Consider the following 72,089-nt stretch of genomic DNA (forward strand, 5'->3'; position numbering starts at 1 on the left):
GAAACATCAGTTGTTGATAGACACTGGAGCACAGAAGTGCTCCATTGATCATTCTCGGGTTCCAAACATTCCACTGTCAGGGCAAACTAATGTTTCTGTAGGGTTTTCTGACATACCAGTTGCTTGTCCGGTTTCTTCGCCGGTGCCTGTTTCTTTGGGTCCCTTTACGGACCACTGTCCATTCCTCTTGACTTCAAACTGTGGAGAGAATCTGCTGGGGTTAAATCTGTTGAAGAAACTAAATGCAGTAATTCATTGTTCCTCTAACGGAGTGCGACTGACGGTTTCACCACAGCAACTTCCCAGTTCTCAGTTTTTGACTCGACCATTGCCTCCTGAGTTTAGCGTTGTCCCGGAATGTTTGTGGGCGGTTGACGACAATGATGTCGGGGTACTACAGGTTGAACCCGTTAAAATAGTTTTGAAACATGGAGTTAAACTACCACGCATTCCGCAATATAAAATATCAGTTGAGGGCGAGCGTGCTTTGAAGTGCATTGTCTCCGATTTTGTGCATCGAGGAGTGATCGAAGAGATTGCAGGTAGTTTATGTAACAGCCCGATTTTACCCGTGTACAAGAAAGGCGACAATGCAATCCCATTCCGTTTCATAATTGATCTACGCGCTATTAATAAAGTTGTCGCCCCACAATTTCCAATTGTGCCTGATGTGACAACGATACTAACGATGATCCCTGCTACAGCTACTCACTTTAGTGTTGTGGATCTGAAGAATGCTTTCTTCAGTATTCCTATATACAAGGATAGTAGATATTTGTTCGCGTTCACCTTGGGGGGACGTTCGTTCACATTTACTCGTGCACCTCAAGGTTATACTGAAAGTCCAAGCATTTATAGTAGGGCTTTGAAAGAGCAGCTTGACACCCTTGAATTGCCATCTACTTGTACACTGCTTCAGTATGTCGATGACTTGCTTTTAGCTGCAGATTCTGAAAGTGCTTGTAAAGAAGGCACTGTATTGTTGCTTATTCATTTGGCTGAACATGGTCATAAAGCTTCGCTTAAGAAATTTCAATATTGTTGTCAGGAGGTCGCCTATTTAGGCTATCTCCTGTCAAAGGAGGGGAGAAGATTGACACCTGAAAGAATAAAACACATTTCTGGCATGTCTGTTCCAAATACACAGAAGGAAGTCAGAGCCTTAATAGGTATGGCTTCGTACTGTAGGCTGTGGATCCCGAACTTCTCACTAGTGATAAAACCGATGTTGACCTTGACGAAGAAGGGCATTTCTTCGCCGCTTCCATGGAAGTCGGAACATCAACGATCATTTGAGCTTCTCAAAGCCGCGTTATGCTCTGCACCGGTTCTGGGTACTCCAAATTACAATAAGGCCTTTGTGTTGTTTGTGCATGAATGTGATGGATGTGCTTTGGCTGTGTTAACACAGGAACACGGAGGGAAGAATAGACAGTGCGGCTACTACTCTTCCGCCCTTGATCCTGTCGCATGCGCTTTGCCAAGATGTTTGCGAGCTGTCGCTGCTGCTGCCGCGTCTGTAAAACAGAGTGAGGAAATGGTCCTAGGCCATGATTTAACCCTGATGGTACCTCACTCTGTAGATGTCCTATTGAATAAAACCCAAACACAGCACCTTACCTCTGCACGGCTGACGAGGTATGAATTAACTTTTTGTTGCCCATAACATTAAAATTAAGAGGTGTTGTGTTCTTAATCCGGCTGAACTCCTACCTTTCCCGCAAAATACTGTTTGCGGTGATGAAGAATCACATGACTGCCTGTATACTACTGAACAGGAAACGAAGGGCAGGATAGACCTTATAGATACTCCTTTGGGCAATGCGGAAGGGGAGCTGTTTTGTGATGGCTCCTGCTTCAAACTCCCGGATGGTACATCTACAGCTGCCTATGCAGTTACTACATTGAGTACGGTTGTTGAAACTAAGAGAATTCCGCATAACTCCGCGCAGGCCACAGAGATTATCGCGTTGACCCGAGCTTGTGAACTCTCCGAAGGGCATACAGTAAACATATATACTGATAGCCAGTACGCCTTTGGGGTGGCTCACACTTTGGGAGGCTCTGGTCGGAAAGAGGGTTCCTAACCTCACATGGGACCAAGATTCTGCATGGCCCCCTGATAGTGCAATTGCTCTCGGCACTCGCACGCCCTAGTCAGTTAGCGATCATGAAATGTACAGTGCATCGTAAGGTCATAGATGATGTGGGAAAAGGGAACGCTTTTGCTGACCAGATAGCCAGGCAAACGGCCACAGACCTTAGCGCAGACATGTATGCTCTAAGAGAAACAAAAGATGCCTATGTAATGGATGAGGGTGTTGGGTCTGTACGAGATATCCAAGCTGATGCCACGATAGAAGAGTCTAAAAAGTGGGCCGAAGGGATGGGGAAACTAAATGAAGATGGGTGTTGGGTGGATATATCTGAAGGGAAATGGTTGCTCCCTGATTCATATGTGCTGGCGATGGTTACGATGGCACACGGTCCTACGCATGTGTGTGCTCAGCAGATCACGAAAAATGTTAGAACAAGTCTGGGTAAATGATAAAATTTTGAAGATCGCGCAGCGCTATGTCCACAATTGACAGTAACTCCAAGGGGTAGTTTTGGGCCTCCTTCTGTTCCCTTTGAGGTCATCCACTTTGATTTTATTGAGATGGAACGGTGTAAGAATCTAAAATATGTCCTTGTGATCATTTGTGCTTTTAGTAAATGGGTTGAGGCTTTCCCCGTTAAGGATGCTACTGCCATGACCACTGCGAAGACTATGGTAAAGGAATTCTTTCCACGATTTGGGCTGCCAAGAGTAATTTGGTCGGACAACGGTCCCCATTTTGTTGCAGCAGTAATTTTGCAGATATGCACAGCGTTACACATTGAAAAGCGATTTCACTCTGCTAGACATCCTCAAAGTGCTGGGTTGGTAGAGAGACATAACGGTATCCTAAAGAATAAGCTTGCTAAAACATGCGCCGGCACCAAACTGAAATGGCCGGACGCCTTACCTATTGTATTGTTAGCCATGCATGCCACACCTCAAACTAAGACTGGGCTCTCTCCATTTGAGGTAGTGATGGGGAGACCTGCTAATATTTGGGGTCTTCCGAAGCCTAAAGCATTGAGGGAGGTTGAAAATGTATTGCTTGTAGACTACTGTAAACGGTTGACTAAAAATCTGTATCTCATTTATCATCAGGTTCAATCAGCTTTACCTGTACGGTTTACGGGCCCAGGACACAATATTCAGCCTGGAAGTTGGGTCCTGGGGAAGGCCTACGAAAGGTCTTCCTGCCTCGCGCCTCGCTGGCGGGGACCCTACCAGGTGCTGTTGGTCACCCAGACAGCAGTGCGAGTGGCTGGAAAGAAGCATTGGATCCACGCGACGCATGTCAAGAAACTTCCTCACCCGACGCCACACGTTACAGAAGAAGCAGAACCCCTCGCTGATGCTACAATCTCAGATGCTGGAGTAGCAAATAGCTCTGTGAGTATGTCTGAGAATCTCTCTGATCCCGTGGAGCTTGGGGAACAGTCCATTTTGTCTCCACACTCTTTGGAAAGGTCACTTCCGGAAAACGTTTCAAGTTCTGCAACTTCCGTCGCCTATGATACGTTGCTTCCCTCAGGAAGTGACGTTACCTTATTTCCGGATCAAACAGTACCAGGAATCCCCAGGTACGACCTTCGACAAAGAAAATAGAACTACGGCATGGGTTTTGCCTGTGCATCTGGAAAAGAAAAGAGTCATTGAGAGCTTTGCTCTTGCAAAAGAACGTTTTTGAAAAAAAAGGGATTCTGCTGGCTAGGGTTGGGGAAGGACTAAGAAGTCGCGCGACTGTAGTGTCGCCAGCAACGAACATTGGGGTCGTCGATTGAGAAACTACGATGCCTGCCACCTCCGCCGCTGCTGCTCGCATTGGACTTGTAAATAAGGGGGTGACCAACTCGGACAATGAACAATGTGCCTGTGCCCCGAAAACGTATTGCTGTGTTGTGATAATAGTAATTGGAATTTGTATAGTTACTGCTGTGGGACTCTGGTACTTTGAAGAAATGTATCCTCTAGAGCCTCTTTTGCCAATCGAAATTGTACCTACTGCTTTGAATCCCTCTGTACACCTTCATACTTTGTCACCTGGGGACTCCCAGCATAGACGAAAGTATCATAATAACACTTTAATGATAATAATCAATTCAACGCATGCCATTTTTAATAAGAGTAATTGGTGGATCTGCACCCATTTACCGCAACATGGGAACAAGGGGCTAGGATGGTATATTTACCCTTTACCTTTAACGACTGCTTGCTATGCCTCTCTTAGAGCACTATTCTTTGGCCGTTGGAATGATAGCATCTCAGGGAACTTTGATGGAACTAATTTAAATGATTTTGAGAAACGTGAATTGACTACCCTGGGATGCTCGCTTTTTGCAAATAGAAGTAAGCCTAATGTTGCTTCTATTAGGCCATCTGATAAACTGTCTCTTCCTTTCCAAACTCTAATTTCCTTTAAAATGGCTCCGATAGGCAATAAGGACGCTGTGCCTCCTTCCTACTCCATTAACCATAGCCCCGATTCAGTTCCCTTCTGTGTACAAAGAAATGGCACTCCGTCAATGGGAGATTTTGAAGGTTGTGTGAACATTGTAAATTTGACCGGAGAGAACAGGCCTCTGTATGTAGGGGGGCCTGTCTATTTCGTTTGCGGTAGTACAGCATTTCCCTGGTTGCCCAAGGATTGACAGGGAACCTGTTATTTAGGAATCCTGTTACCTGGGATATTCATAGCTAGTACATTGGAAGTTTCTAAGGCTCGCCCACGACGGGACGAGAATGGAGATACCCCTGGGCAAATATTGGGAGATATAACAAAATCAGTTGTGCCATTTTGGGGACAGATAGCAAATTCTGAAAATATTAGGGGGCTAGCAAGAGTACTGGAGAGAACCATCAACCGGACCACGGATATACTCTATAATATGACACTGGAACAGAAAGCAATAAGATTGGTAGCGCTCCAAAACAGGATGGCATTAGATGTCATTTTGGCAGAACGTGGTGGAGTATGTAAATTAGTGGGGTCCGCTTGTTGTGTTTTCGTACCAGATTCCTCACCGACAATTTTCAAAGCAATACAGAACTTGCACGTCCTTAGTTCAGAAGTGCATGTTCCTGTGGGAGATTGGAGTATTAGTGCTTGGTTCTGGGATTCACTAGGATCCTGGGGTTGGAAGGTGCTTTCTGTCATACTGGTTATTTTGGGAATTCTGCTATTCCTTTGTTGCTGTATCCAATGTCTCCGTAGTATATGTGCAATGCTAAGGGTATGTTGTGCTCAGGCGGTGAGCACGATAGGACATAAAGTGTATGCCCTAGATAAAGCATCTAAAGAGTTTGTGTTGCAAGAGGTTTTGGTGAATGACCTAATGGCTATAGATATTACAGATAACGATTCAGGATGTATGGACGACAATGCATGGAGTTATTTACAAAGACATTAGAAATGGTATTAGCACTTGGCATAGGCCAAAAGGAGGGTTTGTCGGAATAGAAACAATATTATGCCTCCTATTGTAACAATTGTATGTGTATTGGCCTACGCCAAGTTGTCTAAAACATCATGTGCGAACAAACTCCACGGCAAGGTCTTGACCTTAGAGAAATTAATGTAAGCCGCCATCTTGGATTAAACCGCCATTTAGGTTCTCTTGTTATGTAGAGGTCACCCTGAACATCATAATGGAGGCCAAATGACATTCTGAATACGATTCTGGCCGTTGTGACCTCCGTACAATTGAATAATTAATATGCCTGCAGGCCACTTGTCAGGGTTGTGAACAGAGACCTTGTCCTACCGTTGCCCTATATGTAAATGTACTACTTATATCAGCAAAACTAATCGAAATGCATATATTAAAGGATTGATCTGGCAAGGAACCCTAAAACCAGAATTAAATATTTCGCAGAATGGTTAACCCGCAAGAGGGTCTGCCAAGGGCTGGACAAATTGTATGAAAGACCCGGGTATTCCAATATGCTGTCTCTCACTAACACATCGAACCCTCGTTGAAGTTCGTTATGTTATACTGAGAGCCGAATAGCTATCCGTTTGTCAATTGACTTGGTAACTGTTGTAGCTTGAAAAAAAGCACTTGTATGTTTCTTTGTAACCTGTGTTGGTGTGTTTCTTTTTGGGCTTCCCGGCCTCATATTATTTTTCTGTTTCCATATATCCACCCTAATTCTTCTGCTTTCTCCAGGAGTTCTTCGAAATTCTTCATTATTTCACTTGTTGGGTCACTATCCAGCTCTGAGTACACATCCGTGTTCCTAAGTTTATTCATACATTCGTTGTGGTAATCTTGACTATTCATTATTACAAGTGCTTCCCCTTTGTCAGCTGGACGTATGGTTATCTCATCATCTCCATATAGATCTTTTAGCAGCTTGAAGTCATTAGGTTTCATGTTCCCATATTTCTTACGTTTAAATGACACTTTCTTCAAATCTCTGAGGACTTGTCGATGAAAAATGTCGATTGATGGAACGTTAATTGGAGGCATAAAATTGCTTTTCTTTTTGAATTCTTGTAATTCCTCTGGGTTCTGTTCTCTGAATTGTGATATGTCAAGTTCATAAAAAAACACTTTAAGTTTTAATTTTCTCACCAGTTTGAATACGTCAATCTTAGTTTTGAATGAAGTTGTGCTGTGTGTAGGTACATAACTTAAACTCTTCTGGAGTAATATTTCTTCGTTTTTCGTTAGTGTTCTTGATGATATATTCACTACTAACTTTTCTTCTGTCTCGCTCCCCGGGTCTCTACTCTTTGACTTTCTTTTCTTTTCCCCCTTCTCGTTCTTTTCTTCCTGTCTCTCGTCCTAAAAAAATAGGTTCTGCCCTAGATTCTCTTTCAGATGTAGTAGGTTCTGCTTGTTGTTCTGTCGTCCTTCTCCCTCCAGATGTACCTTGTTTTTCTCTAGGTTCTTCAGAGTCCGTACTCGAAGTATTGTCTGTACTCCCCTGCTGCTGTTTCTTCTGGAATGGGGTTTGATATTTGTCCATCCAAGTGTAGACTTCTCCGTTCAAATAGTCATAAGTATCTCGACGGAATTTCCTCACTTTTTTGGTTTCGATTTCACTTTTGTATGATTCCAATTTCTGGTTGATATCTACCAGTACTGTTCCTAATTCTTCTTTACCAATTGTTGTACACAATTCTTTTTCTATTTCTCCAATTTCATTGTTCAAGGTCTTAACATTTTTAGTGAGCTCTTGGATGGTCAAGAGAATCAGATCTAACGAGCACTTGTTTAGGATCGCCTCCCATTTGCGCACAAATTCTTTATCTTCCTTACATAAAGTAGGTCTCAAATTAATTCTTAGTCCCCTTGGGATACTCTGGTTTTTATGATACCATCCTAAAGTTATAGCGTGTAGCTTTCTGTTAATTTCTTTACGAATTAAGTATTCTAGTTGTTTTAGTCTCCTTGCGGGATTAGAGTCAGCAGTTTTTGTTTTCCATCCTGGGTCACTGATTTGTGTCAGGATTGCCTCGGCCTCTTCCGATGTGAAACCTAAGGTTTCTGCTCTTAGATTCGTAAGTTGTTCGATATCCTCAAAGGACATGTTCTTGCGTGCCTCCACCCAATGTGTGTGCCACTGTGAGCAAATATACAAATCGGGAGTAGGGTGGGCATTTACAATGTAGGACAATCAAAGAGACCAGGCAAATTACGGTGGAACGAGCACAGGTCGTGCATCCGGAACAACAATCCGAACTCGGCAGTGGCTAGACACTGGAATACAATGAAGCATAATATCAGCCAGATGAGGATACAGATTTTGGAAGCTGTGAGACAGCAAAATACACATGAGGACATGGGAAGAAGATTGAATCAATGTGAATCATTCTGGATAGACCGGCTTGACTCCCTGAGACCAGGGGGTATCAATGAAGAGCTGAACTTCATGTGTTTTTTATGAGGAGGGATATGTAAATGATGGAGTACAAGGTCCTCTTAATATAGTGTGTCAAATGTTAGAGTCCACGGTATGTCCCGCGGGGATTCACCTCCCAGCGGGACGTAAGGCAGCTAAACACTGCCCAACAGTGGATCAATGAGGAGCTAAACTTGATGTGCTTTTTTTTATGAGGATGAACATATAAAAGAAGTAGTACAATGACCTGTTGATATAGTGTGTCAAATGTTAGAGTCCACGGTATGTCCCGCAGGGATTCACCTCCCTGTGGGACGTAAGGCAGCTCATCACTGCCTAACAGTGGATTCTTTTGATTTTATCATGCATAAGACTACCAATGAGGAGACACGATAACATCCTTCTGTAAGAGATAACCAATTGGCTACCTGTAATGGGACCTCTGGGGATATGTGATGAACATGTATTGGAATAAGTAATTTGGACAATTCATTATTTTATTATTTTAAAATATTTGTTAAATATCTGTTAAGCAATAATATCTTGTTAAGTGAAGAAGAGACACTATACACGGGACCACAGCGCATGCGTGGGTCCCCAATATCATAGTTTATGCTGCGCGCGCACGCGCAACAATGGAATGTCGATTTGCATCCAATGTTGTTCAATTAAATACAACTCTGATCCCTTTTAGGTTACTAGTGTAAGAAATCAAATGAAATTGTCCATGAGTAGGTAGATAACTATACCAAATCGCCCTTGTTGTTAACGTAACTGAGATGAGCGCGCATGCGTGAAAGAGATTAGTGTCACGGAATAGGGCATCGTGCGCATGCACGATAATGAATTGCGTTCATAAACGCTATCGCAAGAAGCGGCAGCTCTTTTAGACAACTGACGCATTCGAAGAGCGAAGCAGAATAGTGGTAAGTACAGTGGAGCAGGATTGAGCAGAGTGGAGAGTGGTGGCCTAAATATATGGGGATAATAAGTATGAACATTTAACTTAGAGAGCACGTGCTAGATAAGGATACTACAGACAGAGGTGAATGCATACTCTGGGGACAAAAAGCCAAACAGGTAGAAACTTATTGGAATACTATATATTCACATAAGAAGATTATGCTTAAAAATGATCTATAATGGATGTTTTTGTATTTTTTGTATTTGTTATATTGTTTGAACGCCATGACGGAACACAACCAAACCCGGTATGTGTGATATAATTTTCTTTAATAATTTTCTTTACGAAATTCACTCAATGGTGCAAAATTGGGAATGAATCATAATGACGGGAATGTCACTGATTTGCATATTTTTTTGTATATAATAGTGTTGATAGTCCTGATGATGGACGGAGGTCCGAAATGCATTGGCAATAATTTTGGAACACTGATTGGCCAGGAATAAACATACATATCTGATAAATCATATCAAGAATGGTGGATTGTTATTGAGGAACTAATGAATGAAATACAAATTATTGATGAGAGTTAATTGAAACCCAACGAGGGGAGAGAGAGAGCGAGCTCATCCAGGGATGGAAGTTGTCCAGCCCTACTATATGGATATTAAATATGTTAGAAGTAGCAATACCCTCAGAATATAGCACTGGACAATCCTAACTCATGAAAATGCTCTGAACTTTGACAAGTCTGCACCCTTTTGCCTTACCATTCTTTTAACATTAGCATTAAATCTAATCATGGAAATATAAATGTCACCTCCTGCTTTTTCATTGGATATGTTCCTCTTCACTGACTTCTCTAGTGTTAATATGAAATGCTGCAAGAACAATATAGTTATTGACATTTTCCCTAAGAGTTGATCTGGCTTTTCTGGGATCACCCTTGCAGTGGCATGCCAGATAATGTACACAGATCCCTTGCGGGATCAACATTGATATGTATGTATTCAGAGGTCACTGGGGCACATAGAAATTTAAAAGTAAGCGTTGCCTTTCTCAATTGATTGGCATATCTTGACTTATTCAAACCAATTGTATTATTTCCTTTTTCATTGTCTCCATAATTTCTGAGGTTGTTTCAATATCCGATTGTCTGCAGACCTGAGAGTATGCATATTGTTTGTAGTGGGAGCAGTAGCCTCTGAATCCTAGCTATCTCTCTTCAAATTCCCTAATAGGGTTTCATTTCAGTAATAACGGTATTTGCCTCAGTAATTGATTGACCTTTTTTGTCCTTGTTTTGGGGGAATTATTTGATGCTGCTTTCCTCTTTCCCATTTCCACCAATATCACTTGATGAGCGTGCCTACTGCTTATGACTTTATATTTAATTAACTCTACTTCTTTATTATAAAAATCACATTCACAATACATTATGGGTCGCCCCTTCTCAAACTTTGCTGCCTCACCATAAACTGGAACCTGGTTGAATGGCCTCGCCACTGCTGGTACAGTGGATCTCCTTCCTCGCTGCATTATTTCTCTATCGATCTCTATTCATCAGTCACCCCCTGCTTTGGAGATCCTACCAGGAGACAGCCAGAGACTGCCCTTGGCAATGACCCTTTATGTCCAAGAGCACTAAAGCTGCATGGACCCCACTTACTAACTCCAGTGTTCTCTTTGGAGAACGTCCCCAGTCTAGCCACTTGGCTCACAGATGTACTAAGTGGGCCAATAACTCAGACTCCTATGTTGACTCTATCTTCTCTGTTCAGGCTGGTTGGCACACTGACATTCTCTTTAGTACTATTGGGGGTTACCCAGTGTCTATCTGTAGATACAAGGGGGACTCCGAAGGGCTTAGGATACAGCAAGGCCCAAGAACAAAGCATACATGTTCAACACACGAAAGTCATGTGGGCAGACCGAAATATCCAAATGGGGACTGGCATAACTCTCTTGTGATTCCCCCCACATCTGTCCTTCTAGTAAGGATGCTCCTTGTTAGAGCATCAATTGTTGAGGGCCTACTGACCATGTGCACCATTTTGATCACCTTGATGTCTTGTCATCTGCACAGAAAATTTAGACTCGGGTCTATCTTGTGTATTCTTTGAGATCATGGTTGGCCCCAGTAAGGTACTTGTTTGTGTCTTATCAATCCACTATACAGTGCCTGCTATTGATTGCTCACTTCATTCTTTTTGATAAACCGTGGATAACACATGTGATAAATTGTTGCTTTACTCTGACATCACAGAGTAGTTGTAGCAGATATTCAGTAGATGTTGCAATGTCATGGAATTGGTCATTTATAGTTAGTTTCTGCAGTTTCACCAGTGTCTTAATATTATATTCTGTAAAATAGAGACCATGTATGCAATTAGTAGGGAGAGAGGGAGAGCCAAATGAACAATCTGTAGATAGGTGCAGATCAGAAAGAACTCGCCTCAGTGTGCTAATAAGATTTTGGGTGATCTGGATTTGGGCATGTGGGCTCTGTCTTGCCAGTATGGAATCCATGTTTTACGCTGCTTGGTTATTTGATAGCAATTTCGTTACTGCATGCATGGATGGTTTTGTGGATGGTTGCAATTCAGTGGGTTGTTTGTTAAGTTGTGGTAATTGCAGGTTGTCAGTGTGCATAGTGAACAGTGTACACACAGAGTGGAGGGTATTATGGGGGGGCAGTTGAAGCCTTTGTACATGGCCAGAGGTTCATTTGGATCAGTTTTAAATTAACAGTACTGGTTTGCGTTTTTCGGGTTTTCTAGGATCATTTTGATCAGTTTCCTGGTAAACTGTGCCTAAAGTAATTCTTTCACTTTCATTTGATGACGACAGTTCTCATCTATCAGTTTTTAAAGAAGCAATGCTTACAAGTTTTTTAATTGTTTCGGATGGTTTAAATTTCACTTATTTTAAAGCTAGTCTACCTTTATAGTGGAATCACCAAACTTGCATACTTTCTCTTATGGTCTTCATTGATGGTGTTATCATGAGTCTGTACTGATGTTTATTCACCCATGGCCAGCTGTTGATGTGTTTTGGCTATGCACAGTTCCTAAATCAGACCTGACCTCCCATGATAATCCGCATTGGAATGGTTTTTAATTGTAACCTGGCGACCTGGGAAGCCAGTGAAGAGTCTGGAGTGTTGGCATTCTCATCAACTTAGACTCAGCAAGAGTCTGCTGTATGTCATCTGTATTGTTGGCCCTCTGGAGGCACGCCATGGCAGGGATTTGTAGAGGATGTGGCTTCTGTCCAATCTTGAAAATACTAATGATCGAAAGCATTATGTGTGGGACCAACAAGTCAGGTATAATGCATTGGTTCATTATTATGCGGAAGAAGCAGTTTATACATAGTGCTATGACTGGGGTTTCCAATGGAGCCCTTTGGAGTTGCCCAAATGAATATGAAGGTTTTTGACTGTTTTGTTGGGGTGAGGACTGTCTCCCATTGCTTACAGACAAGGCATTGTGTCGGTGGGATAGTCTTATGTGGGAAGATCATCATTGGTTTGGGTTGAGGTTAAATCTGTTAGTCATCCAGGAGTCTTTCATTGATAAACTTCTGTCTAGGTTATGTGATGAATCATGGGATTCAGACACTTCTCCCAAGGGGGAGCTTATCCCGGTGAGACTAGAGAGGTGAGCCCAGTACACAATATTCTCCCTCCGGATGGCAGTATGTGAGACCTCACAGGAAGAGACTGCCCACTTGGGGATAAGGATTCATTTTCTGATGAGGAACTCCATTTTTGTTATCCTCAAAAACCCAGTCCAACCCTATCAGTTGACATACAACCAGACTCCTCTTACATATGTTATTGTAATGTAATTACAGAACAAATGTACCTGCATGGTACTGTGAACAGGAAGAACACAGGAGTGATAGAGAATTCCTTTCTGTTAATCACTGAGATGAAGAAATCTAAAGCAGTTATGAAGAGTATATCTCCAACACAAAGGAAGGACTATACTGGGAAACTGGGTAAGTCGCAACATTGCATAATAGAAGTGGGAAAAAGAAGAGAATGTAAGAAGAAGATCCAGGAGAAGAGAGACTGGTGAATCAGGGAGAATGCTGCTTTACCTGGCTACTGACCATGTGCAAGAGGAAGTGCACGAATAAGGAGAATGATTGGAGGAAGTCTGCCCCACGGCTGTTATTCCCAGGAGGGACATCCAAGAAGGAGTGCGGAGAAGCCACAACACATAGGTGCTTAACATAAAGCACACCAAAGATGGACACACGAAGGTCTGTCTGCCAATGGAAGAAGCCGAGGGAAAGGAGAAAGAACTACGTAGTGGTGTGGGAGGACCTAGAGACACAAACCCTCTTCTCACAGATACCATGAAATGACACGGAGGTGTGTCAAGCAAAGCTGATTGTGCAGACAGTAGAGCCATCCTGACCAAAGACAGAAGAGAGCCAAATGCTGACCAATTCACGCAGCCCCAGTGCAACAAAGGTAACGGGGAAAGTGGGGGACCATGCATGTATGACAAGTGTATAAAAATACAGACAAAGCACAAATATAACGATTGGAGTGCGCCTACACGTTCGAGTGGGGAACACATTGTCAAAAAGGACAATACTCATCCCAGTGAAAGGCAAAACCATAAGAAGAGTGAGAATCATTCAGGGACTCATCATACTCATTCCAGTGAATGATAAAAACATAAGAAGAGTGAGAATCATTCAGGGACTCATTATACTTGTCCCATGATTTGGCAAAACCATAAAATGAGTGATAGTCACTCAGGGACTAATCATACTCATCCCAGTGAATGGAAAAACCATAAGAAGAGAAAGAATCATTGAAGGACTCCTCATATTTGTCCCAGTGAACGGCAAAACCTTAAGAAGAACAACAGGCAAATAGGGGCTCCTTAACATATCCATAACATTTCCATTATACTGCGTAACCTGCACTGGCTCCCTGTGGCTAAACACATTCAATCGAAAAAGTTGTGCCTGCTCCATTGTGCCTTTTATGGCCCATGTGCAGAATATTTGCAAGCCAAATTTCACTTCTATGTTCCAGCCTGGGCACTTTGCTCTGCCGATGACTGTTTGCTACTGATCTCACGCATTAAATACTGCCTTAGTGGAGGTCTTGCATTCTCTGTTGTCACTGCTAACCTTTGGAACTACCTCCCTTTCACACTTTGATCTACGGAGAACCATCCTTTATTTAGGAGGTCCTTAAACACCTATTTGTTTTAATTCCTTTTTGGTTTCCTGCTGATTTCTCACCCTTCTTGTTAGCTGCTAGCGCCAAGGTGCCCTTGGGCATACGTTGTGCTCTATAAGTTCCCATAACATAACATACCAGAGTTGTTCTGAGACTATACTTGTTTATCTCAAAGAAGAAACAAGTGTTGAGAAGAGCAACACAAGATCAGATTCTCAGTATACCCATCATTTTGGAAGGCCAGAGACCATTCATAATTATACTGGTTATAGGGTACAACATATAGATCTCAAGGGAAGAACCAGTGACCCAGAGAAGAACGAACTTAGAGATACAGGGTGGACATTCCTTCAAGAATCAAGGAAACCCTAGAGAGGAATTTGAGGAACCAAGGGAACCAATACAAAAGGGACTGGAAAAGCCCTTTAAAATAAATGAATGGCTTGGTGCGAGAGATAGCAAAAGGCTATCTGAAGATCCTGTATTGAGGAGGACTTCACTGAAAAGAAACCTAGAAGAAGAGAGACATTCTCCTTGTCTTTAGTTGTGTAGTATTAGTGATAGGGTGAGCATAGATTAGGTTTGGACGGAGTACAGACTTTTGCTGTGAACTTCACCATTAACAACAAGGATCCTAGTTGAGTTGTGTTAGGTAGAGAAACCCAAAGAACAAGTAAAGCTATGCATTTCTTTATTATTTTTCCAATAAACCTGAGGAGAATGGCACATATTAGTATGTCTCCTACTACTGAATATTCAAAAGGGCACCTGGTTGATGCCTTGCTCTGCCCAGGTGGATAACATCATATAAAAAACAAAAATGAGCAAGGTCATGTGAGTCTCACTGCTGATAGAAGAACAACAAACTCCTGAATTCATCACACCTTGACGTGGTGGACACAGAACCATACACACAAATTTTCGAAAGGAAAATTCTGTATACTGCAGTTTAGATTTCATTTGTTTGCAGTGAGCATTTCAGATACACTTGAATTTCTAGAACATAGGATATTTCAACATTTATAAACTTACAAGGTGTAGTACCTTAGTTACATGGACCAAATGTTGAATATTTGTAAAACAAAGTTCTATTGCTTCTACATCCTCTATGGAATCCTTCGGAAGGAAACTAGAGAACTTAGTGAAGTAGTAGCATGGTAATCAGTGTAATTGCGTGGAACACAATGTAGGGTTGAACAACAACAACCCAAAAAAAAAGTCAACACAACAGTGTTTCGGTCAAGGGCTAAGCTGAATGAGTTTTGGTGGTGTAGGCCTTCATCAGGATGGGATATTCGTGTGGGAGAAGTATCCTATGTGGTCTGTTGGATTAAACAGACAGAGAATATATCAGGAGTCAGTCAATTCTAGGCAGTCTAGCAGCAGAGAAGTAAATACATACAAGGAGAAACCAAGGTTTACCAGATCTGGGGAGCACAGTGGCCCATTGCGTCTAAGTGTCTATGTACACTGAGAGGGTTTCATTATCCGTAGAGTGGCCATTCCTGTCAGTGGAGATCAAGGAAGGTAAAGGTTGTGAATAGCTATTTATGGTATAACTCATAGAGGTATTTTATGGGGATATAGGCGAGAAAAGGCTTACCTATTGCAAGCCTACTGCTAGGAGTGAGTTATAATAGCAGGCGACGTAATCAATACGGCTTAAGTTCCGGGAGAGACAATTGGAGTCATCACTGCGGATATAGAAATTAAAATGAGGCTCAATGTGGAGCCTAGGGGAGGACTCATGTAAAATGGTGCACCGTGCTATAACACGTGTGAGTGAGAGGACACTAGAGCAAGATGACGGTGCTAGTGTGCGGATCAAGTGAATCCAAGGTCAATGTGGCTAAGTGAAGGGCTGGAGTGAATGAATGGTGGTCAAATGTGCTGCTCAACAGGTAAGTATGTGCCGAGTACGTAGCCTCTTGCTACGTGAGGCAGACGGTATGAATACAATTCATTTGGAAGTGCTTAATGGTGCCTAACTAATGTCCGACCAATGCCATGTGTGCTCTGTGGCACATTAAGGTGTAGATAGGCACAACAGCATGGTGCGGTCATGATGGAATCAAGTTGCCCATGGGGAGCGGTAGGAAACCCGTGTGACTAAAGGCGACCGCGGAATGGAGTAAACGCAGAACGTGATGTCTGTGACATTATAGGTGTTTAAAGATAAAAGGGTAGGCCAAGCGTCTGGGCAATCTTACCTTGCATGTTGGTTAAAAGCGAACAGGACTGCTGTGGACAGGTTGTCGGCGGTCACATAGCCTTCTCCAGAATGGCTCACGGTCATTTACCGTAACTCTGGAGCTGGGACGCCCGAGGAGGAGACCGACACTACAGGGACAACAAACGCGCACCCGCCAGTGGTATTACAACCAAGGACAACAGAGAGGATTCCAATCTACTACTTAACCAACCACGTAATGACCCCTGCAGAAATAAACCTCCTAGAGAAAGGGTTGCCTTTTGTCCCTGCTGCCAAAGCTCAAGCATTCAACACAGAGGTCGAATTAAAACACTTTTTCCGCAACATTAGCCTTAAATACTTCTTCGAGGTGTACCTTCCCGAACACTCACAATCTGGAACTGAGAGTCCAGATAAGATCAATGACAATAGAACTGGACTCAAGGTGAAATCCACATTTATGCTACCTCCCCACATCCATCCCGTGTGAATTTGAGACCTATGAGAAAATGGTGACACTCGCTATCCAGAAAGGTCTATCACAGAGAAACTTCTATCCAGACAATTTATCTACAGAAGAAAGGAGTGCTCTGACCTCACTTAAAGACAACCACAGCATCACGATCAAACTTGCTGACAAAGGGGGCGGAATCGTCATCCTCAACACCACGGACTACGATAAGGAATGCCTACACCTCCTAGGTGACACAGACGCTATTTACCCCTACAGAGAGATCCAACAAAGGACCTACAAGAAGAAATTCTGAGTTTGACCAACCACGCTCGACAAGAAACATGGATATGCGGCGATGAACATCGGTTTCTGAATAAGATCCATCCACGGATTCCATCCTTTTACATACTACCTAAAACTCAAAACAATTCTGAGAATCCCCCAGGCAGACCCATTGTATCTGCATGTGACCCCATTTTTGAACCTCTGTCAGTGTACAAAGACTTTTTCCTTAAACCTTTCGTCAACCAAATGGCCTCCTACTTGAAAGACAGCACTGACACCATCTTGATGCTGGGTGAAATCACCATGAAACAAGAATACATTTTGGCCACCCTGGATGTTGAAACATTGTACACATCCATACCTCAACAAGAAGGACTGGAAGTACTTACCTCAACAACAAGGAGTGGAAGTACTTAGACTCTTCGTAGACAGGAGAAACAACATCAAAGTCATTCCCACCAACTTCATACTAGAATGTGCGAGACTGGTGATGACCAAAAACTTCTTTTTATTCAGAGACCAGTTGTACAAACAAGTCAAAGGGGTCAGTATGGGCACTACTTTCGCACCCGATATAGCCAACCTGTACAAGGCCCAATACGAGACAGAATACATCACGTCAGCAACTAATCCCTACAAAGACAATATCGTACTCTGGAAAAGATACATCAACGATGTACTACTGATATGGCAAGGTGACCAACAAGACCTAATCGCTTTCCAACTATGGCTTAACCAATGCAATCAACATATCAAGTTCACTATGCAGTATGACTTCCATGGCATTGACTTCCTCGATCTACATATCTACAGGTCTGGGGATCACTTACAAACGGAATTATTCCGCTAACCCACTGACCGGAACAAATTGCTACATTTTGGGAGCTACCACCCTGAAAGCCTTCATTACAATTTACCCTACGGCCAATTTCTCCGGATCAGAAGGAACTGCACCAATCAAAACACATTTGAGAAACATGCCACAGACCTTCAAACCCGTCTACTCAACAGAAGACACCCCAGAAAAGCAATCAAACACGCCAAGAAGCGGGCCTCCAACACTGATCGAACCGTATGCCTAACAAAAACAACCAAAAAAGAATTGGATAGAATGGTCTGCATTACAACATACAGTACCCTCAGCAACCTGATAAAAAAGACCATCAAACAGCATTGGCCTCGCATTAAAAACTCGGGATCCCTCCAGAAAGTTCCGCTTTTTGCATTAAAAGAAATCGGAACATCAAAGAATCACTGGTACATACCTTTATAGAACCAGCCAAACAACAAAGTACCTTGTGGAATCTACCTCCAATACAAGGCCTCTACCGGTGTGGCAAATGTACAGCATGCCAATTCACTGAAACTACCAAAGTATTCCAACACAATGACATCAATTGGACCCTACGGGATCATACAAACTGCAACACAAAACAGGTTGTCTACATCATAACATGGCCATGTGGACTCCTGTACGTGGGCAAAACCATGAGAGCAGTGAAAACGAGGATCTGTGAACATCGATCATGTATAAAAAACAAAGTGCCGGAAAAACCTCTCATGGAACATTACATCAAGAAAAACCATACCAACATGGACTTGAAGGTGTTTGTGCTACAGAAAATCACTACTACCAAGAGAGGTGGTGATATAGACAAAGCCCTCACCCAACTAGAACAGAAATGGGTCCACGAACTCAACACTATGAGAGAAGGCCTTAACATCACCCTAGAGTGGAAGCACTGCTTATAACTCTTATGGAATGTATGATCCACACTCCATTGCAGTCGCTTCAACACTACTTTGTGCACTATACACACCATTACTATGTGACTGTACCACTCACATCATTCAAAGATGACACGCATAGACTTTCTTTGATACAAGTGTCACATATTTGTGCATCACCATACTGTAAAACATCCTGGTATCATAATTAACAGATTGTTAATACAGTGAATAAGTATTCCTCCATGGTTTTTAATGTGTAAATGCATGACTGTTTGCCTTAGTCCGAAATAGAAACTGTCAGTGTGATCCCGATTCACGCCATTTGAAAATGACACTCAGTCTGCTTTGTGATATAACAAGTGTCACTTACTTATGCAGCATCATACTGTCAAAACATCCGGGTGTCGTAATTAACAGTTTGTTAAATACAGGGAATAAGTATGCTTTGATGTTTATTGATCTGTAAACGCATGCATTGCACTTAGCGCTTAGTGCCTTACGCATTCTATGGCCATTCGACATACAGCAGGAATAAGTATTCCTATATGGTTTTTATTATGTAAATGCATGACTGTTCTCTGGAGTCCGAAATAGAAACTGTCAGTGTGGTCCCTCTTCACGCCATTTAAAAATAACACTCAGGTTGCTTTGTGATATAACAAGTGTCACTGACTTGTGCATCATCATACTGTTATAACAACCTGTTGTCGTGATGAACAGATTGTAAAATACAGTGAATAGGTATGCTTTGATATGTATTGATGTGTACATACATGCATTACACTTAGCCCTTAGTGCCTCACGCATACTGTGGCCATTTGACATACAGCAGGCGCCCCTTTTTTTGCCTGTGACTGTCCAGACTGTGCCCGTATAGGCACTGCCCACAGACAAACTGCAACCGTGTACTTGCAGCCTAACACTAGTCACTATGCGTTTCATTGAGGCTCCTCAACCTGGCCGTCAGTCTCCTTGGATACAGGCGTATGTAGAGACAGCCCTTCATGTGAGCGCCCCAAAATGGCCGCTTCACATAAAAAAGCCTGGCTCCAGGGTTACGGCTCTGACAGTAAGCCATTCTGGAGAAGGCTACGCAACCGTCAACAACCTGTCCACAGCGGTCCTGTTCGCTTTTAACCAACACGCGAGGTAAGATTGCCCAGACGCTTGGCCTACCCTTTTATCTTTAAACACCTATAATGTCACGGACATCACGTTCTGCGTTTACTCCATTCCGCGGTCGCCTTTAGTCACACGGGTTTCCTACCGCTCCCCATGGGCAACTTGATTCCATCACGACCTCACCATGCTGTTGTGCCTATCTACACCTTAATGCGCCACAGGGCACACATGGCATTTGTCGGACAATAGTTAGGCACCATTAAGCACTTCTGAATGAATTGTATTCATACCGTCTGCCTCACGTAGCAAGAGGCTACGTACTCGGCGCATACTTACCTGTTGGGCAGCACTTTTGACCACCATTCCGTGACCCCAGCCCTTCACGTAGCCACATTGACCTTGGATTCACTTGATCTGCACACTAGCACCGTCATACTGCTCCATTGTCTTCTCACTCACACGCCTTTACCTTCCTTGATCTCCCCTGACAGGAATGGCTACTCTACGGATAATGAAACCCTCTCAGTGTACATAGACACTTAGACGCATTGAGCCACTGTGCTCCCCAGATCCGGTAAGCTCCGGTTTCTCCTTGTATGTATTTACTTCTCTACTGCTAAACTGCCTAGAATTGACTGACTCCTGATATATTCTCTGTCTGTTTAATCCAACAGACCACATAGGATACTTCTCCCACACAAATATCCCATCCTGATGAAGGCCTACACCACCGAAGCTCATTCAGCTTACCCCTTGGCCGAAACACTGTTGTGTTGACTTGTTTTTTGGGTTGTTGTTGTTCTACCCTACATTGTGTTCCACGCAATTACACTGATTACCATGCTACTACTTCACTAAGTTCTCTAGTTTCCTTCCCAAGGATTCCATAGAGGATGTAGAAGCAATAGAACTGTGTTTTACAAATATTCAACATTTGGTCCATGTAACTAAGGTACTACAACTTGTAAGTTTATAAATGTTGAAATATCCCATGTTTTAGAAATTCAAGTGTATCTGAAACACTCACTGCAAACAAATCTAAACTGCAGTATACAGAATGTTCCTTTCATAAATGTGTGTGTATGATCCACGTCAAGGTGTGACGAATTCAGGAGTTTGCTGTCTCCTACTACTGACATACGACATATGGTATCAGAAATGGAATGCTAGATTCTCATTACAGAGAAAGTCCACTAAGTCCCCTCACACCCAAATACATCTTTGATCCCTGGGGAAAAAATGCATGGTCATCCCTATTGACCAGTTATCTCCTATTAGGTTATTCAGAATCAAACCTAGGCTGAAAAGATCAACTATCCCTTCTCCAGTATCAGCCCCCTTAGCATCTGGTTTACCGGAAGACGAGGCCGATGATTGGGGAGAGGAAGAAACAGAAGGGAAACCCAATCTGATAATTATTGAAGAGTTTAAACTCAAGATGAGTACTCTTGAAAATCTTTTGGGTCCCCGGTGGAACATCAAATCCAGTCTGATCAAAGATCTGAAGAATCGAGAACCAGTCAACAACCTTGTTTCTAACCAAATGGCATCCTACAACCCTGTCAAGAGGGTAAGGAATCTTCTTGAATGTTGAGAGGCTGTCCACCCAGTAAATTGATTAGGAATGCCTCTTCAGAGAGAGTCGGACAAATGGAAGGGCCCTTTAAACAGAAGTTTCTGGTAATTACATTTACTTTGTAATGAAATGCTGTTAGAATTGGGAGCTTGTGTACAAAACACTCTCTCTCAATGATTAGGAAACAAGTATCTCCCTGAGGTTCTAGAGACGTTAGCTAGAGACGTTAGCCTTACAATTTGTGAATGCCTTTCCTCTCTCTTTACAATGTTCCATCCTAAAGTAGTGGAAAGCCAATTTTAACACTGCCATACAAATGGATCAAGCACATGGATCCCAGCTATGTGACATTTGATAGGTCACTTCACCTTCCTTTCACTGAGCACAGCAGAAGAGCTACCTCTGGAATTGTCATTCAGTATGGTATCAATGACTGAATTGGCAGTCACTCTCTGTGTATTGGCACGAGGACATATGGAATTGTGATCAGCAATCACCAATTGTATCCTATTGCTGGAGGTCTCCAGAGTCAAAGTGCTAACCCTTTTAGGTATTACTTTGGTAAAAATGAGTACACTCCTAAAAGTGAATTCTGGAGTGAATACTTGTCTCACCCATGTCAACCTGGTGGCACAGTTAAACTCCTACATTGGTTTTCTCTTGGGACCCCCATAATAGGCTAGCAAGCATGTGTGTTAGACCACTCTGGTGGTATCATGACATTCGGATGAACCACCAGGGGAATGTCACACACCAACTGTAGGGACAGGGCCACACTTCCTGAGAAACCTCCAATCTCTCAACATCTTCTCTGATTGGCTCTGTGGGCTTACTTTCCTATACCCCATCTTCCTGTTCTATTATTTTCTTTACTAGAGGGGAGACCTCCATTTGGAAGCAGGCCAATCTCCATAGGCCTATCCATGATGGTTTTCTTTTCTGTTGGCCCATACTTGTCTCTCCCATAGGAAGCTCCTCTACCAGCAAGCTATGTAGTTCAGGAGTCCGATTGGATCCATGGGTTTCTGGTGGCCCTTCTTCCAAGCCTGGATTAGCCACACTATCAACTACCTCAACAGATGTTGTAGGTAGGACAGTGGGAATATACTCTTTCCCTCTGTCACTTTTCTGACTCCTCTGGCCATTGGTTTCTCCTTAGTTCTCTTAGGCTTGGCTCAGACAGCCTGATTCTGAGACCTAGTGCTCTGAGAATCTGGTAACTGTCTTTCAGGACTTAAGACTTGAAGACTAAGCTCACCATGAACTCTCCTAGGAACAGCTCTCCTTATATTGGCACTTTGTAACCATATATTTTTTAATGTTTAAGTGCCTAACAAGCAAACAATAAATAAATACATAAAATATTGACAGATGCACTAACCATTTCACTTTTCACAGCTGTCATGACAGGTTGCAGTAGTCCAGCCTAGAGAGAACCAGAGCTCTGGAGACAATGAGCTTCTGGGGGAAGGTGAGGAAAGGAAGAATACCTGTGAGGAGGTGCAGTTGGTAGTTTGACTTCTTAGAGATGTCAGAGATGTGAGGAGAGAAGGAGAGTGTGGAGTTGAAGATGACCCTGAGGTTCTTAGCCTCACAGCTGGGAGCAGGAAGAGGGCCTATGGAGGCTGGCCAGAGAGTGACAGGAAAGGAAGGTGCAGGTGTGCCGATGAGGAGTATCTCCATCATACTGGCCTTATGGTAGAGATAATTGGCGGCACATCACTCCTAGATTGCAGACAGACAATCTGAGATGAGAGAGGGAGAAAAGGCAGCAGAGGGGAGCCTGAAAGCGAGTTGAGTGTCATCCGCATAGCACTGAAAGTTGGAGCAGAGAGCAGCAATGCAGTGGGCGAGAGGTGCCAGGTAGAAAGGTTAGACCCTTGGGAACACCTCGGGTAGAGAGTGAAATAGAGGAGAGGAAGGACCCAAGTTGGACCTGGGAGGGTCGGTACAGGAGGAAAGAGATCAGTGAGGCCGGAGCATGATTATTGATACCCAGGTTATCATGGAACCGTTTGAGCAGGATGGCATGGTTGACCATGTCAAAAACAGAAGAGCGATCAAGTAAGATGAGGATAGATGGTTGATTATCATCAAGGTTAGAGAGCAGGTCTTCGCGGATGTTCAGGAGAGCAGTTTCCATGCTTCTGGAAGCTCTGAAGCCAGACTGTTGGTTATGGAGACAACCAACAGATTCAGCGTGAAGATTACGCTGGGAGATGACCAGCTTTTCCAAGAGTTTGCCCAGGAAAGGAGTGATGGAGTGATGGAGATCAGGCGATAGTTAGCCGGACAGGGGGGGGTGGCTGAGAGTTTCTTGAGAAGAGGCTGCACAAGCGCTTCAGGAGGGAAGGGAATATTCCTGTGGCGAAAGAGTGATTGCAGAAGTCGGCCAAAGCTGGAGCGAGGGTGTCAATCAATGTGGTCCTTGATGGTTTTGGAAGAACAGGGAAGAGCCTGTTTTGATGAGACTTTCATAGATCGGACTTGTCTGAAAACCTTGTCAGGGGTGAACAGAGGAAAGGCAGAGAAGGGAGGAGCAGAGGTGGCTGCAGGGAACCCAGAAGTAGTGGAGGGAGTAGATGGAGAAGGAGGAGAGGAGGAGAGGGTAGACAGGATGTCCTGGGCTTTAGATATGAAATGAGAAGCCAGGGCCGGGCAAAGGGCCTAGGAGGAGACAGGAGAGGTAGAGACTGTAGCAGGATTGGCCAGCTGCTTGCAGATTTTAAAGAGTTTAGCCGAGTTGTTAGATGCTGCAGAAACACATTGTTGAATATGAGATCTCTTTTTAGTGAGGACAAAGAGCTGGTAATGCCTTTGGAGCAAGCGGCAGATCATTTTGTCAGAGTATGCACAAAATGCCAGTCATTTCCTCTCAGCCACCCTAAACTTGCCTTTAAGTGTGACAAGGTCTGAGTCATACCAGGAGATGCACTTGGCTTTGGGCTTCAAGTAGGTCCTTGTGACAGGGGCAAGTACATCAAAAGTATAAGAGATAGAAGAGTGGAGCATTGACAGGACTGTGTCTGGATGTGAGTCAGCCAGAGGTGGAGGAGGGAGAGAGAAAGTGGTGGCGAAAGCCTCAACTGACACACGCTACAGTGTTTGACAGCTGAGCGAGAGTTGAGAGTGGCAATATGGAGAAGGTTGCCACCCTTCAAAGACTTCCGGAGAGGGGTACAAATCAAAGGTACTCCCTGCGGAAGTGTAGAATTAGCCCGAGGGAGGGTAGAAGAGTAAAGAGGAGAGGGCAAGGTAGCCAAGGAGGACGATGAGGGCGACAGAGAGGTGGCAGAGGTGGCGAGGCAAGGAAGCCGAAGAAGGGAGAGAAGGGACAGCAGGAGAGGAAAGGAAATTGATAAGGCGCAGCATTTGCAGTCACACACAGTGATACATTTTGGCACCTCCCCATCACCTCCAGATGATTGTACATCACTCCCAACTCCCATCGGGCAACTCACCCACTGCTCAGGCTCTCAATATAGGAAGACCACAACTCAAGAAAAGTACTTGGTTGAGCCTATGGGTGAAAATTCATCAGTACAGGCATAATCTGGAGGATATTCCTTCAGATCTCCACAGACTCTGAATATTCCAGTATTTAGGATTGGGCTACCATCCACTTGCTATGCCTTAAACAACCTAAATTTAATTTGAGAGAAAAACACGCATGCCTTGTTTGCCAGCAACAGTTGTCAACTCTACTTTGTTTCTCCTGGAGGCGTAACCCTCATCTACCAAGAATGGTGGATGCCTCTTTCCATTTTATAGATATAGAAGCATGTACCCATACCCGTGGAACCGCACATCACCATAGGTATAGAAGGAAATTATACTAAAATGAAGACATAGCTCAAGGTGGGTTGGGAATGATCAACTTGCCAAAGCAATTTGTGTACTGTCTGTCGTTCATCATCACTGTGTTATTGAGGAATTATAGGTTCTGAGTAGACCACAGCACTGCAGTCCCCCTTTAACAATCCTTTGAGTTAATGCCAAGCCCAGCTCATTAAGAAGGCAGTTCTGGATGGCTGCCAGTGGTGGCACCAGTAGCGTAGCAATAGACCACAACGCCATCAAAATGGGCCACATTATATGAGGGATGCCCGTTTTGTTGCGAAATCATACAATCTTGGTCTAAAAAATGGGGGTTAACGTGGTATCCGGAGTCTGCATGTAGTCTTAGCAAAGGAAACAAAAAAGTTTGTATAGGTAAAAAACGACACAGGATCATAGTGCCTCTATTAGGCTAACTCGATATTTGTCTCAACTAGCTGTCATGAGAGCATGGCTCTCACCTTGAGGCAGTCTATGTGTCCAACACAATCATAAACACTAACGATGCGCTGTTTCCATTATACAGCCACCTGGACAGTTTAAATGGCTTCTATCAATCTTTCTTTTTTTCTGCTCGCCGTCACTGCTCATAACATTTCAATTTGAAAAGTGTTAATTTTCCAAATTTAGATCAGCTCGATTTAGAGTGTGAAAAATGCCCATTTTCTTTCCGATCCCGCTGCTTTCCAAGCACACCCTGCAGCGGAATATTACTTGTTTTACAAAGCAATATTGCAATGGACCGCAAAAGGCAGATGAGATACACAGCAGCTTCCATTTTCTCTGCGGCAGTGGTGCATTCACAGTACCTAATAACGATAAAACTATCTCACTGCTAATGATGAAAAATGTTAAGCAGAAAGAGCCTTCCACATGGAAATGAATGTTGACATGAAAACACGGACAAACTAATGCAATATTTGCCAACCCTGCCTGTTTACTGCACAAATAAATACAAGCAAAGTTATGTGTTTACTGATTGCCTGTAGCAATGCTATAACGACATCGTGTACCGGGGGCCTACTTTTGACTGTAAACAAGAAATTCCCCACTGGAGAAATAGCAATGAAATAACGCTGTTTAAAAACGGAGCATTGTGAATGCAGGTGTGCAATCAGTTATGTGCAGATATAGCCTGCGCATTTATGTTTTCCGGTATATTTCGTTTTGCTTTTCCCCTGGTGTCATAGAGTAATATTTACAAAGGATGGAATGTTGTTACATGTTTAAATATGGCATTATCCGATATGTGCATGCTTTTAAATTGAAGGCTGCAACCAAGAACTCACAGGCATGTACAGTGATGAAAATACAGTCCAAAAGCACTATCCAATCACGACTTGGGCAACTACTGGGGTGTTATGTTATCAAACTGAAAACACATTTCCCTGCTTGCCTTGTACTGATTCCTAGAATTCCGAATGCATGCATAATCGCGCGGCTTCCGACGTTCAATGCAGGAAGCAGAAAACAAATTAACCAAAATACTCCCATCCAGGCTGAGTCACACAATGTGTTTTTTTTTTCTTCAATTATCTCATTGGCAAGAGAAATATGTTTTCCTGCGAAAATCTTGACGTGCTACTTAATTACCTCTCAAAAAACATCAATATGATTTTAATCAAGGAGTTCATTCCTTCTACGGAAAATTGTTCTTAAAAGCGATTACAGATGCAAGTTATTGAAAGTGTTTAGAAACAGTGGCAGCGAGGGAATTCCTTCTTCTGGTGGTGTGTGACATCATATAATATTCCCCATTGAGTGATAACAAGGCTTGACTAGAGTGCTCGAACTTTCCGGACAGTTGACCCATTTCAGTTTGTGCTAGTGCTAGAAAAAATGGACAGGCTTTTCAAAGTGCCCCTTCTGTATAACCCTTCAACAAACAATGCCAGAACCAATAGTGGGTTTGTTCAATCGCCAGCTAAAGACTTCAGATGCCTAAATATTAACTTCATTTATCATGAAGTCCACTCAGTCACACAATTTCCAGGTACCACATACAAATCCTCATCTACACTCCATGTTGGCAACTAATGCTCATTATTCATAACTGCTGAACCCATATGCATGCATTAGTATTGGCCGACCCCCCAAGCCCTCACCTGTAATAATTGGCTCACAACTTGTGTCAAGTGTTGGCAATAAAAGGCCGTAGGATTTTATTGTACAGATATGGTTATGGCAATACACAATATCACATATTATAATAGTATCATACTTTTGGGCACCGGGTCCTAAGGTGACCCCCTCTGGCCCGTGCCGCCTTCTTGTGTCCCACGACTTGTTTGTGGGCAACGTACAGTGCCCTGTACTTCTTTTTGTTCTTCTTCTTCCTTTTTGTAGGGTGGGAGGGTTCTGTGGTAAAGAAGCAAATGGATTTGGAAGACACTGAGTAAACAGTGAACCTCCTGTTTGTTTGGGTCCCCATTCAGGGTCCACAAACAGATTGTGTTTACTCAGAGCATGCTGCTCTGATTTATAGGACCCAGGGAGGCCCTGGGTATTTGTTATGTATGTAGTGGGGGCTGTTGTTGTCACAGCCCCCGGCCGGATAGCCGACTGTCTGGCCCCCTGATGGGGGCAGGTCTTTGAACCTGGGCCCTGCCTGACTGTTGGTTTCCTTATGGTGCTTAGCACCTTGCTGTTTGGAGGAAGGGTGAGGTGATTGTTCACACCTCACCCTTCCTTGGCCTTGTGCTGCAGAGACTGCGTGTCTCTGCAGCTGGGGGGAGGAGAGGAGCAAGCTGAGATAAGGTTGTGACTGCCCCTTCCCAAGCTGCTGATGGTAACAGCAGTTACCCTGCCTCGCTTTTGGGATGCCCTACAGCATTGCCCATAACTGCTGAACCCATATGCATGCATTAGTATTGGCCGACCCCCCAAGCCCTCACCTGTAATAATTGGCTCACAACTTGTGTCAAGTGTTGGCAATAAAAGGCTGTAGGATTTTATTGTACAGATATGGTTATGGCAATACACAATATCACATATCATAATAGTATCATACTTTTGGGCACCGGATCCTGAGGTTACCCCCTCTGGCCCGTGCCACCACACGTGGGCAGGTTGGCCGGCTGACCGTGTTCCCCCCGAGTATGCCCTAAAGACAGCCCCTGGAGGTGAGGGTGGCAGTGATTTCTCAAAAGAAATGTTCCATGCCCTGGTTAGATACATGGGTGCCGTCGTGGAGAAAGAGGTCTGAGTTGTCTAATGTAATGGCCGGGTGTTTTATGAAGCCCAGTCCTATTGTCGTACAGAATCTCTCAATTCCCCTTTTCAATTTTCTCCTGGAGTTGTCTACAGATTTGTAGCAGTTAGCCCCTAGCCATCTTTTTCTGGGTAGGATGGCTGAGAAGTATATTTCTGTGCCCCTCCAATTGTGTGAAATGCCTGCTAGGGAGGAGCAGATTTCTTCGCATAGGATTCGTCTACCCGTGCTGACTAGGTCGTTGCCCCGTAGATGGATGATCAGGAATTCAGGGAGGTCCCTGTATGCCACTAGCTCTGCTAGTGTCAGGTGGATGTCGGCCCACCCTAGGCCTCTGTATCCCCACCATGAGGCAATGGTGTTTCTGAACGGTGGCCCTTCTTTGGTCTCTTCTGCCCATCTGCCTGTCCTGTAAACAAATGAGTGGCCGACTATCCATGCTGATTTAGAGCGGTCCTCACTTTGCCTGTTGTTTCTGTAAGGGGGGGAAGAAAAGCAGATTGGGGGAGGATGGCTATATCAGTTGTGGTCTGATATATCTTTTGTAACAGTCTGACTTCCACCCACCTATGTTTTTTAGTTGTTGTGGTGCTAGGCCTCCCTGCCATGCTGCAGTGGTGGCACCTATCCTGAAGGAGTGGATGCCGAAGTCCTTGGAGTCCCACCTTGCTTTGCTGATTGCTTTCATCAGCACCCTTTAAATTGGTAGCGGCTTAGCGCCAATGAATCCTTGTGGATTAGGAACCTCCCCCCCACCTTGGGTCGTTGTGTGTAATAGAGGTTAGTGATGCAAACCGGACAGTTTGTTGCTTCATCAATGCAACAAATGTTGATGGTTCTTTTGGCATCCGTTTTTGACTGTTGCATTTCTATGTTAACACTCTCCTGTCTCACCCTGACCTCCATGACACCCAGGCCGTTTGTGGCGTTGGTGCTGGAATCAATGAGTTCTCCTACTCGGAAAGCCCCAAAGTAGGCTAGGAAAAATGCTGTTTTGAATATAAACTATCTCGTATGGGTGCCAACATATGGCTTCCAGCTGACTTGCTATCTGCACAAACTTGTTGAAATCAAGGGGTCGGCGTGTGTCCACTTGGGGACCCTCTATTCTGCCCCATCCTTTCATTGCATAGGAGATAAGGGCGTTCTGGGTGGGATCTGAATCGCTTCATATTTTTGTAAAGTATGAGATTGCCACCAGGTTTCTTTTTGCCCAATCTCTTTTGAACCCTTGTTCCCGAGCCCATTTTAAAAATACTTCTGTCTTTAATCGTTATCGACTCTACATGGTTTAAACCTGTGGCTTTAAATAGTGTTTGTAAACACTTACTGTACTGTGCTGCGGTAGTGCTTGCCACTGCTCTCTCTGCCATTTCCGTTAGGAAACCTGTGAGGTTGTTGGCACCCGTTTTTGATGTGCCTGATTCTTGTTGGGCATCCCCGCCTGGGCTCTCTGGCGCTGGCGTTGATGCCAATGTGTTGTTGGCACCCGTTTGAGAAGTGCCTGGTTTCTGTTGGGCATCCCGGCCTGAGCTCTCTGGCGCTGGCGTTGATGCCATTATTCTTGTTTTCCCATTATTGCCAGCATTCTGCTGGAATTGGCGTCATCTGTTCTTGGGCGTGTGGCGCTAGCTCTCAGAATCTTGTCCACTGGAAGCGAGATAAAGCATCGGCAATGTTATTATCTGCCCCTGAAATGTGCTTTGTTTTGACCACAATGTTTTCTTGTAGTGTGACTGTTGTAATGGCTCGTAAGACTTTCAGCACTAAAGGGCATTTTGTAGACCTTCTGTTTATGGAGCCCACTACGGCCATGTTATCGCACCAGATCAAAAGTTCAGTGTTCGCTAGCTGCCTGCCCCAGATGTGTAATGTTAGCCAGTTGGGAAATATTTCTAGCAGGGTGATGTTTTATGTCCACCCTGCTGGTTGCCATGAATTGGCCAGTGTCCTGCCACCCATTCAGTGTCTAGTATGGCTCCAAAACCCTTACTCCCGCTGCATCAGTGAATAGAACCCTGTTTGTGCAGGTGTTTAAAGGCGTTCGTCAAAGTAAAGTCCCGTTGAACTCTCTGAGGAACTTTGCCCATGTTTCCAGGTCCTGTTTAACCTCTTTGCCTAGTCGGATATGCAGGTGGGGTTTGGTGAATGATTTGATTTTGAACTCTAGGCTTCTGGAAAATATCCTCCCTTGGGCCTTACTGGCATTGAAAACATCATGATGGCCAGAACTTCCCAGAAAATGCATAGGGAAATGCATGAAGAATAGGCTGCCACCCATTTTTGCCTATGTTGTGGGCACAGAAGGGCACTGCCTAAAACCACCATTGGGCTACACACAGTAGCCTGAAACCATTGCAAAAGGGGCAATGCTGATTGCCAAAAGCAACCCATAACTATTGGGAATTCATTTTCTTCAGGTCAAATATCCACACCAGTGCCATGTGCTGAACCTGGATAATATACTTCCATGTAAAATCTCTTGTTTGAGATGCAATAATTCAAGACTGATCAAAAAACAAAAATGCATGCAGTACCCGCTTTGGACTCAAGGCGGCGCTAGCGGTTTAAACTCTGACAGGAGAACTGCTACTTCAGAAGCTAATCAGCCTTCTGTGACAATTGGGACTTCAAAAGACTGTGGGTTAATTAGAAATCTAACCACCTGCTGTTCCCAGAGACACTCTGATTTGATTAACAGGCCAAAAGGCTGGGAAACCTTCTCACCTCAGAAAGCCCAGGATATCACATGGTCATGCTAACCAAATGCAAAGTGGCCCCCTGGTCTGTTGACCTCAGCTTGCTGGAGCCCACACAAAAGACCTTTTCCCTTGAATAGGATATGGTGATTTTGACTGTTTCCTGTCAACAAAGATCTGCCAGCCAAGAGAGACATGTGATCACTGTCATCCCCAAACTTTGGGGGCGGACTCAAACACTGCAGTACTTTAAATTGAAAGCAAATATTATTTTACAGAAATGCTGATCACTCTTGGTAACCAGATGACAGAAATGTGAAATTTGGGGACCCTTAAAATGAAAACTTTGCCCACAATTCAACAATTATGTGATGTTCAATAATTGTGTGATGTTCACAATTGCCCGCAATTCAACAATTGTGTGATGCCACAACATCACAATTGTGTGATGTTCTGGGGCAAAAGCCTGCTATTTATTGATACTACAGACTCTGTGTTTAAGCTAGAGACATGGGAATTTACTGGATTATGTATGGACAGGCCGTGTATATGTGTATAATTTTTTATGAAAAACCAATGTTGTATAACCCACTAAAATCGAAAGTAAGTTGCCATTTCTTTGCCCAAGCTCCTAGAAACACCAGAGTCGGAGCAGTGCCTACCTCATGTGATATATGATGTGTGTAGGTGATTTAAAAACAACTGTGTATTTGGGAAAATATGTATTTGGATCAAATATAGATTTGTGTGGAAAGATGACAGGGGAGGGCCCTCTGGCCACAACTCAGTTCCCCCAATCAAGGGAGAAAGGAAAGCTTGGCCAATGATAAATTGAGAGAGGGGCTGGCTTAGTGATGCTGCGCACACACCCACTTTCTAAACACATAAACGCAGACAGTGCAGGACAAGGAGAGATCCCTTTTTCACTTTCCGCGGGACGCTCTGCCGGGAGACTTCAGACTTCAATCCATCAATCTTCAGAGACCAAGACTTTACTTCAGAATTTGTAAAGAACAGGCCTAACCCACAAGCTGAGTTCTCTTCAGCAGGCCTCAAAATCATTTGCAGACTATTCACAGCCGGGCTGAGCTGTTGATTCTGGCCTGAAACCCTGCGACAGAAAGATCCAGAAGCAGTGCTGTACCCAGAGAAAGCAGAGACACCCAGAAAGCAGACCAGAGATCCAGAGAACCACAGGCCGCTGTATCCGCGGAGCTGACCCAGACGCTGTGAGCAGAACCGGTGCCTGACAGACCCAGCAGAGCGGAGCTGACCCAGGCACTGCGCGCAGAGACCGTCCGTGGCAAAGGAACCGCAGCCAATCCTGACCCGATCCGTGGCGAGGTCCAGTCCTTTCAGAGCTAGGAGTGAGTACTTAGATCAGATTGTGACAGAAATAAGCTCTTAGTTGAAAAAAATTTAATCCAACTATTTTAATCTGATTAGAACTGTCTCCTAGAAATCGTGTCACCTGGCATTTTCAAAGCTGTCACCTGTCAAGTTGAGTTACTTTAAATCTGAAAAACGACCTTTACAAAATTGTTCATATCTCTGGAACCGTTTGTCCTAGGAACTTGGTTTGTCCTTAGAATCTCAGCTTTCCAACGAACCTAGAACCGACTTGCTACTCCGTATACTTTTGCTGTAATCGCGATTCACGCACTCGCGAATTTTGCCGCGATTTGCAATTTGGCCTGATTTCTTTACCTGTAAAAAGATAGCAGCTTTTTGCTTTCCTTTGCTAAAAATTTGTTTGCCTCTTAATAACCATCCCTGAATCATAACTAAAGTGAGCCTGAGCTCACCCCAAGTATCTCTCACTCACCCTGAACCTCCTAAAGGGAATTAAAAGCATTTTCAGCATATTTCTCACTTCATTGCCACCCCATTCAAAGCACTTGGGCCTGTGTTTTAAAACTCATACCTATTTTCTCTAAGCTTGCTGGGGTGGGAATTGAATTTCGTATTGTATTTGATTGCATTCCTGAGAACTGCATGTGTTACTTCCATCTCCTTGCATTGCATATAGGGAGGGGTGAATTGCCACCAGGCGAAAAGTGAACATATGATATATTGTGAAACCATATTAGTTAGTTTCTGTACTGCATTTTCATTCAACATTGCATCCATTTGAAACCATAAAAGTATTTTCGCTGCCTTATCCATCCTACACCAACTCCTCATTGATTATAAAGAAGTGTGCTAGTGTCAGATTACCCATTGTTGATTAACATTATATTTATAAGGGCGATATCGATTATTAATTTATTATAAAAGCGTGGTATCTATATTTTGTTTTATTTCTCAAATAAACCTTTTAAACTTGCAAAACAGAACTACTTCTTGGCTCAGTGGGGTCAGGGGGATTCTAAGAGAGGGGTGTTATATAGGGGTAGTCATCCAGAACTCATGAACTGGACATAAAGATATATCAATAAGGGTTTCCATTCAGTATCCCAGACTAGGCATTGACTTAGCTGTAGTGTTGAATTGAATCCTCTTACATGTCCCCTTATCTTTAGTTATCAGGTTCTGTATTTTTAACAAGAGTTCTGTTATTTTGGTTTTGGGGATTCTGCAAAGCCCCTTTGCTGAGTCTATTTTGATACCCAGGAAGATTATGCTGGTGTCTGGCTTGGTGGTTTTCTCCTTTGCCAGAGGAATTCCCCAATGGGCGGCCATATGTTACAGTTTTGCTAAAGCCCTGCCGCATTCCCCAGAGTTTGGTGGTCCTATTATCATGAAATCATCAATGTAATGTACAATTTTTGTCCCTGGTCTCTGTTTTTGGAAAGCCCATTGAAAAAAGGAGCTGAATTGCTCAAATAGTGCACAGGATACAGCGCACCCCATAGGGAGGCATCTGTCTACATAGAATTTGTTGTTAAAGGTGAAACCTAGCCACTGCTGAGAATCTGGGTGGACTGGCAAGAGTCTAAAAGCGGATTCAGTGTCCAGCTTGGCCATTAGGGTGTTCCTGCCACATTCCTGTATGAGTCTTACCGCCTCTTGGAAATGTGTGTAAGATACGGCGGATTCCGTGTGTGGGATGCCGTTGTTTAAAGATTGGCCTTTGGGGTAGGAAAGATGATGGATTACCCTCATTTTTCCAGGGTCCTTTTTGGGGACCAGGACTAGTGGGGATATTAAGTAGTTATTTAATGGCATGCGGTCCCAAGGACCTGCTATCCTGCCTAGTTGCAGTTCTTTCTTGATTTTGGTTTCCACTATCTGGGGGTTGCCCCTGGCTGACTTCAGGTTCATCGGGACGGTTTGTGACCCTGTGCCCCTAAATGGTATGGGAAAACCCTTGGTGAAACCCTGCCATATTGCCATGCTGGTTTCTTTGTCTGGGTAGTTGTTAAGGGCTTCTCTAAAATTGCCCGGGTTGATGGAAGATCTTCCTGCTTCTAAAATTGGGATGTCATTCTTTCTTGGCTGGTAGTCTGGTGCAGTTGCTTGCTGCATGGTCACCATTGCAGTTTGTGCAGGTGTGTTTGTACCAGCATTCTTTGCCCCATGTACACTGGTTTTTCCCAAAATTTCTGCATGGGATGTTGGATTTGGCAGCTTGCTGTTTGCTCTGTCTGTGGGCATTATATTTAGCCGCCCATGGCTGGTTCTTCCGAAAGGGCTGCTCCCCTTTCTTGGTTTTATCATTATCATTGGACCTGTTGCCCTGAGTGTGTTTGTTATTTTTGGAGGAAGATTGCGTGGTATCTTTCTCCGGTGGGGGCTCGGCATTGAGTGTATATAAGTCGTTCTGGACCTAATCGCACTCAATGGCTGGCCTTTCTGACATGCTCCTCCTGAATCTGATATCATATGCTAGTCATGAGTTACCTTTACTTTCCTTATTTTATCAACTTATGCCCAGATTTTCCTACCATCCATGGGGAATTTTTCTTTGTATATTGTTGCTAAGATGGCAAAAGCTTGTAGCCAGTTGTCTCAATTTTGTTCCACCTGGGCATTTCTGGCAATGGCTTTTTCTTCTATCTTCAGCTACACGTCGACAAGCGAGAGGAACAGTCCGACTCCTCGCTGGTCCCATGGTGAGCTCCCCTGACGTTATGACACGTACTGTTTACACGGATCCCACCCGGGTTCCTTACAATGTCTCTCTTACATTTCAGTTTATCTGCGCCTTGGCGCTGATTTTGTCCGGGCAGCTTTCTGCCCACCACATGGTTCTGGTTCTCCAAGCCACTTTCCATGCAAGCATTCTGCCATTTTCTCAGGTAAATGCGTGCTGCATTTCTTGTCATCGCTAACCTCATTACTTACAGACTTCTTATTGCTTATTCTTTCTCTTTTTCTATTTTTTCTTTTATGTATCAACCAATTTTTCTACCACTACAATGATTGGTATGTTATTTATATATTTTTTTGTGAATGTGCATTGTGATACACTTTCTTTTGGATGTTTTGTAAATATACATGTTAACTACAGACTTGCCCTGACGAAGGATTTGTAAATCCGAAATGCATTGGCAAAAAAATTGTTTTGGTCTGACATAAAAGGCTATTGGTTTTTTCCTTCCTCACTAAGAAGATATTAGTGACGCCTCATACCAAGAGACATATTTTTTCACAGAACCAGTGATTGATAAAAACCTTTATGAAATACCACTGAACTTTCATTATTATCATTATTTTTTGAATATTTAAACAATTTTACTTTGGAGTCTATCAAGCTTTGTAGAGTTTACACAACTTACATACCCTGATTGGGTCTTCCAAGAGAGCGGCTGTGTGACCTTGCATCCCACTTGGTCTTTGGCTTCTTGTGTATTTTTGAATTAGGGTGTCTCCTTATTCGTCACAGCCAGCTTCTTTTTACAATTTGACAAGAGCAACAAAACTTCTACACAGAAACAATTATTTGAGAAATGTGAATATCGTATAGTGGTGCCCACTCATTTTGCTTTCAACAGCAGTTACCCTGCCTCGCTTTTGGGATGCCATACAGCATTGCCCATACTGTTATCGCATATTAACTCACGATGCATAATGCAGCCCTGGGTTGCAGATAGCCCAGGCATCAGTGCTGTAGTGTAACAGAGCACAGGTTGAGGGGATAATAATAAATGTGCATGTGCTACACTACATACACCAACCAAAGATGCAACCGACACAACCCTTAATCTGAATGCACTCTATTTGGGATCTTTGAAAGTGAGTATATTTAATTGTAAACAGAATTAGTAGGAAAGGGGAAAACATTTGCCGCCTGAAGAATATCTCTTGCCTCATTGAGAGACCTTAGAGTAGGAAAGGTAAAACAGTCACACATGGACCTTTTCGGAGGAGATTTCAGCAAACCTCTGCAGGCACACTGGGAAAATGGTCACTGCATTCTGACCTCTCTGGGAGATTGTTAGGGAGAATTCTCCAGAATGGCTAAAGTCCCACAGCAACTTGGATTGCTATGATTTTTTTTTCACCTGGTAAGAGTGTGAGCCTTTTTGCCCACTCTTACATGTGTTTTGCTGTGTGTTGTACATTTTTGTGTTCATGGATATGGAGTCTCACCAGCTCCATAGGCACCATCTTTTTTACTGTGTGACACACAGGACCTGTAGTGACGCAGGGTTGTCTTTTTCAGACTTCCCAATTTAAACTCCATTTTCCAGGACTGACTACTGTCTCCCAGAACATGAAAAGTTGCCATTGACTTTACTAGTGTTTTTAAACTTACAGAGCCAGTACAAACTATCTTCCATACAGTACTGGAACGCTTAATAGTTATCCCTTTTTGTCTGTTTCTCATGGTACATTATTTTGTTCCCATTTCTCTAAGATTTGGCTGGTGGCAGTGCTATCTACCCTTTTCTTTTTACTGGGAGTTATGAAAATAGCCTTGGTATAGTTAGAGGCTATGGTGGTAGCCACAAACTCTAAACCTGCTGGACCCCTTTTATTTTTATTTGGTTCCGGTGGGGTTTATTCATCATTTCTTTTTGTAAAGGTCTTTATCGTGTTTTACTCTGTGCACCAAACCAGGTTTGGTTCCTTTGTTCGCCGTCCTGTGGCGGGCTTCTGCTCAGATACCCTCCTTAGGTGCCTGAGTGTCTGTGTGGGCTGAATGTGAGGGAGGGGTTTTAGGCCCCCTGCACAGGGTCTCCTTGGAGATCCAAGTCGCACTCTAATTTGATTGGCTAGGTGACTGACCGGCAAGGACAGCCACCCTGCTGTGTGATTCACAGCCAGGCTGTATGAATGGGGGATTTGGTGCATGAAAAACTGATCTCTGGGACATGAAGGGAAATCCCTGTGAAGCCATGCTGCAGGCCCGAATCACCTGAACTTCATTGACTGAGGAGATCCGCAAGGAGTCTTCTTACCTTGAGCCTGGTGGGACCAACTAGCTCACAAAGCCCCTGGACCTCCCTCTTCAGCCTGGTTGAATTTGCTGTGCCACAAGAAACCTCATAGCCAGCTTGAGAGAGTCCCTTTGTGCTTTTAAGGAGCGCACCTTTTATTCGTCGTTTTGCTCTACTGCTGGTTTCTTCCCTGGACAGCGCAGGACCCTCCAGTCTTCCTCCTTCTTTTCAGTCTGACAGTCACTTCAGGAACCATGAGCCTGCAGGAACTGCCAGGAACTACCGCTGCAGCTACAGCATTCTTCTTCATCTAAGTTACTGTTGAAATCCGGTTGTTCGTTCCGTCCGACCCAGGAGAAAGTGTTTTAAATCTTTCGCCTCTCCGAAGTCTTGTCCTTCTCTTCTCTTTTAAATAACTTTTCCTTCAACCAACTTCGTTTTGAACTCTTGGCAAAGACTTAACCGCAAACTACTCTGAACTGTGTGATCCTCTGCAAAGACTCTGAACCATTAACATTGGCCCAGGCCTATTAATTTGAATCCTATTTGTATTAAGCCTTTTCCAGATTGCCCTGCTTATCACTTGTTGGTGTTGCTGATTTTGAATAACCTTGCCTTTCCTCCCTTTTAAATTGTTGGAGTGCCATTTTGCTCACACTTCATTTTGAATTTACCTTGTCCAGAATTGGATTGGGTGTTGTGTAGTGTATTAAGATTGTGATTTTCTGCTGCTTTACATTAGTGAACTGTTTTATAACTGATGGTGTAAATAAATGTATATTCCTTTACTCAGAAACCTTGATTCAGTGTCTGTTTGAACCATAGTAATTGCTGTCCTTTGTGTAACTTCTGATATTGCTCACTTTACTCTTGAGATAAGTCTGGCTGCTCAGCCATCGCTACCACTTTACTGTGTAGCACAGGCCTGTACCAAATGTGAATTTGTGCTTGCACTTGTAGTCTAAATAGTGTGTGGTAATCCCAAAGGGTACTGCAAATGATTCTTCCTAATAGAGATTGAAGGTGCACACATCTAAAGTTATCTGACCTCAACAAAGCTCTGGGCATTGGGTTAACCAACTGTGAGGAATTGCCATCTGGCAAGAGTGTAGAAGCCCTGGATGTTTTATTTGTGTTAGTTAATAACATGATGTGTGTAATACCATTTCAGGAAGGGAAAGCTGCTGACCAGACTTCCCTTTTCATAACTCTGTGCCAAAAGCATAATGTACACCAAGGCTCACCTGCATCAGTATCCTGAAATGCAGCTACAGCTCTCTAGTGGTAAAGAGCAGGTTCAGAGGTCACAGGTACTGTCCTGACAGCTGCAGTGACATTCCAAGGCACTGCAGATCCGAGTTTACATTCATGGTATGCAGCCCTGTTCCCAAAATGACATAACTATGAGGATATTATACTACTGTAATTATAAGCCATACCTGAGTTTTTGGTAAACTGGCCAGCATCTCACATAGATCCAAGCCATATCAATTTGAAAACACACATGTGTCAGCCCTATGAGCTCAGTTTAGCAGTGGACGGATTCAGGGTGTCTTCCCAGGTAGACTTGCCTTGCTGTTGCTAGCAAGACTGTAGCCTTAGGTATTGACTCGCTCTTTTTTTTTTCCTTTGTGATGACAGGAACACCCTCCCCAGAGAGACAACCATTCCACAGGAAGCTGTCCTAGGAACTGGAATCAAAGGGCACACCCGTTACCAAATGGAGTAGCTGTGTATCAAAAGGCCTCTGATTAGAATGAGAGGAAAGGGGGTGAGGCTAGTGTAGACAAAGAGATCTCTTAATAGCTGGATGAAGGTTCACCATTTTGTTTCTTACAGTCTCTATTTTTCCTTCCTGTCCCCTCCATTTCCTATAGCACAAAGGATGTTGGGTGTGATATCAGAAGGCAAAGTCCACTTGTTCCAAGAATAGGACCCCTAATGCAGGTTAGTTTTAGTCCAAACTCTTGTGGGCTTTTGCCTTTAAAAGAACGGCTCTCTGACCACTTCTTTAAATCATCTCTGAAATTTAAACCTTCAAGAGGGTGAACCCTGTTGGGAGAGCAGTACTTTCTGTGACGAATCAAGGGAATTTGCCCCTTCTCCCCAAGGTGGAACCCTTACCTGTGAGGCTATGGAGGTCAGCCCACTCTGTAATACCCCACATAGGGGTAGAGGCAAGTGGGACCTCACCGGGAAAGTGTCTCCTTGGGGGATCAGGACTCCCGTCCACATGACGAAATCCCTAGAGATATCCACCTTATGCTTTACATGGCATGTTCTACCACATCAGAGACTTTTAAACACACTCCTGAGGGACTTCCCTATAAGCAAATAGAAGGCATGGCAGTAGAAGGTCCCACTTTCTTTTAAGGAGTTCCTCTAAAGCACCCATCATGCTCTTCATAGTACTATAAAACCTCTCTACCAGTCCATTTATCTGTGGATGGTAGGCTGTAGAGAACTTGTAAGTTACACTACAGTTTTTCCACATGGCTTGCATGTAGTGGGGCATAAAATTGGATCCCCTGTCGGGTATCACTTCCTCAGGAAACCCTACTCTGGTAAAAATACCAAGTAGAGCCTTAGCCACAGTCTGAGCTGTAATAGTCCTCATAGGTATTGCTTCCGGATACCTAGTAGCATGGTCTACTACAACCAGGTTACACCTGTTTCCTGAAGATGTACGAGGGTCAAGGGGACCAACAATGTCGGAGCCCACCCGCTCAAAAGGAACTCCCCCACTGGGAGAGGTACCAAGGGTGCCACATCTTGGATCCACTCTTGCCAGAGGTTTGGCATGTGTGACAGCTCCTACAGAATGGGTCAACTTCTGAACCCATTTTAGGCAAGTAGAAGTATAAAGAGAGCCTTTCTTTGGTCTTTTTGAAACTCAAATGACCAGCCAAAGGTATCTCATGGACCAACTGTAGGAACTGGAGTCTGTTTTCTAGGGGCACTACACGTCTTTTGTAGTCTCCAGGGATAGACTCAGTCGGTTCACTGTACTAGAGGCCATCTTCCCAGTGCTACCTATGCTTCCCAGGCTCCTGCCCATCGAGCTGAGAAATAGCCTGTAGGCGAAGACCTTCAAGAGTAGGACACTTTCTTTGTCCTCTGCTGAAGTCTGCCCTGTTAGGTCCACCTTCTGCCAGTAAAGACTGTAGCTCAGGATGGTGAACACGGTCCAGACATCCAACTAAAGTTATGTCTTCTTCCAGATCTGACTCTTCAGAAACTGGACCAACCACACAGGGTTGTACCTCACACTCAGCCTCAGCAGGTGGAGGAGTCACAGGTGTGAATTTGGACAATCTTGGGGATGTCCTTGTTGGTAGCACAGGGGTGCTATCTGCTTCCTTCCAGAAGGTCTTGGATTTCCCCTTTGCCTCTTTCTTTCCTGAAATAGCAGTGAGCAACTCCTGTGGGGTGGGGGTGATAGTTTCCTCTATCTCTTCCCCTGGAGAGCCTCTCAAGGTCCTCTCCCTTACAGGCCTAGTGAGATCCTGTTTACTTTTACTGGGAGGCCTGTGGGTACTAGACACAACTCCAAGAGTTTTCAGGTCACTACCCGATAGGGCTCTCCCAGGCACTTCACTCTGCACACTAACATGTATTTTGACAGGCATATCATTACACTGGATGAGAGCTGGTAACTGGGGAAGCATTTGCACAGGGCCTCCAGCTAACTTGGTTAGGCGTTTGGGTGCCTTAGCAACATCCTTTACCTTGAAAAATGTTTCATCAACCACAGTTATGCTGGCTCCTGTATATGATGGCAGGGGTCTCCTGGCCATTTACAAGAACACTATCTTTATAATACTCTTTAGTATTATCTGGGATGGAATTATAGACATCTAAATTCTGTTGTTCCCACAAGCCCAGGGACAGTAAAGAAACACTAGCGGAGACTCTCATTGGTTCATCAGCCAGTAGGTGCAAGTTTCCACTTGCCATTGGTACTTCTTCCTCTGGGGAGAAGGCTAAGTAAACAGTATGGACCCCTGAAGGTTTACCCTTACATCTGGGATCCCCTTTCATATGGTCAGTTGACACAACATAACATTTCCCAAATGTTTTTATGAATGGGGGCTTGTTATGACCTCCATCTGGTTTGGGTCCAGATGGTACACTAGCATGATTCGGTTTCCCTTGTGGTTTACCCTTATGTTGCTGTTTGTGGCCCTCTTTTGGATTGGAATTTTCCTTGTTATCTTTCTTTGGCTGCTTTCCCTCATCCTTCTTCTGAGTTGCCCCAGAATCCTTGTGAGTAGCCCCATTGGCAACCCACAAGTCAGCACCCTTAGCTAGCTTCTTTGAATCTATTTCTATTTGGTTGGCAATGTTTGAGTATAACTATGGGATTGAAGACATTACAGGGAATCTATTTCCAATGAGAGTCTCCGCTAGTGTTTCTTTACTGTCCCTGGGCTTGTGGGAACAACAGAATTTAGATGTCTATAATTCCATCCCAGATAATACTAAAGACATAGTTTAGATGTCTATAATTCCATCTCAGATAATACTAAAGAGTATTATAAAGATAGTGTTCTTGTGAATGGCCAGGAGACTCCTGCCATCAGAGACACTGGAGCTAGCATAACTGTGGTTGATGAATCATTTTTCAAGGTGGAGGATGTTGCTAGGGCACCCAAACACCCAACCAAGTTAGCTGGAGGCCCTGTGCAAATGCTTCCACGTTACCAGCTCTCATCCAGTGTAATGATATGACTGTCAAGATACCTGTTAGTGTGCAGAGTGAAGTGCCTGGGAAAGTCCTGTTGGTTAATGACTTGAAAACTCTTGGAGTTGTGTCTAGTACCCCCAGGTATCCCAGTAAAAGGAAACAGGACTTCACTAGGCCTGCAAGGGAGAGGACCTTGAGGGGCTAGGCAGAGGAGTTGATAGAGGAAACTATCACTCCCAGTCCACAGAAATTACTACCTGCGATTTCAGGAAAGAAAGAGCCAAAGGGAAAACCTAAAACCTCTATGAAGAAAGCGGATAGCACCCCTGTGCTACCAACTAGGACATCCCCAAGATTGTCCAAAGTCACACCAGTGACTGCTCCACCAGCTGAGGCTGAGTGTGAGGTACACCCCAGTGGGATTGATCCAGCTTCTGAAGACTCAGATCTGGAAGAAGACCTTATTGTAGTTGGAGATCTGGAACCGGCTGACCATCCTGAGCTGCAGTCTTTACTGGCAGAAGGTGGACCCAACAGGGCAGACTTCAGCAGAGAACATAAAGATTGTCCTACTCTTGAAGGTCTTCACCAACAGGCAGTTTCTCAGCTTGATGGGCAAGAGCCTGGGAAGCGTAGATTGCACTGGGAAGGTGACCTCTTCTACAGTGAACCAACTATGTCCATCCCTGGGGACTGCAAAAGACTAGTAGTGCCCCTAGAAAAAAGACTCCAGTTCCTACAGTTGGCCCATGAGATAACTTTGGCTGGTCAAAAAGACCAAGGAAAGGCTCTATTTATACTTCTACTTGCCTAAGGTGGGTTCAGAGGTTGACACATTCTGTAGGAGCTGTCACACTTGCCAAACCTCTAGCAAGAGTGGAGCCAAGAATGTGGCACCCTTGGTGCGTCTCCGAGTGGTGGGAGTTCCTTTTGAGAGGGTGGGCACCGACATTGTTGGTCCCCTTGACCCACCCACATCTTCAGGAAACAGGTTTATCCTGGTGGTAGTAGACCATGCTACTAGATATCCTGAGGTGATACCTCTGAGAACTGTTACAGCTCAGGCTGTGGCTAAGGCTCTACTTAGTATTTTTACCAGAGTAGGGTTTCCTAAGGAAGTGATATCCGACAGGGGATCCAATTGTTTGTCCCACTGCATGCAAGCCATGTGGAAAAACTTTGGTGTCACTTACCAGTTCTCTTCAGCCTGCCATCCACAAACAAATGGACTGGTAGAGAGGTTTAATTGTACAATGAAGATCATGGTAGGTGCTTTAGAAGAACCCCTTAAATGAGAGTGGCACCTTATAATGCCATGCCTTCTCTTTGCTTATAGAGAGGTCCCTCAGGAGGGAGTAGTCCCTTTGAACTTCTCTATGGCCATCCAGTCAGAGGTCCTTTGGCCCTGATTAAGGAGGGGTTGGAGAGTGCTACTTCCCCCAAGCCAGTCAGAGTGACTGTATATGTGATAGGTCTCTGGAGGAGAATGTCACACATGATGGCAGAAGCTAGTGATAACTTGAAAGCAGCACAGACTCTGGTCAAACATTGGCATGACCAGAAGGCAAGCATGGTTGATTTAGTTGAAGACTAGATTGTTCTAGTTATGGTGCCAACAAGGCAGAGGGCCTTGCAGGACAAGTAGACATGACCCTTCAAGGTCGTGGGAAAACTTGGAGAGGTAAACTATCTGGTGGACTTGGCCAATCCCAAGGAGGCTCCCAGAGTCTATCACGCCAATCGTTTGAAGGCATATGTCTGGAGACCAGAAGTGGGAGCTTTGCTTCTAGCTTCAGCTCAAGAGGAGGAGGAGAGTGAACCTCTACCTGGCCTACTCAGAGGCCAACTGTAACGCTCACCTTTGCTCCGCAGGGGCACCTGGATACCTCTGCCTCGGCTCTGGTATGCACTGGGGCGCTGAATAGTGAAGCATGTATCTGAAAAGGAATGTGCACGTATGTCAGCTAATGCTGTGTTCAGGAAGAAACCACCACTCGGTACCACCCAATACCCAACCTCTGGGGTCCTCTCCCACCTGTTTTAATGTTTCAGGAAGCTCTCCGTCCTGTTATATCTAACAGGGGTGCTTGTAGATTCGACCAGTTACTTCACTGGCTTCTGGGGTTCCGCCCAGACCTGCTGCGGCGTGAAAGTTCTTTAATGAGGATTTTTTCCAGGTGGTTTGGTGCAAATGCTCACGTAACAGTTCTCTTGTGACTGGTCTTGGATCTGTGAGACTAGTACCTTTGTACAGTCTTGTACTGCTATGATGATGCAGTATGTTTAGGAGTCTATTGGGTTCCAGTTCCAATGTTGGAGTCTTGACCCCTTAAAGAAATCAATGCGTGTCCAAATATGCCCTTGGCTGGTATTGTAACGCTCACCTGGTTCCCTCGGAGGCGCGGGTCACCTTGGCCTGGTCCGTTGGGAATGCGGCGGGTCTACACAAAAAGTGCAAGCGACACTGATTGAAGAATACAGCGAATCTCTTCGGATCACCAGAAAAACGCTTGGGCGGGGCCAAAGGTACATTTCCTGGTAGATTAATCTGCACCGGGTTAGTGGAAGTCGTTGGAGCATGGCTCCCTCCCACGGCGGGCAAAGGAGTTTTTCCCGCTTGGGCTTGTAACAACTGTCTGGCAAGATCATCAGTTCGCTCCTTAGAAACAACTAACTCTCTCCTTAAGGCATTTGTTTCCTGGCGTGCTGCGTGTACTTCTGCCCTCAACTCCCCAAGCAACTGGGCCAATTGTTCTGTGTCTGAGGTTTCCATTGCACCTGGGCGGGAAATATGCGGTAAGGCTTCGCGTTCTGTAACGCTCACCTGGTTCCCTTGGAGGCGCGGGTCTTGGCTGGGCGGTGAAACCGTCTTCAATGTTAGGCCTAGGGTTCGTTTGGCTCCCTGGTTTGGCCCCCTTCTCACCGAAAGCTTGACTTGGAGGGTGAGATGTCTACAAGTGGAAAAATCAGGGGATTAGTAGCTGGAAGGCTGGATGAAGTCTCTACCCCCACACTCTCTCCTCCCGTGGTACTCGGTTGCTAACTGTTCTCACCTTAAATAGGTGAATGCCGGGCTCTCCATCCTGCGTCTTGTGCAGGGGCTCTGGGTCCAGTTACTTCACTGGATTTGGGATCAGCCTCTTGATTGCAGAGGGTAAGTAGAGAGCGATGCCGCCGTTAATTGCACGAGCGTATTTTGCATATATCAAAGTCCTTAATGTCTCTTTTAACGTCCCTTTTCTGCAGGGTTCACTGAGAAGAAATGATGGCGAAAGAATGCCAAAGTTCGTGGAGGCACGTAAGTAGAATGAATGCCACAGTACTTTAATGCGCACCTTAATATCTTTTCCTTTCAGATGGAGAATGATGAAGGCGCCGGAGATGATGCCCAGGTTTGTGCCGAAGAGTGAACAAGATGATGGAGCATATGAAGGCACGTAAGTAGAAAGTCTGTTCTAGGCCTTTAAACGCACCTTAATGTCTCTCTTTTGCCTTGCAGGTGGCGGAGTGCGGTGCGAGCTGACTTTGGAGCGTACGTCGCACAGGTAAGCCGTTCAGAAACAGAACGTTACTAACCAATGTTCTTTTGTCTTTGCAGGGCTCGATGGCGGAGAAAGAATGCGGCAAATACCTTAAACACTCCGGTGGATCGGGTAAGTTGAAGCGCTGACCTTGACTTTGCTAATCGGTGTTTTTGTTGTTTTGCAGATGCTGCTGAAGACTGAAGATTGGATTCTCATCAGGTAAATCCGGAGATTTCACGTTCACAGGAGCCGGAATGGAAGATTCCCTGGAGCTGACACGGTGAGCGTCCTGCTGCTGATGCAGAATAACGCGAAGCACGTTGCACCAATCGGGTGTGGTTTAAATAGTGCACAGGAGTGCTTAGGCGTCTTCTTCCACAGCCTCGCCCAGGTAAGAAAAAGAGTTCCAGTTTCTAGAAGAGTTCCAGTCCTAGGGAGTGGTGCCAGCCTCACCCAGAGGAAAAGTAGTTCCTGCCAGAAGAGGATGAAGACATCATCTTGTCGGTAAGGAAGCAGCATGGTCTGCTGCAGGTAGGTCCACCCAAGCACTTCTGTATTTGCTATGAGCCCGGCGCTTCTTGTGCCGGGACCAGTCCCCAAAATGAGTCTGGCACCACCGGTGCCAGGACAAGGCCCAAAAGGTCCCTAAAGGGACTTGCTGGCGTCTGCAATGAATGTTGTGAGCCTGCTTCCAAGGGCGTTGGGCTGCTCCTGACTCCTTGGAAGCAGTGGTCATGACAGCACCCCCCCTCAATGCCCCTCCCAAGTTCGTCTTCTCCGGGGGTCTTGGTTTGTCGGGAAAAGTTCAATGAAACTTCTTGACCAGACGGGGTGCATGCACATGTTCCGATGGTTCCCAAGACCGTTCCTGGGGGCCATAACCTTTCCAGTCTATCAGATAGTATAGCTTTGATTTGGAAATCTTGGAGTCTAGGATGTTCTGAATTTCGAACTCCAGTTCTCCATCCACTAGGATAGGGTCTGGAGATTTTGTCAAACGGGTTCCAGGTTGCATGGGTTTTAGTAAGGAAACGTGGAAGACAGGATGAACTTTCATATGAGTAGGTAGGCCCAATTTAACTGCCACTGGATTTATTATGGCAGTGATTGGGTAAGGTCCCAGGTATCGTGGATTGAAAGTATGTGGTCCTTTTAAGGGTAAATGTTTGGTGGACAGCCAGACTTGATCTCCCACTTGATATTGAGGAGCTTCCTTTCGATGTTGGTCTGCACCCTTCTTGTAATGTTCCTTGGCTTGCTGAAGATGAGAAGTGGCTTCCTTAAAGGCTTGAGTGACTGTAGAGTGCAGGTGATCTACAGCAGGTGTTCCAAGAGTCTGAGGTGGATCTAGATTTGAGGTGCGAGGGTGAATTCCATACAAGAGGAAAAAAGGGGTTTTTCCAGTTCCAGAATGGACTGAATTATTATAAGCGTACTCCGCAATCCAGAGGATTTCTTTCCAAGTGCCTTCTGCTTGCTGCAACATGCAGCGTAGATATTGTTCCAGAGTTTGGTTGGTCCTCTCGGTCTGCCCGTCGGTCTGGGGATGATGGCTGGTTGAAAGCCTTACGTCAATTTGGGCTAAGCGACAGCAACTCCGCCAGAAGTGGGAAATAAACTGACTTCCTCTATCCGAGATTAGAACTGAAGGAAAGCCGTGCAACCGAACGATGTTCTCGAGGAATTCCCGGGCTAGAATTGAAGCTGTGGGTAACCCCTTCAATGGAATAAAATGAGCCATTTTAGAAAATAGGTCCACAATTACTAAGATCGTATTATATCCGGAGCATGGTGGTAAATCCGTGATGAAATCCATGGAGAGAGTATGCCACGGGTGAGGAGGAATGTCTATTGGATGTAAGAGGCCTGATGGTTTCTCCTTCTGACTTTTGTTTTGAGCGCACACACCACAGGAGATTACAAAATCTTTAATGTCCTTTCTCCAAGATGGCCACCAGAAATGTCTTTTTACTTTTTCAGAAGTTTTAGCAATGCCGGGATGCCCTTCCATTAAGGAGTCATGGTAACATGAGATGACCTGTGATTGTAAATCCGTACATGGCAGATATAATCTACCTTGAAAGTATGGTAAGTCTTTTTCCGTTGTAAAATCTTTCCCCTTGAGTTTCCAATTTTTTATTTCTGCTGGAGTTATAAGTTTTTTAACTTTCGCTTCAATATCTTCAAGGGATTGTGTGTTAATTAAACCCAGGATTCTTTGTTCCGGAACTATTGGTACGGGTTCAGGACTAGTCGTGAGTTCATCTACTCCCACTCGGGAGAGGGCATCTGCTTTTCCATTCTTGTTGCCTGGTCGGTAAGTATTACAAAGTCGAATTCGGCGAAAAATAAAGCCCAACGGAGTTGTCTAGAGGATTGAGCTTTGGCTGATTTCAAGTATTGTAAAATGCGATGATCTGTAATGACGGTGACTGTGTGTCGGGCTCCCAGGAGATAGAGCCGCCAGGCCTTAAAGGCGGACTTAATAGCTAAAAGTTCTTTATCGGTAATGGTATAGTTGATTTCGGGAGCCGAAAATTTGCGGGACCAAAAGGCCACAGGGTGCAACTGGTTTGTTTCTGGTTCCCTCTGCGAAAGCACTGCTCCCATCGCGAGACTGGAGGCATTGGTCTCAACAATATAGGGAAGTTCCGGGCGGGGATGTTTTAAAACCGGAGCTGAGATGAATTTAGTTTTCAGTTCTTGAAAGGCTTGTTCGGCCTCCGTAGACCATTCGAAACGTTTGTTTTTTCTGAGAAGGGCTGTAATGGGTTGAACTATTCGAGAGAAGTCTGGAATAAACCTACAATAAAAGTTGGCGAAGCCCAACATGCTTTGGACTCCTTTTACTGAGGTTGGTGAGGGCCACTTAAGAATAGCGTCCACTTTTCTTGAGTCCATGTGAACTCCGTTAGGTGACAAAATGAATCCCAAAAATTCGACCTCAGTAACGTGAAAAACGCATTTCTCCAGCTTGGCAAAAAGTCTGTGTTGACGGAGCCTCTGCAGTACCGCTGTGACGTGTTTTCGATGATCAGCCTCAGAGGCCGAGTAGACCAGAATATCATCAATATAGACAACTACACACACATCAATGAGTTCTCTGAGGACGTCATTCATAAAGTACTGAAAAGCGGCCGGTGCATTGCATAATCCAAAGGGCATTACTTGATACTCGAATAATCCACACTTAGTACGAAAGGCCGTCTTCCATTCATCGCCCTCTTTTATTCGTACCAAATGGTAAGCTCCTCTGAGGTCCAACTTAGTATAAATACAGGCACTTTTAACTTGGTCTAGTAGTTCTGGGATCAATGGTAACGGATATCTGTTCTTGATTGTTATCTGATTCAGGGCACGGTAATCTATACATGTTCTCAGGTCTCCCTCCTTTTTTGGAACGAAGAACAGAGCTGAAGAGGCTGGGGACTTTGAAGGACGGATAAATCCATTAGCCAGGTATTGGTCCAAATATTGCCTTAGGTGAAGATTTTCTGGTTCGGTAAGGGCATAAATTCGACTGCACGGAGGAGTGGATCCCGGAATCAGGTCTATCTGACAGTCGTATGACCTGTGAGGAGGCAGGGTGTTAGCTTGATCTTTCCGAAAGACATCATGATATTCCCGGTATTCAGGAGGCAATTGTGGAGTCTCAGAGGAGGTTGCTGCCAACTTGTTGGGAGGCTGAGGATAACAGGTGGGAGCGCATTCTGGAAACCGAATTGTCTTTGCTCGCCAGTCGATTTGAAGATTGTGCTTCTCCAACCAAGGGATTCCCAGAATAACTTGAAACTGCGGGGCCTTGATCACGTCAAACACGATCTTCTCTTGATGTCCATCTTGGCCTACCAACGTCACTTCCAAGGTGGTGTGAGTTACTGGTCCGGAAGCTATTTCCGTACCGTCCACGGTGGTAATGACGGCTCTCACCGTCTTAGGACAAAGAGGTAGATTCATCCTGGCGGCCATTTCACAATCCACGTAATTGCCGATCGCGCCACTATCAATGTATGCTTTTATGGCATGCATACGATTAGGCTGCTCTGGATTCACGAGGACCATAGGCATGACGAAATGCGAGGTCAAAGAACTGGTTTTAATGCTTGGCAAGCGGACCTCTACACTTGTCGGGCGAGGTCGTTTTCCGACTCAGAACCTTCGGCACCTTTATCGGATGCTCCTACCATCTTCTTCTTTGGTTTCACCGGGCAATCTCGAATAAAGTGTCCTGAATTTCCGCAATAGAGTCATAATTGCAATTGTCTTCTCCTTTCCCGTTCCTATTGGGTTAGGGGTCCTTTCACAACCCCAATTTGCATGGGTTCCACGGAATCATTTCCTTTAGCGGAGCTCTGTGGTCTTGAAAAAACACGAGATTCAAATCTGGAACGATCGGCCTTCCGATTCTGTAGCCTGTGATCTAATTGAACCACCAGATCGATATATTCAGAACAGTCTTGTGGCGGATTTACCACCTGGGCCAGAACGTCTTTAAGTTCCCCTCGCAGGCCTCTGTAGAAAAGCGTGATTCTCTTATCTTCCGGCCATCCGGTTTCCACCACTAGTCTGTTAAATGACGCAATGTAAGCCAAGAGGTCTTGATTACCCTGTCGTAGTGAAAGAAGTTCATTATCCAAGGCCTGACCCTGGGAGTGTCGTGCGAACAATCTCTCCATACTAGCTTGAAAGTCTTGGAAGTTATGAAGAACAGGGTCATCCTGAGTCACTAAAGGTATAGACCAATCTGCGGCACTGCCACTAAGATATGAGAGCACGAAGGCCACCTTGGCCTGGTCCGTTGGGAATGCGGCGGGTCTACACAAAAAGTGCAAGCGACATTGATTGAAGAATACAGCGAATCTCTTCGGAGCACCAGAAAAATGCTTGGGCGGGGCCAAAGGTACATTTCCTGGTAGATTAATCTGCACCGGGTTAGTGGAAGTCGTTGGAGCATGGCTCCCTCCCGCGGCGGGCAAAGGAGTTTTTCCCGCTTGGGCTTGTAACAACTGTCTGGCAAGATCATCAGTTCGCTCCTTAGAAACAACTAACTCTCTCCTTAAGGCATTTGTTTCCTGGCGTGCTGCGTGTACTTCTGCCCTCAACTCCCCAAGCAACTGGGCCAATTGTTCTGTGTCTGAGGTTTCCATTGCACCTGGGCGGGAAATATGCGGTAAGGCTTCGCGTTCTGTAACGCTCACCTGGTTCCCTTGGAGGCGCGGGTCTTGGCTGGGCGGTGAAACCGTCTTCAATGTTAGGCCTAGGGTTCGTTTGGCTCCCTGGTTTGGCCCCCTTCTCACCGAAAGCTTGACTTGGAGGGTGAGATGTCTACAAGTGGAAAAATCAGGGGATTAGTAGCTGGAAGGTTGGATGAAGTCTCTACCCCCACACTCTCTCCTCCCGTGGTACTCGGTTGCTAACTGTTCTCACCTTAAATAGGTGAATGCCGGGCTCTCCATCCTGCGTCTTGTGCAGGGGCTCTGGGTCCAGTTACTTCACTGGATTTGGGATCAGCCTCTTGATTGCAGAGGGTAAGTAGAGAGCGATGCCGCCGTTAATTGCACGAGCGTATTTTGCATATATCAAAGTCCTTAATGTCTCTTTTAACGTCCCTTTTCTGCAGGGTTCACTGAGAAGAAATGATGGCGAAAGAATGCCAAAGTTCGTGGAGGCACGTAAGTAGAATGAATGCCACAGTACTTTAATGCGCACCTTAATGTCTTTTCCTTTCAGATGGAGAATGATGAAGGCGCCGGAGATGATGCCCAGGTTTGTGCCAAAGAGTGAACAAGATGATGGAGCATATGAAGGCACGTAAGTAGAAAGTCTGTTCTAGGCCTTTAAACGCACCTTAATGTCTCTCTTTTGCCTTGCAGGTGGCGGAGTGCGGTGCGAGCTGACTTTGGAGCGTACGTCGCACAGGTAAGCCGTTCAGAAACAGAACGTTACTAACCAATGTTCTTTTGTCTTTGCAGGGCTCGATGGCGGAGAAAGAATGCGGCAAATACCTTAACCACTCCGGTGGATCGGGTAAGTTGAAGCGCTGACCTTGACTTTGCTAATCTGTGTTTTTGTTGTTTTGCAGATGCTGCTGAAGACTGAAGATTGGATTCTCATCAGGTAAATCCGGAGATTTCGCGTTCACAGGAGCCGGAATGGAAGATTCCCTGGAGCTGACACGGTGAGCGTCCTGCTGCTGATGCAGAATAACGCGAAGCACGTTGTACCAATCGGGTGTGGTTTAAATAGTGCACAGGAGTGCTTAGGCGTCTTCTTCCACAGCCTCGCCCAGGTAAGAAAAAGAGTTCCAGTTTCTAGAAGAGTTCCAGTCCTAGGGAGTGGTGCCAGACTCACCCAGAGGAAAAGTAGTTCCTGCCAGAAGAGGATGAAGACATCATCTTGTCGGTAAGGAAGCAGCATGGTCTGCTGCAGGTAGGTCCACCCAAGCACTTCTGTATTTGCTATGAGCCCGGCGCTTCTTGTGCCGGGACCAGTCCCCACAATGAGCCTGGCACCACCTGTGCCAGGACAAGGCCCAAAAGGTCCCTAAAGGGACTTGCTGGCATCTGCAATGAATGTTGTGAGCCTGCTTCCAAGGGCGTTGGGCTTCTCCTGACTCCTTGGAAGCAGTGGTCATGACAGGTATAGCGCCTCTTGTTAATAGCAATCTGACCAGGCAAGCGCTTAATTGTGCTTCTTTTGCACTTACGGTGCGAGCACAAGAGACCGGAGTCTTTCACTAACCTTCTTGTTTGTTTCTTCCTTAATGACAGGAACAGCGCTGACTGCTGTCATCCGTCGTGCAGAAGCCGTTCATGAAGTGGAACGGGGCCCGCGGTAGAAAACAGCTGATGAGCGAGCGATGTGTGAAGAGCCGGAAGGATTCCTGGATGTTACAGCTGATTCCTAGGAGACGGAGATCCTGGAAAGGCGTCGCGGCGAAGACCGAGTGCAGGTAACAGCTGACAAGAACCAGAGGCCGCACGCGTGCAGACTTTAATGCTTTTCTTCTTTCTTTTGCAGGGAACGATGCCGGGAGCGTCACGCTGCTGAAGGAGAACGATGCGAAGCATGGATCGTGGTTTGGGCATGGCTTTTTATAGTAAGTCAGCCAGCCACACCCAGGAGACCGGCCTGCTGCAGCAAAGTAGTGCCCATCTTGAAGGGGCTAACAGGCACAGCATACACAGATGTACCCACTGTGATTGCATTTAACCCCTGAAAGTGTCCCAGACGCCAGTATTAACCTATGCATGCCCATAAATGCCAGTCAGTGAATTAACCCATTAATGCAATGTACTCAAGTGTTTCTGGTATGCCCCCAAACCTGCCATGCTTTAACCTACCTTGCCCCTGCCTGCAACCGGAACCGAGACCACACACAGTGCTCCAGATGATGTTTTGGGGCACTTAGACTGGGGCAAGAGACCAGGCCCCCAGAACCCAGGCCCGTGACCATGACAGCACTCCCCCCTAAGGCCCCTCTCAAAACTGACCCTAGTGTCGTTGGGCCAGGCTTAGTTGGATGGTTGCGATGGAATTTCCTGACTAACCTTGGTGCGTGTACCTGATCACTGGGCTCCCAGGACCTATCTTGTGGCCCATAACCGGCTCAATCCACCAAATAATACAATTTGGATCGCATTAGTTTAGAGTCCAAAATCTCCTTCACTTCATTTTCAGGTTCTCCGTCGATGAGTATTGGGGCTGGAGGCGTAGTTAGGCGAGTTCCCGACTTTACAGGTTTCAGGATGGAGACGTGAAATACGGGATGGATATGCATGTTCGTAGGCAAATCCAGTTTCATGGCGACCGGATTACCTATAGTCTTAATGGTGTATGGGCCCAGGTATCGAGGACGAAATGCTCTCAGCCCTCTCGTGCACAGATGTTTTGAAGCCAGCCATACACAATCTCCAACCTTGTATATAGTGGCCTCCTGACGGTGCTGGTCCGCAAATTTCTTCTGCCTTTCCTTTGCAAGGGTAAGATGCTTGCATGCTTCCTTAATGCTGTCTTGATTCTGGTATGCAGGGCCTTGACAGTGGGCATTCCTAATTCCTTTGAAACATCAAAGTCAGAAGTTCGTGGGTGTTGGCCTAAGAGAATGTAAAAACCAGGGTTTGCCCGGTTCATGTGTGATGTGAGTTGTTGTATGCATATTCTGAAACCCACAGCAGATCCTTCCATGTGCCTTCTGTTTGATGGAGCAGACATCTTAAGTACTGTTCAAGCGTCTGGTTGGTCCACTCGGTCTGGCCATCTGTTTGGGGGTGGTGGCTAGTGGATAATCATACATCTATCTATAGTGTGGACCAACATTCTTTGCAAAACTTGGAAATAAATTGACTTCCACGGTCTGATACCAATACCGATGGCAACCCATGTAATTTCACGATCTGTTCCAGAAAAACTTTTGCCAAGGTGTTTGCGGTAGGCAGTCCCTTCAGCGCGATGAAATGCACCATCTTTGAGAACATGTCGACCACCACAAGAATGGTATTGTACCCACCACAAGGAGGCAAGTCAGTGATAAAATCCAAACTCAATGTATGCCAGGGACTTTGAGGTATCGTTAAGGGGCATAGAAGTCCTACAGGTTTCTGCTTAGTGCTTTTATTTTGTGCACAGATCCCACAAGTCGTTACGTATTGAATGATGTCCTTCTGCTAAGTTGGCCACCAATAACAATGTTTGATATTGCCCATTGTTTTGGTTAACCCTGGATGCCCTTCCAGAGTAGAATCATGGTAATTAGCAATGATTAGTTCCTGTTGGGCCTTCTGTGGTAAGTAAAGGTGACCCATATAGAACGGTAACCCATCCTCCACTGTATGATGGGCACTGGTCGAGACCCACTCCTGTAAATCTTTAGGGCCTAACTAGTCTCTTATACGATTCCTCAACTCGTTTGATGGAGATGTGGTCACCACACCCAGGATCTTATCGTTGGGTATAATGGGGATTGGTTCTGGAGCAACGTATGCATTGTCTCCTTCTCCCAGGCGAGACAGTGCATCTGCTTTGCCATTCCGGACCCCTGGTCTGAAGGTAATTACATAATCATATTCGGCGAAAAACAACGCCCACCGTAACTGACGTGATGACTGGGCCTTGGCCGAACAAAGGTATTGCAAGTTATGATGGTCTGTGATTACTGTAACTGTGTGTCTGGCCCCTAGGAGGTAGTGTCTCCATTCTTTAAATGCTGCCTTTATTGCCAAGAGCTCCTTGTCCATGATGGCATAGTTTCTTTCGGCTGGAGATAACTTCTTAGACCAGAAGGCTACGGGATGTAAATGCCCGGTTTCAGGGTTCCTTTGCGAGAGAACAGCCCCCATGGCAATATTAGAAGCATCCGTTTCTACTATGTAGGGAAGGTCAGGCCAAGGATGTTGTAAAACCGGTGCTGACATAAACAATTGCTTGAGGTCCTGGAAGGCCTTTTCAGCTTCACTGGTCCAAACAAAGCGTTGGTTCTTTCCTAACAGAGTTGTGATGGGATGCACAATCAAGGAGAAATCGGGAATGAAGCGACGATAAAAATTTTCAAATCCTAGGAAACTTTGTACCCCCTTTACTGAGGTTGCTGAAGGCCAGTTGAGTATCACATCCACCTTGCAATTGTCCATCCGGATGCCACGAGGAGTAAGAACGAACCCTAAAAACTCAACTTCGTTGACATGGAAGGAGGATTTCTCCAGTTTGGCGTATAGCCGGTGTTTGCCTAATCTATCTAGGACTGCTTGTACATGCCCGATATGTTCTTGTTCGGTGGAAGAGTAGACCAAAATATCATCAATGTAGACGATTGCGTAAATGTCCAACAGATCTCTCAGCACGTTGTTCATGAAACTCTGAAATGCCGCTGGAGCGTTGCAAAGCCCAAAGGGCATCACCTGATAGCCATTTTCCATTTGTCGCCACTTTTTACGCGTAGCAGGTGATAAGCCCCCCCCACCTGAGGTCCAGTTTGGTGTATATTTGGGTGTTTTTCACTTGGTCCAACAATTCTGGGATCAGAGGCAAGGGATACCTGTTCTTGACTGTTACCTGGTTCAATGATCTATAATCGATGCATGCCCTAAGGTCTCCCTCCTTCTTATTGACGAAGAAGAGAAGTGACGCAGCGGGGGACTTGGATGGTCTTATGAATCTGTTTGCCAAATACTGATTAAGGTACTTCTTTAGGTGCTGGTTTTCTTGTTCCGTTAGCGCATAGATACGACTGCAAGGTACTTGGGCATCTGGTATAAGGTCAATCTGGCAGTCAGTCATATACCCTGTGCGGTGGTAGGTTTTCTGCCATTTCCTTTTGAAATACATCCTGATAGGCACAGTAAGGAGGGGGTAATACCCCCATTAATCCTAATGATGCTTCCCTTCTTGGAACTGCATGGACAGGTTCTACAGGAGAATGTGCTTGGTCCACGTAGCAGGCTTGTGCATACTCGCTGGAGAAGGACAGCTCCCTGGTACGCCAGTTGATGAGCGGATTGTGAGCCTCCAACCAAGGAATCCCCAGAATCCCCAGAATCAGTTGAAACTGCGGAGCGCTTATTAAATCGAAGGTGATGCTTTCTCTATGGCCATTCTGGCAAAGGAGTGTTACCACGTCAGTGGTATGGGTTACTAATCGAGAAGCCAATGGTGAATCATCGACAGTAGTAATGCTCTCCGTTGCAACTTTTGGACATATAGGTAGGCCAATCCGCGTTGCCAGATTCTGGTCTATGTAATTTCCTACTGCTCCACTGTCTATGAAGGCCTCTAAGGCGTGCATTTGAGACAGCTGTTGTTGATTAATTAATACTACTGGCATGGCGAAATGGGAGGTCTGTGATTCCTTTGCAGTGTTCGGCGAGTGGACCCCTACGCTTGTCGAGCGCTGGAGTTTTCTGAGTCAGGGCTTGCTTCTTCTCTGTCCAAGGCTCCTACTGTTTTCCAGGGCGGTTTTAATGGACATTCTCGTAAAAAAATGGGCTGCCTTGCCACAATACAGAGTTTCTCTTGCCTTCTTCTCTCTTCCTCTCTGTTTTGGTAAGAGGCCCCCTAATTCCTCCGAGCTGCATGGGCTCAGGCTGGTTCTCAGGTGGATGGGATGGACTCTCCTTTGGTCGTAGGTAGGTTGTTCTCCCTTCGGCCTATGCTCTATCAGCTTGTCTATCCTGTAGTCTATGCTTGTTAGGCTCACCTGGTTCCCACAGGGGTGTCGATCGGACCCAGACAGCTGCAGTCTCCACCAACGTGATGCGTAGTGAAGAGATGATAGTCTGGACTGGCCCACCTAATCTTGTCTGCTGGACTCGTAGAACTATTCTCCTGCAAGTGGAAAAAGGGATTTAGCCACCCGTGGACTTTAGTTATGGCCCCCCAACAGTTCTCTTTCTTTCCACTAATCACCACCGATATCCCCTTTTGGTAATCTCACCTTATGTTTTTAAATGATGAGCTCTCCATCCTGCATGGCATGGAGGGGCGCGTAGATACCAGTTACTTCACTGGGTTGAAGGTACTGGAGGAGGTCCGGAGGAATATTAACTCCAGTGTCTATAAAGTTCAAAGAGTTCAATATGTCCGATGTTCACTCTTGTTCCATTCCCTCGTTAGGTTGCAGCTGGGTCCAAAAGAATATTGCCTGGAGGCAGCTGATGGCGTTCAGGTAAGAGTCTGTATTACCAAACACTGTCCGGTAAAAGTTGCATGAGTTTAACTTGCTGTTTTCTCTCCCTTTTTAGGTGCGACATAGGAAGATGCAGCAAATTAAAGAATAATACCTCCGGTGGTAAAGCAGGTAAGCCTAAGGTGGCAAAGAGATTGTCTTTGTCGGTTTTCTCGGCTCACCTTGTTATTCCTTTTGTTTTCCCCCCAGGTGCTGGATTTCGATGAAGAAAATAATGGAGGCAGCGCCGAGTCGAAAGATGCGGTGGACTGGTGAGTATAACGCAGCGCTGCTGCTGGCGAAGCGACGCGTGCTGAAATAATGTCCTTTCCAGGCTCGGAGATGTGCTGGGTCCGGAATCAGGTAAGGAATCAAATAATGTACGTGATCTAACCTCTTCTCCTTTCTTTTCCTTTTGTCTAGGAGCTCCAGATTCGAGGCGGGCGTGGCAGAAGACTGGATGCTGACTTGCAGACACGGTGAGCGTCACGCTGCTGGATGCAGAATAACACGAAGCATGGGCTGCTGCTCGGGCATGGTTTAAATAGCCTGCAAAGTAGTCCCAGGTAAGAAGTTCCCCAGAACCACACCCAAGTGAAAAATAGTCCCTGTAATAAAATAGTCCCATCCAGGCCTCACGTTGGCTTGAACTCATTTGCAGCATGGTCTGCATAAGGTAAGTAAAGTTTATGAGCCTGACGCCTATGGCGCCAGGACTGTTTTCTATGATGAGCCTGGCACCTAAGGCGCCAGGACTGAATCCAAACAGCCCCCAGCCGGGGCTGTTGGGGTTTTAATGAGTATCTGGATGCCTACTCCTGGGGCTGATGGACATGATCCAGATGTCCGGGGGTAGGCATCATGACAGCACTCCCCCCCAAGGCCCCTCCTAAAGTTGTTCTTCCCCTTGGCCCTGGTTTGTCTGGGAAGTCCCGATGGAATTTTTTCACCAATCGAGGAGCATGAACGTGGTCACTAGGTTCCCATGACCTTTCTTGTGGTCCGTAACCCTTCCAGTCGATTAAATAAAAAAGTATTGATTTAACCATTTTAGAGTCCAGGATGTCTTTTACCTTGAATTCACGTTCTCCATCTATTAGGATGGGGTCAGGTGGTTTGGTTAATCTTGTCCTGGGTTGAACTGGTTTTAGAAGTGAAACATGAAAGACAGGATGAATCTGCATATTAGAGGGTAGTTCTAATTTGACAGCCACCGGGTTGATAATGGCCGTAATGGTGTAAGGTCCCAAATATCTAGGGTTAAAAGTCTGAGTTCCTTTCAGAGGTATATGTCTTGTAGCCATCCATCCTTGGTCTCCGATTCAATATGGTGGGGTCTCACTTCTATGTTGATCAGCATTTTTCTTGTATTTCTCATTTGCTTGTTTCAAATGTTTTGTTGCCTCTTTAAAGGCTTGTGTAATAGTAGAATGCAGATGAGTTACTGCCGGCATTTCTAAATGCTGGGGCGAATCGAGTTCTGAGGTTCGAGGATGATGTCCATATATGGTATAAAAGGGGCTTTGTCCGGTTCCTGAATGTGCAGAGTTGTATGCGTATTCAGAAATCCATAAAATGTCCTTCCAATTAGTTTCGGTTTGGTGGAGCATACAAAGTAGGTATTGTCCAAGAGTCTGGTTGGTTCTCTCCATCTGACCATCGGTTTGGGGATGGTGACTGGTTGATAACCTTACGTCGATTTGTGCCAATTGACAACACTTCTGCCAAAATTGCGAAATGAACTCACTACCTCGGTCAGAGATCAATACGGAAGGAAATCCATGTATCGAACAATATTTTCGAGAAATTCCTTCGCCAAGATTGAAGCAGAAGGTAATCCTTTTGAAGGAATGAAGTGGGACATCTTGGAAAAAAGATCCACAATAACTAGAATGGTATTGAATCCATTACATGGCGGTAGATCTGTAATAAAGTCTTAAGAAAAAGTGTGCCATGGTGCGGGTGGAATATCTAAAGGTTGTAAAAGACCAGCTGGTGTCTTCTTTTGACTTTTGTTCTGGGCGCAGATGCCACAAGACAGTACAAATGACTTTACATCTTTTCGCCAGGTGGGCCACCAGAATTGTCTTTTAATTTTCGCTTCAGTTTTTGCAATACCTGGGTGCCCTTCCATCAGAGCTTCATGGTAATTGGAGATGACTTGTTCTTGTAGTTCCTTGCGTGGTAGAAATAGACGCCCTTGATAGTAAGGTAGGTCATTGACAACTGAATAATCTTGGCCCTTTTTAACCCAGTCCTGCAGGGCTGCGGAATCGAAAAGTTGTTGGATCTTTAAATGAATATCTTCTAAGGTCTGTAGAGTAGTTATCCCAAGTATTCTTTGTTCAGGAATTATAGGCACCGGTTCCAGGTTCGAATTTGCTTCTCCCATCCCGATTCAGGACAAAGCATCTGCCTTACCATTCTTACAACCTGGTCGATAAGTGATCACGAAATTGAATTCGGCAAGGAAAAAGGCCCATCGAAGTTGACGCGATGATTGGGCCTTGGCTGTTTTTAAATACTGCAAGTTCCTGTGATCGGTGATTACAGTAATGGTATGCCCAGCATCGAGAAGATAATGCCGCCAAGCCTTGAAGGCGGATTTGATGGCTAACAACTCTTTATCGGTAACCGCATAGTTTCATTTGGGGCCGAGAATTTTCTGGACCAAAATGCTACTGGATGAAGTTGACTGGTTCTGGATCCTTCTGGGACAGGACAGCCCCCATGGCTAAACTGGATGCATCGGTTGCAACTATGTATGGGAGCTCGGGGCGTGGATGCTTTAAGACAGGTGCCGACGTGAATTTCAATTTCAGTTCTTGGAAGGCTTTTTCAGCCTCTTCGGTCCACAAGAAGTGTTTGTTTTTTGCAAAAGTGCTGTGATGGGGTGTACAACATATGAGAAGTCAGGAATAAATTTGCGGTAGAAATTAGCAAACCCAAGCATGCTTTGCACCCCTTTAACTGAACTGGGTGATGGCCACTTGAGAATTGCATCCACCTTTCGAGAGACCATTCGGACTCCTTTTGGAGTCAGGATATATCCAAGGAATTCAACTTCTGTAGCATGAAAAACACATTTTTCCAATTTTGCATATAACTTGTACTGGCGTAGTTTCTCAAGGACTGCACGAACGTGCTTAACATGGTCTGATTCTGAGGAGGAGTACACTAGAATATCATCTATGTATACGACAACACAGACGTCAATGAGTTCACGAAGGACATCGTTCATAAAATACTGGAAGGCTGCTGGTGCATTTCACAACCCGAAGGGCATCACCTGATATTCGAATAATCCGTACTTGGTGCGAAAAGCGGTCTTCCATTCGTCGCCCTTCTTTACACGTTACAGATGATATGCCCCTCTGAGATCTGATTTAGTGTAGATGCAAGCATTCTTTACTTGGTCTAGTAGTTCGGGGATCAGAGGCAATGGATATCGGATCTTCACCGTGATCTGGTTTAATGCGCAGTAGTCTATGCACGTTCTGAGGTCACCTTCCTTTTTGGGCATGAAGAATAAAGCTGAAGATGCAGGGGACTTAGATGGACGAATTAAGCCTTTAGCAAGGTATTGGTCCAAATATTGTAATAGGTGACGGTTTTCGGGTTCCGTAAGGGCGTAGATTCTACTGCATGGAGGTTGTGCACCGGGTATGAGGTCGATTTGACAATCGTATGATCTATGAGGTGGTAAGGTGTTTGCCTGTTCTTTTTGGAAAACATCCTGGAATTCTTGATATTCCTTAGGTAACTGCATGACTGGATTAGCGACTGTGGCCAGGCTTTTGTTCAAGGTTTTTTCCGGGTAACAGGTGTGTGCACACTCCGGGAAGGTTACTCTCTTCTCTCGCCAATCAATACAAGGATTATGTGTTTCCAACCAAGGTATCCCCAGTATTATTTGGAACTGCGGGGCTTTGATTAAGTCAAACACAATAGTCTCTCGATGCCCATCTTGGCCCAACAGTGTCATCTCTGTGGTGGAATGAGTTACAGGCCCAGAGGCAATTTCAGTTCCATCGACTGTGGTGATAACATCCGAAGTGGTCTTTTTGCAGAGAGGTAGATTAATCCTAGCAGCCAATTCATGGTCCACATAGTTTCCTACGGCCCCGCTATCAATTTATGCCCTAACTGCGTGCACACGTGATGGCTGCCTTGGATCAATAAGGACCATTGGTATGATTAGGTGCGAGGTCTGAGTGTCTTTCTTTAAGCTTGGTAAGCGGACCTCTACGCTTGTCGGGCGTGGTCGTTTCCCGAATCAGGATCTGTTTGATTTCTATCAGCAACTCCGACTACTTTCTTGGATGGTTTTATAGGGCAATCCCGTAGAAAATGTCCTGAGGCCCCACAGTACAGACACAACTGCATCTGTCGTCTCCTTTCTCTTTCTTTTTGAGTTAAGGGTCCCTTTAACCCCCCCGATCTGCATTGGTTCTGATGAATCTGTTCCTTTGGGAGTAACATTGGGTTTAACCAATTCCCGATTCTCAAACTTAGATCGATCAGCTTTTCTATTCTGAAGTCAGTGGTCTAGCTGGACCACTAAGACTATATATTCTGCGCAATCCTGAGGTGGGTTCACAACTTGGGCCAAAACATCTTTGAGTTCACACCAAAGTCCACGATGAAATAATGTAATTCGCTTTACCTCTGGCCATCCGGTTTCCACCACCAACCTATTGAAGGTTGCGATATAAGTTAGCAGGTCCTGGTTTCCTTGTCGTAGGGATAGAAGTTCGTTATCCAGGGCCTGTCCCTGTGAATGTCTGGCGATTAATCTTTCCATGCTCAATTGAAAACCCTGAAAATCCCGAAGAAGAGGGTCATCCTGGTTGACTAATAGAATTGACCAATCCACTGCGCTGCCACTAAGGTATGACAGTACAAAGGCTACTTTGGCTTAGTCATTTGGAAAAGCTCCTGGTCTGCATAAAAAGTGCAAGCGCCTTTGGTTCATGAACACGGCAAACCTTTTCGGGTCCCCAGCTAAGCGTTCGGGTGGAGCTAAAGGAATTCTCCCTGGTAGAACCACTTGCACAGGGTTGCTCGATGAAACGGGGGTTGAATTCTCCCCAAGTCCAGGTAATGGTGTTTGCCTGGCTTGGTTTTGCAGCAGTTATCTGGCAAGATCATCAGTGCGCTCCTTTGACACAATCAGTTCTCTCCTGAGGGCATTAGTTTCTTGGCGTGCGGGGTGAACTTCTGCCCTAAGTTCTCCTAACAATTGGGCTAGTTGGTCGGTTTCTGAGGTCTTCATTATGCCCGGGTGGGGATTTGTAGATAGGCTTCGCATTCTGTTACGCTCACCTGGTTCCCACAGGGGCGTCGATCGGACCCTGACAGCTGCGGTCTCCACCAACGTGATGCGTAGGGAAGAGATGATCGTCTGGACTGGCCCGCCTAATCTTGTCTGCTGGACTCGTAGAAGTATTCTCCTGCAAGTGGAGAAAGGGATTTAGCCACCCGTGGACTTTAGTGATGGCCCCCCAACAGTTCTCGTTCTCTCCACTAATCACCTCTAATATCCCCTTTTGGTAATCTCACCTTATGTTTTTAAATGATGAGCTCTCCATCCTGCATGACATGCAGGGGCGTGTAGATACCAGTTACTTCACTGGGTTGAAGGTACTGGAGGAGTTCCGGAGGAATATTAACTCCAGTGTCTATAAAGTTCAAAGAGTTCAATATGTCCGATGTTCACTCTTATTCCATGCCCTCGTTAGGTTGCAGCTGGGTCCAAAAGAATATTGCCTGGAGGAAACTGATGGCGTTCAGGTAAGAGTCTGTATTACCAAACACTGTCCGGTAAAAGTTGCATGAGTTTAACATGCTGTTTTCTCTCCCTTTTAAGGTGCGGCATAGGAAGATGCGGCGAATTAAAGAATAATACCTCCGGTGGTAAAGCAGGTAAGCCAATGGTGGCAATTCCTGTTATTCCTTTTGTTTTCCCCCAAGGTGCTAGATTTCGACGAAGAAAATGATGGAGGCAGCACCGAGTCGAAAGATGCGGTGGAATGGTGAGTATAATGCGGCGCTGCTGCTGGCGAAGCGACGCATGCTGAAATAATGTCCTTTCCAGGCTCGGAGATGTGCCGGGTCCGGAATCAGGTAAGGAATCCAATAATGTCCGTGATCCAACCTCTTCTCCTTTCTTTTCCTTTTGTCTAAGAGCTCCGGATTCGAGGTGGGTGTGGCAGAAGACTGGATGCTGACTTGCAGACACGGTGAGCGTCACGCTGCTGGATGCAGAAAAACGCGAAGCATGGGCTGCTGTTCGGGAGTGGTTTAAATAGCCTGCAAGGTAGTCCCAGGTAAGAAGTTCCCCAGAACCAGACCCAAATGAAAAATAGCCCCTGTAATAAAATAGTCCCATCCAGGCCTCACGTTGGCTTGGACTCATTTGCAGCATGGTCTGCATTAGGTAAGTAAAGTTTATGATGAGCCTGGCGCCTAAGGCGCCAGGACTGAATCCAAACAGCCCCCAGCCGGGGCTGTTGGGGTTTTAATGAGTATCTGGCTGCTTGCTCCTGGGGCTGATGGACACGATCCGGATGCCCGGGGGTAGGCATCATGACAATGGTCTAGTTGTACCGCAAGGTCTATGTACTCGGCACACCCGTCGGGCAGGTTCACCACTTGAGCCAGTACGTCTTTTAACTCCCCCCTCAGGCCCCGATAGAAAAAGGTAGTCCTCTTTTCCTCTGGCCAATTGGTATCAGCAACCAATTGATTAAATGTTGCTATATACGTGAGAAGGTCTTGACTGCCTTGCCGGAGGGTCAGAAGCTTGTTGTCCAAGGCGTGTCCACTAGTATGATGTGCAAACAGCTTCTCCAGTTCTCTCTGGAACCCTGTTAAATCTTGTAGTACCGGATCATCCCGATTAACTAAGGGAATGGACCAATCGGCCGCGCTTCCTCCCAGAAAAGACAAAACAAAAGCCACCTTGGACTGATCATTCGGGAACACCCCTGGCTTGCACAAGAAGTGTAGGCGGCATTGATTGACAAAGGTGGCAAACTTCTTGGGATCCCCTAGGAACCATTCTGGTGGGGTTAGGGGAATGGAACCAGGGAGTACAACCTGCACTGGGGCCTGGGATTGACCCTGGGGTTGACTCTGTGGTAATGGGGCTTGACTGACTTGACTAGTGAGGAGCTGTCTGGCCAACTTCTAGGTCCTGATCTTGTTAACCACCATTTTCCTCTGTAGGGCGTTAGATTCCTGCGTGTACCTCAGCTCGGAGCTCCCCAAACAGCTGCGCTAACTGGTCTGTGTCTGAGGTTTCCATGATGCCCAGGCGGAGGTTCAGTAAGAGGCTTCGTGTCCTGTAACACTCTCCTTTGCCCCGCAGGGGCACCTGGAAACCTCCGCTACTGCTCTGGTATGCACTGGGGCGCTGGATAGTGAAGTGTGTATCTGAAAAAGAATGCGTACGTATGTCAGCTAATGCTGTGTTCAGGAAGAAACCACCACCCGGTACCACCCAATACCCAACCTCTGGGGTCCTCTCTCACCTGTTTTAATGTTTCAGGAAGCTCTCCGTCCTGTTATATCTCAACAGGGGTGCTTGTAGATTCGACCAGTTACTTCACTGGCTGCTGAGGTTCCGCCCAGACCTGCTGCGGCGTGAAAGTTCTTTAATGAGGATTTTTCCAGGTGGTTTGGTGCAAATGCTCACGTAACAGTTCTCTTGCGACTCGTCCTTGGATCTGTGAGACTAGTGCCTTTGTACAGTCTTACACTGCTATGATGATGCAGTATGTTTAGGAGTCTATGCAGAAGCCGTTCATGAAGCGGAACGGGGCCCGCGGTAGAAAACAGCTGACGAGCGAGCGATGTGTGAAGAGCCGGAAGGATTCCTGGATGTTTCAGCTGATTCCTAGGAGACGGAGATCCTGCAAAGGCGTCGTGGCGAAGACCGAGTGCAGGTAACAGCTGACAAGAACCAGAGGCCGCGCGCGTGCAGACTTTAATGCTTTTCTTCTTTCTTTTGCAGGGGACGATGACGGGAGTGTCACGCTGCTGAAGCAGAACGACGCGAAGCAGGGATCGTGGTTTGGCCGTGGCTTTTTATAGCAAGTCAGCCAGCCACGCCCAGGCGACTGGCCTGCTACAGCAAAGTAGTGCCCATCTTGAAGGGGCAAACAGGCACATCATACACAGGATGTACCCACTGTGATTGCATTAAACCCTGTCCCAGACTCCAGTATTAACCTATGCATGCCCATAAATGCCAGTCAGTGAATTAACCCATTAATGCAATGTACTCAAGTGTTTCTGGTATTCCCCCAAACCCGCCATGCTTTAACCCACCTGCCTGCAACCTGACCCGAGACCACCCACAGTGCTCCAGATGGTGTTTTGGGGCACTAAGACTGGGGCAAGAGACTAGGCCCCCGGAACCCAGGCCTGTGACCTTGACACCAACATTTGGATGAGAAAATAGAAGGAGTTAATCCCTCTTCTAATCTGACATCTGAACAACAGGAGGAGTGCAAGTTTCTGTTAAATCAGTTTGTCTCCATTTCCTTTGGCATGGTACCCGGAATAGGGTGGCACTATGGAAGCTGCAGAACGTTTACGAAAGAGGGGGGATAAAATTGCCTAACTTTGAGGTTTATTATGTAGCCAGCCAACTGCAATATATTGCCAAATGGCTCTCAGATGAAGTGACCCCCGAATCCAGGTTGTTTGGACAGGATTGTGTCCCGTTTTATTTAAGAGAGATGATCTGGCTACCCAAGACAGAAATGGAAGGGCGCCCTAAAATGATGATGCTGGGTGGAAGATGTGGTGCCGGGCATGCCAGATGATGGAAAACCCATTGCCATGCTCCCCGCAGGTACCACTAGTTGCACTAACAGGAGGAGATAGGCAGCTGAGAATGATAATCAGGAACCATTGGGAGTCGGTTGGGTTGGTGACAATGGGAGATATTTGGCGAGGGGGGACCATCACTGAGTTTGAAGTGCTGGGGGAGGAAATTGGGTTACCTACGGGTCAGTATATCACATATCACAGAATGGTGCAGATAATTGGGAAAACATGGCCCGAAACGGTACTGGAAGAAGAACCAGATGCTAGCATTGATACAATTTATGATATAATGGAGGGAGGGCACGTGATCTCTAGACTGTACAAGATGACAATGTTCAAGGTTGGGAAGGAATGAACACAACTAAGACTAGACTTGGGAAGCGGAAGTAGGAACTTCGATAGAGGATGGGATGTGGGAACGTGCCCTGGGATACCACAAGAAGGTGTCAAGAAATGCGAGACTAAAACAGATACAACTATATATTACGCACAGGGCATATATGACACCCCAGAGGATATCCAAGTTTGAAAATGCTGGAAGGCAAGCATGTCCCAAATGCGATGAAGAAAAGGCTGGCATGATGCACATGTTTTGGTCATGCCCAATAATTGAGCGTTTCTGGGATGAAGTAGCACAGAAACTAGCGGAAAAAGGGGTCACGATTGTCATTGATACACCCTTGGCATGCTTGCTGTGGGGGTTCCCCAGATCGCAGAAACTAAAGCATGTTAGCAAACTGAAAGATCTAGCATATGTGCTCGCAAAGAGAAGAATTGCCATGGGATGGAAGACATGTCACAGGCCACGGGGGGAGGTGTGGTGGAAGGATTTGCAGAAATGGGCGGAGGCCGAAACCATGGTATGGCAGGAGGCGAGCAATGTAGGGGGAGAGGAGGAGGCGGGAACCCTGATGGGCTGGAAATCATTAATAGCTGAATTGTTTAGAATAACACAAGACCTAACAGACTCCACAGAGGGTGAGACCCCACCACGCGAAGCAGACACAGAAAGCGTAGAATAAATAGCCTTGAAAGGGAGGGTGGGACAAGGGGAGCAGTGACTAAAATTAAGCAATGAACAATTGAGCTGTTGATATTTGCACTGTGTGTTTGGGTTGTATTGTTTTTGTTTTGTTTGAATAAATCAATAAAATTGTTTTAAAAAAAATAATAATCAGTTTGTCTCCCTGTTCTCACTATCACCAGGCTTGACCCCTTGGGGCCAACATGATATTATAACTGGTGACTGTCTACCTGTTAAAAGCAGGGGTTATAGAATGTCAGGCCATGTAAGGACCCACATAAAGGAAGAGGTCAACAAGATGCCTGATCTCGGGGTTATAGAGCCATCTACAAGTCGATGGTCTAGTCCAGTTGTTCTAGTACCAAAGGCAGGATCCAAGGAGTTGAGATTCCATGTGGACTATAGAGCTCTGACTGCAGTCACACAGACCGATGCCCATCCTTTACCAAGGACAGATGAACTGGTGAATAAACTTGGTGCAGCCAAGTACCTTAGTACTGTTGATCTGATGTCAGGCTGTTGAAATATAGCCCTGACAGACCATGCCAAAGAGAAAACTGCATTTTTGACCACAGCAGGCCTCTACCAGTTTAAGGTTATGCCTTTTGGACTAAAAAAATGCACCTGCTACATTCCAAAGGATGATAAATCAAGTTGATTAATCAAGTTCTGAATGGGATGGAGGACGTCTGCATGGCATAATTTGATGACATTGCTGTGTTCAGCCCTACATGGAAAGAGCATGTTGAACACTTAGGATATGTATTGCCAGCTCTTGAACAGGCCCATCTGACCATAAAGGCTAGTAAATGTCAAATTGGTTAGAGCAAAGTGGTCTACCTTGGACATGTGGTAGGAGGAGGTGAAATAAGGCCATTGCCCAGCAAAGTATAAGCTGTACAAAACTGGGCCACCCCTACTACTCAAGCCCAGGTGAGAGCCTTCCTAGGCCTCACTGGGTACTATAGAAACTTAAGTGAGAACTATGGGACCATAGCTTCTCCCTTAAATGTGATCTCCTCTCCAAGCTCCAGTCCTAACAGCTCCTGATTATCACCAACCCTTCATTGTGCAGACAGATGCCTCCAATACAGGTATATGTGCAGTCCTTAGTCAACCTGATGAGAAAGGTAGGGAGCACCCCATTTGCTTCATCGGCAGGAAGCTGAAGGAAGCAGAAACAAATTGGGCAACCATTGAGTGTGAGTGCTTTGCTATTGTGTGGTCTCTGAAGAAGTTTAGACCATATTTGTATGGATCTAGATTCAGACAGACCACCAACCCTTGAGATGGTTAATGCAATGAAAGGGGAAAACTGAAAACTACTAAGATGGACAATCTGCCTGCAAGGGTTTGATTTCACCATTGAGCACAGGTCATGATGTCACCACCAAAATGCTGATGGTCTCTCTAGGATATTTTTAACCTACTAGAGTGAAGAGATTCATCCAGGAGTGGATTAAATCCTCCTGTCCCTTGGTCTGGGGGGGCGAGTGTTAGGGAGAATTCTCCAGAATGGCTAATTTCCCTTACTTTTTGAGTCCCTCAGCAGCTTTGCTGGATTTCTAGGATTTATTTTTTCACCTGGTAAGAGTGTGAGCCTTTTTTCCCACTCTTACATATGTTGCTGTGTGTTGTACATTTTTGTGTTCATGGATATGGAATATCACCAACTCCATAGGCATCATCTTTTTACTTTGTGTCACACAGCACTTTTAGTGCAGTGACACTGGTTTGTCGTTTTCAGACTTCCCACTTTAAACTCCATTTTCTGGGGCTGACTACTGTCTCCCAGAACATGTAAAGTTGCCATTGACTTTACTAGTCTTTTTAAATGTACAGACCCAGTACAAACGATATTCAAATAGAGCACTGGAGGGGTTAATCGTTATCCCCTTTTGTCTGATTCTCATGGGACATTATTTTGTTCCCCTTTCTCTAAGATTTGGCTGGTGGCAGTGGTATCTACCCTTTTCGTTCTACCGCAGGCTATGAAAATCACCTTTGGTAATGTTAGAGGCTATGGTGGTAGCCTCAAACTCAACCCAGTAATCCATTTTTACTTTAACTTGGTTCCAATCAAGTTTTTCTGCTGTACCTTTTTGAAAAGGTCTTTCTAGTGTTTTACTCTGCGTGCCAAACCAGGTTTGGTTCCTTTGTTCGCCATCCTTTGTCAGGCTTCCGCACAGAAGCCCTCCTTATGAATCTGAGAGTCTGGGTGGGTAGGATGTGAGGGAGGAGTTTTAGGCCCCCTGCACACTCTAGTTTGATTGGCTAGGTGGCTGTCTCACCAGAACAGCCACCCCGCTGTGTAATTGACAGCCAGGCTGTGTGAATGGGGGATTTGGTGCATAAAAAGCCAGTCTCTTGGACTGGAAGGCAGAGTCACCACTGGATCGAGAGAGCCAATGAGAAGCTGAAGGAAGATGATTGCTGAAACTACTGGACACCCTGAAGCCCTGCGGCAGGTCTGAATTGCCTGAACTTTATCGACAGAGGACATCCACAAGGAGTCTTCTCTGCTTGAGCCTGGTGGGACCAACCAGCTCACAAAGCCCCTGGACCTCCCTCTTCAGCCTGGTCAAATTTGCTGTGCCATATCCAGATAGCCAGCTTGAAGGAGTCCCTTTGTCATTTTAAGGAGCGCACCTTTTATTCGTCGTTTTGCTCTACTGCTGGTTACTTCCCTGGGCTGTGCAAGACCCTCCAGCCATCCTTCTTCCTGTCCCCACGACTGAAGCTCAGGAACCGTGAGCCTGCATGAACTGCCAGGAACAACTGCCGCAGCTACAGCATTCATCTTCTTTAAGGTACTGTTCAAATCGGTTGTTTGTTTCGTCCGGCCGCAGTGAAAGTGTTTGAAATCTTTCGCCTCTGCAAAGGAATGTCCTTCTCTTTTCCTTTGAATAACTTTTCCTCCGACCAACTTTGTTCTGAACTCTTGGAAAAACTTAACCGCAGACTACTTTGAACTATGTGATCCTCTGCAAAGACTCTGCACAATTAACGCTGGCCCAGACCTATTGATTTGAATCCTAGTTGTAGTAGCCTTTTCTATATTGCCCTGCCTATAACTTGTTGGTGTTATTGATTTGTGTTAACCTTGTCTTTCCTCCCCTTTTAAATTGCTGGAGTGCCATTTTGCTCACACTTTATTTTGAGCTGAACTTGTTCAGAATTGATTGGGTGTTGTGTAGTGTATTTAGACTGTGATTTTCGGCTGCTTTATAATAGTGAACTGTTTTCATAAGTGATGGTGTAAATAAATGTATATTATTTTACTCAGAAACCTTGAATCAGTATTTTCTTGAATCATAGTAATTGCTGTCCTGTGTGTAATCTCTTGTAATGCTCCTTTTACTCTTGAGATAAGTCTGGCTGCTCAGCCATCGATACTACTTTACTGTGTAGTACAGGCTTGTACCAAAGTTAAATTTGTACTGACACTTCTTGTCTTAATTGTGTGTGGTGTTCCCAAAGGATATGATTCTGCCTAACAATCGGATGTCCCATCTTTGTCCAGAGTCTGCCACAAACTTCTTCAAGATGCCCACAATTGTTTTATTGTACCTCTGAACTCCCCTGCTCGAGGCTCTGTGGTAAGCAATGTGGAGGTTTTCTTTACCCCTAGTATCTTCCACATCTTGGACATCACCTCGCTGATAAAACAACTTCTCTGGTTGGACTCAATCATTTGGGAAAAGCCAATGAGAGACGATGTGGTTCATCATTAGTGCAGCAGCTGTCTCTGCCTTGTAATGTGGGGGCCGGAAGACATTCTACCAACTTGGTAAACAAACATGTTATGGTCAGCATGCACATGTTTCCTATAGAGGACCGTATCACTGGCCCGATGAAATTGACTTGAAAATCTGACCAAGGCAGTGTCATTCTCCTTTTCTGTAGGGAAGCTATGTGTGTGAGAGAACTCGGCTGAAACTAAGAATGCACAAGACACCCCATTTAAGTAGATTTCAATGTCCTGTCCCATGTAGCCATTATGCATCCTTGCGCACGATTTCTGATGTTGTATGAAACCCCCTATGACCGGCAGTGGCCGTGTCATGGTCATGACTTAACATCAGCCTAAGGAATGAGGTTGGTATGACCTACTGGCCACATCCAGATATGGATATCCATACCAACAAACCGTTTTGGATTCATAACATTTTTGAAAACTTCATCAACACTTGAAGTTCCTCCTTCCCGATATAATTGTATTCTGTCAGAGAAACATTCACGGGGGCTTCAATATGCTGATAACATTTCCAGATATGTAGGTACTCTTTTTGTAATCAAATCTGCATCTGGGGTTTCTTCCACTGGGCAGTTGAGAGTTCATTGTTTGCATGGGTTTGGAACCTGGTGACATTAGCAACCTGGATTTCCCCCAAACAGGGATTAGGTTTCTATGAAATTCCCGGGATAGGCTCTGGTTTTGGCCAACTGGTCAGCCAAGTCATTTCCAGTTTTGTCTGGTCCCTCTATTTTGGAGTGACCTCTGATCTTTTTCCAATAGATGGTCATCTCATTAGATGTTACCAGATCTAAAATTGATTGGATTAATTTCCTGTGCTTGAGCAGTTTGTTATTTGCACACAGCATGCCTTGATTTTTTCAGTTAATCGGGTGTTCCACAAACCCATTCCTGACATAATCTGAATCAGTGATTATGACCAGCTCTTTGAGTTGGTATTGCATGGAAGTGAGGATGTCTTGATGTACCGCATTCAATTCTGCCACCTTATTTCTTTGGGGACCTATTTTGTACCCAGCAGATGGTTCTGGGGCATTATTCACCCAGGCATTCCCAATGCCATCCACTAGTTATTTTTCCCTCTGATCGTCCACATGGTAGGAGCAC

This window comes from Ambystoma mexicanum, chromosome 6q (genome assembly GCF_040938575.1).
Source record: "Ambystoma mexicanum isolate Mex_15411 chromosome 6q, UKY_AmexF1_1, whole genome shotgun sequence".
In the NCBI taxonomy this organism is placed as follows: Eukaryota; Metazoa; Chordata; class Amphibia; order Caudata; family Ambystomatidae; genus Ambystoma; species Ambystoma mexicanum.